Source organism: Notamacropus eugenii, chromosome 5 (assembly GCF_028372415.1).
Source record: "Notamacropus eugenii isolate mMacEug1 chromosome 5, mMacEug1.pri_v2, whole genome shotgun sequence".
NCBI lineage: Eukaryota > Metazoa > Chordata > Mammalia > Diprotodontia > Macropodidae > Notamacropus > Notamacropus eugenii.
The window spans coordinates 6,695,363-6,767,451 of NC_092876.1; the positions used below are offsets into that span (position 1 = coordinate 6,695,363).

Here is a 72,089-nt window from a genome sequence, read left to right on the forward strand (position 1 = left end):
ATCATTCTGATTACCTTTTCTTCATGTAACTACATAATATAAACACAAACCTTTGTACTTGAAAACAACAAGGATGATTTTTCTGGTCCACAAATAGTCAACATACAATAGCACCAAAATCTAAATTAAATAAGTGTACATTAACAATACAAGAAACAGTGCTGTTAGACTGGGTGCTACTCAGGATTGGGGGTTGACATTACATGCCCTTTGACCTTTCATAGCAACAAGTAATTTTAAATTTAATTGAAAAATCTTTTTGTCTGTCCGTGGGGTCCAGGATTGAAAGAGAAGCAGATAAATAGAAGGGCTGAGTGTACTGGAGGTCATGGTGAAAGGGAAAAGCAGGTTTAGTTCAAATCAGCAAATGGGAATTTTAGAAGTTTAGGAAGCTGTAAATGGAACTTTTTTAGAGAAATAATGGTATGCCAACCAGTTGTTAAAATGGAGTAAAAATAAATATTAAGGTTGAAGAGATTAAGGAACTTTTGGATCTGACATGACACGAGAGTTCCATTATTGTGAATTTGAAAGTCACCAAGGATGAGTACAGGAGACAGGATGGAGAGAAAGAAGGTCCAGTTAGTTGAAATCATTGAGCAGGATAGACAAGTATCCTGAAAATTCATAGATGATGGCTTCCTTTAAAAGATGAGCTATTGAGTATGGTGTTTCTTCCACTAATTCATGAATTTATGACTTTTTATGTATGTAGTGTTTTTGTTTGTATTTTACGTATGTATAACTTTTCAACTTATCATTAGCATTTTAAAATTTTTCTTGTATGTAGCATTTTAAAATTTTTCTTTGGGGAAGACACAAAATGTTCTTTTTAAATAATATCTCTGGGTTCAATTCTCCTACCCTGTAGTCATTCACAAAATACATACATAATCGTCAGCATTTAAATATGTCAGAAAGACTTTGAAACATCTCATGGACAGTTTCTTTTTCCAGCCTTTGAGGAAGTGTCAGCCAACAATCTCCACTTCCTTTAGATAGTCCAACTAAGTCTCCCAAGGGGGATAGGTGGTTGAGATAAACTATTCTCAAATGTCCCCCTTCATTTAAAGCTATTTTGAAAAAAAAGGCAAAATGTAAGTATCTCAGTAACTTGTACAGGCTGATCTTCCATTGGTAAGCTAACTTGTGAGTTACGTGAATGCCAAAGTTTCTCATCAGAACTCTATCTTCTTACTCATGGCCTTGACACCCTACTTTGTTATCATAACATCTTTTTGTTTCTGCCCCAGATCTTCCGAGCTGAAACCGTGGCATCTCTCAGATTCTCCTTCAGATGGGAATCTGAATGGTCCTATTACCTCCTTCCTCAAAACACAAGCCAATAAGTAGATGTGGCTCTCACCTAACATGAGCAGTGTACTCTAAAGCCTCCAGCATCATTACTGATAGAAGAGTATACAGGTCCTAGAAGTGGCACATTATGATTCTTCTGAGCCTTTTCCAGGACTCTGAGTTGCATATCCAAAAGTGGGCTGTTAAAAGATTGAGATACGACTCTGCTTGAGGAAGGTAAGGAGCTAATTGAGAATTTTTTATGCCTGCCAAGACCGATAATTCCTTCAACAGCTTGAGTAATTAGACTTCTCCACTGAGGAAAGTCAGATGCAATAGATATCCACTCCAGGGTTACAGTTGATTTGATCTCAATTACAACGACATTCTCGTGTTGCTCTATTATTTACAGATGAGGAAACTGAGGTTGAGACAACTTACGTGTCATGCTTGGTGGTTCAGAGCTAGTAAGTGTAAGGGGAAGGATCTGAACTCAGATCTCCCTAACTCCACATCTAGGACTCAAGCTGCTGTGCCACTAGTGGCCTACAGTTGAATGTTGGGTTTATGCTTAGGGTTCCTCACATCACAGCTTATTCTTTACCAACTGCACCCCCATTCCCTGTATGGCTCCAACTGACATTTCATCCTCTTCCCTCAAGGCTCAAGAAAGTTTCTTGCTCAGCTGCTTCTGGCTGCCCTTTTGGTATTTTTCATTAGGATAATTAGTTTCCATTGGGAAGCTAATATTCATGAACACTAATTACTGATGATAATTTGCATCTGAGCTCAAAGTTTTCCTCTTCTGGCACATCCCCTAGCTCCCTCAGCTGACAATGTCAATGTCAAATCTTCTGAAAGTGGCATGATAAGCACCAATCCCCAGTGATATGAGGATGAGAAGGGGCAGATGAGCTCAGGGAATCAAGACACTATAACTTGAGCCACTGCTTTATATAGTCCTGTCAACGAACACGCTCCCAGAGCCATGCCCAGTGTTCCAGCAGCTGGAATCCAGTATGGTAAGTTTCCCTCTGTATCTCAGCCTCAAACACAAGGGTTATCTCTTCAGAACATAGGAGATTGTCTAGTTTAAAAAAGGCATGGAGAAATAGGGATATATTTTCTATAAGTCAGAGAAAGTGAATCCAAAGGAAGACGCTGGAACAAGAATTAGAGTTTTCCCCATTATTCAAGACATTTCTCATATTTCCGTTCCCTCATTTGAATCCAGCTCAAGTCCCTTCCTTCTATGCTGCTCTGATGCTTCTCTCTGATTTCCCATCCTCCCATTTGTCCCACACTTAATCTAGCCCTCGTGATATGAGTTTGCATAGTTTTGGTGTGAAAGTTATAAGCTTATAATGCCAAAGATTTCAAGGAAGAACCTCCGAGTGCATGTCTTAGTTCTTTCCTTTAACACAGGAGAAAACTGAGGCCTAGAAAGGTGGTGTCCTTCTCATTATCACACAGGTACTCAATACACTGCAGTCAGTATTATCAGGAAAATGAATGAGTATAAAATAAAGTGTCTTTCCATGATGAACCAGAAGTCTTTTGTCTGGATATCTATTGAGTTCCCATGGATTTTAGATCCAGCAGAGGTGGCTGGTTAGAGAGCACCCTATAAAAACCCATGAATTTACAAGTAAGGAAGTATTTGTTTAGGATTTTAATGACATCTTCCTATTATCCCTTTCTGTAGGATATATTCTGAGACAGTCACCCTTGGTATTGGCCTATAAAAGAGAGCCAAGAGAATATTCTCCCTCCCCCAACTTAAACTTGTCCTAGAAATACTGTAATCTAAGCTAAAACTGGGGGGTGGGATTTTGACTCAAATACTATTTCTCCCTCCCTCAGCCATTCACAGTTGCCTTGGGACAAAGCACACAAGTCTTACATGTCTTCCAATGCGGCCAAGTGTCTTAGAGATGGAAATCTCTTTATCTGAGTTGTGGAGCTGTGGAGGTGAGTGTGTGTGGGTGTGTGTGTGGATGCATGTGTGCATGTTATTTCAGCATTAAAGACCATGAGCTCTTCAGAAGGAGATGCCATTTTAGTAGTGTTTTCACAGCCCCAGCACATATCTCTTCTCTTTGCCAACTTTTAGCATGTAATCAATATATGTTACCTATAATTGTTGAATGAATAAGCAAAATATTACAAGAGATTAAGTGCTGAAAACTATAGCAAATGGGGCAGGGAGGAGCACATTTAGGGTTAGAATCTGACCCAGCACACTATCTACTACATCAACAAACTGTCTGTATATGAAAAACATAATGGACCCACTCAAGAATATTTTCATTTGTACCCAAATGGCTATAAAACTGTACATAATCCATTAAAACCATGATTGAATATGTACTCAAAAAAGATAGATATAGGAAAGGGATCTAAATGTATGAAAATATTTATAAGCTCTTTTTCTGGTGGCAAAGAATTGGAAATTGAGGGGAGAAATGACTGAACAAAGTTGTGGTATGGAATGGTAATGAAATGATGGTAGTATGATGGTAATAGAATATTATTGCACTATAAAAATGATAAGCAAGATGATATCAGAGAAACATAGAAAGACTTATATGACCTGATACAAATTGAAGGGAGTAGAATGAGAATATTGCACATAGTAACATCGTGTAATATTGTGTGATGAACTTTGAATAACTATTCTCAGCAATACAATGATCCAAAACAATCCCAACGGACTCATCATGAAAAATACTATCTGCCTCCTGAAAAAGAACTGATGCTGTCTGAATACAGATCAGCGCATACTACTTTTCATTTCTTTCTTTTTTTTCTGTATTTTTTGAGTCTTCTTGGACAAAATGAGTAACATGAAAAATGTTTTACATGATTGTACTTGTATATCAGAGTGCTTATCATCTAAAGCACGGGGAAGAGGAGAGATAGAGAAATAGACTTTGAAACTCAATATTTTTTAAATTGGTAAGAATTGTTTTTGCACCTAATTGGGGTAAAAAATAAAATGTTTTTAAAAAGAACATTTCCATGAGAAAAGACCTATGGTTGTAGTACATGCCATAGATGTTATAACAGTTTTCCCTTGGAATGCTACAGCATAGAATAATATAAATAAATGCATTTTTCTGGTGGCAAAGAATCAGAAATTGAGGGAACACTTAGCAGTTGAGAGGTGTACAATACTGCCAAAATGTATGAACAATTCCCAGACAATTCTATTGCATTACTTAGCCAACTAACCAAAGGTATAGAATTTGTGCAAATAAAAAAAAAACAAAACCTTAGTCCATTTGGAAGGAGTGAAATGCTTTGAGTAATTGGACAAATTGAGATTACATGATGCCTCAAATATAGTGTGATTGGCTGAATAAAAATCATCATGTGTTACGGGGATTGGATTAAACAACAACTCAGTTCAGAATTCAACATGACAGACAATGGCAGGCAAGTCTAATTGTGGAATAGTTCCAGCCAATTCCTTGCGAGGAAACCCCCTGCGGAGAGGAAGGGCAGACTATTTTCCCCTTCTTCTGCCTTGATTAAAAGGAAAAATTCTGAGAACTTCAAAGTTCAAAAGATTTGGATATCCCCAGAACAACAGTAGCTGATCGGAACTTCCACATCAGAAGCAACAGACAAATGGACACAGCAGGGCAAGATCGCTAAAAACCCTACAAGCTTACCATCCCTCACAACTCAGCAAAAAGCTATACTTGAGGACTTCACAAAGGAAGAAAAAGTACTTCCATCCAACTGAGAACTGTGAGTTACTGCCTTGTTACTTTCTAAACTTAAGCCTGCTGACCCCTAGACTCTGTATTTGTGTGAGAGAGTGTACTTATGAGAGAATGCATCCCAGAGTTAAGGAACATGCTCTTTAGTCCCTGTTATAATTTCTCAGAAACTATCTCCTTGTAAAGGTAATTGATACTAGGAAGACATGAAGTGGTTAAATGATACTGGAAAACACAGAAGCCATGACCACTCAGTTATCACTAGAACTTAAGTGTAAAAAGCACTAGATGCTCTCTGAGAATACAACCTGCTTCTCCAGTAGGAGTTAGGAAAGTGAGTTGAGATGTAGGTTGTATTCAGGGAAGACTAGTCTGGTGTGAGCACTGCCGAGCCCTTGTCAGGGCTGCTTTCAACCTTTGGTGTCCACGTGTTCCATCTAATTCTTATCTGTGTCTCCAAGAAGCTGTGGCATGCACCGCTGCCATACCTTTGTAAATCATTTCCATAAATTGGTTGAGGATAACCAAGGGGTCTGAAACCCGTTGGTGAATTAGGGGGTGTCTACTCCAAATATGTGAAGAATTTCACTAGTGGAATGGGTGGAAAACAACAATTTGTTCCAATAGCCATGAAGGCAGGTGAAGCAAGCCAGTGGAGCTCTTAGAGCTCAGTTAGACATCATAAATGCCAAGGTCATGCACTGCATCTTCAGCCATCATAAGTTGTCTTGACTCTGTCCTGCCACTGGACTGTGATGACTCTGGAGGAGACAGTGAGTACAACTTCGTGCAATTCTGCCTACTTAGACCTAATTTATGCATGAAACTAAAGATATAGCCCATACCATTTTACCTACATCAAAGTCCTATGGTAACAAACAAGTGATGAAGCAGCCCCTGCACATACACTGGGAGCTGTAGTCACAACCCTGCACACAGGTGGCCAAGGCCATGAGGTCAATTTTTCCTACACCACAGTCAGGTTGCCACCTTATATTCTCCAGCTATTTTAAACAGTCTAAAACAATATTGAGAAATATGACTGACATATAGTGTACTCTCCCTATTTTTCTCTTTTCATTAAATCTATTTTAGCTTGAACTTTGTCTTAGATCATGATTACTATGCTTGCTTTTTTCCCTAATAAATTCTGTTCTTGATCTTTATCATACATTTATGTGTATTTTATTTCCTATCCCTCCTGACTCCTCTGCTTTACTTTCACCCACTGCTTTGCTCTTCTATTACTTAACCTACCACCACTGCAAGGATCCATCCCTCATTCTCTCCCTGCCCCCTTTCCCCTCGCCATCTTATTTCTATTTGAATTTAAAAGATTTTTATAAACTTCCAAATATATATGTTGTTACCTCTGTATTCCATTTCCATTAAACTCGATATCCTTCTAATATCCCATCATATCCTATTCCTTCACCCTTCCACTTCTTTATAAATTTAGAAAACTTTTATTGCCTTCTAAATAGATATGTATATGTATACATATGTGTATATATATATATATATACACATATATATGTATTTATTGTTCTCTCTTTAACCTCAATCTGATGAGAGTATGGTTCCCTCTAAAAATCCTTCCCTTATTATCTTCTTGTCTCTATCTCCTTAACCTTTTATTACTTTCTGAATTTAGAAGATTTTTATACCCTCTTACATATAGAGACATTGTTCCTTCTCTAACATATTTCTTATAAGGGTAGGTCTCCAGAACTACCAGCCCTCCTCCCCCATCTGTTTCCTCTGTGTCAGTTTTTCCTCTCACACCTCATTTATAGAAGATAATTACTCATTTTACCGTTTTCTAGATGGTATTACTTTTTAGAATCATATCATAGTCAGCCCTAGTCCAATTTTTCTTTTGAACTACTCAGTTACTAACTACAATCTTAGACATACAGTTTACATTTACTTATATGAAAAGTGAAGTCTATGTTTATTGAGTCCCTTGTAATTATTCTTTGATGTTTATTTTATATTTGTCTTGGATTTTGTATGTCAAATTTTCCTTTGAGTTCAGGTCTTTTTGCAATAAAATCCTGAAAGTCGATGATTCATTGAATGTCCATTTTTTCCCATTCAGTATTATGCTTAATTTTGCTGGGCATTATATTTTTGGCCACAACCCCAATTCTTTAGCTTTCGATATATAGTACTCCAAGACCTGCAGTCTTTTAGTGTAGCTTCTTCTAGGTCTTGTGTGATTCTAATTGTGAATCTGCAATATCTGAATCTTTTTTTCTTGTTTATCATATTTTCTGCTTTAGTAGAGGTTTCAGAATTTGCCTATGATATTCCTGTAGGTTTTCCTTATAGGATCTCTTTCAAATGGTGATTGCCCAATTTTTTTAATTTCTATTTCACCCTCTTTTGCCCTCTTCTTCTAATACTTCAAGAAAATTTTCTTTAATTATTTCTTGTATTAATGTAAAAAGATTTTTTTTGATCATGGCTTTCAGGTAGTCTGATTATTCTTATGTATTCTCTTCTCCAAATCAGTTATTTTTCTTATGAGATGTTTCACACTCTCATCTATCTTTTCATTCTTTATATTTTGTTTACTATTTCTTGGTCTCTTATAACTTCGAAGATTTCCTCTCGCTCAATTGTAATTATCGAGGTGTGATTTTCTAACTTAAGATTCAGATGTTCTTTTTCACTTGGTTAACTTTTCATAATCTTCTCATTTTTCTTTGTTCTTACTTTTTTAAAGAAAAATTTCTCAGTCTCATTTGATTTTTAAAATCTTTTTTCAGTTCTTCTGTAGATTTCTTTTGGATAGGTTACCATTTGACATTATTCTTTGTGCTAGGAGAGGCTTTTGCTTCATAATCCTCCTCTGAAGATGAACCCATCTTCTCTTTTCCCATAGTAACTTTTTATGGTTGGGTTCTTTCTCCTTTGCCTGATCATTATTTTTTTTTATAGCAACTTTTTGTAATTACTTCTAGTTCTGGAGCACAGGGGTTTTGCCTTTGACCTCAGATCCTGCTTCAGCTTCCCCTTTAGCCTGAAACCAAAACCAAAAAGTCCATCCTCCTGTAAATGCCCATAGTCAGCAGGATGCCTGGTCCATGGTTTATATACTCATGTGGCATGTGCTGGTTCCTTCTTCCCCAGGACCAAGTCTCAGAAGCACAGCTGGGCATGACATCCCTTCAGCACAGGTTTCCTCAGATGTCCAACTACTTACACTATCCAGGAGGTGAAAATTTCTGTGGCTATGACCAAGGCTACTTCCCAACCCAGCTAATCCCAGGGTTTAGTGTTTGCTGGTTCAGGGGAACTAGCCTGAAAAACTAGCCTGCTTACCCATCACAGATTTTCTTCCAATTTTCTCCTGTTGTCCCATAAGGAATACTGTTTAACCCCAATCCTTGTTTTACCCCAGTCCCAAGTCACTGTACATTCTCCTTGAAGCACTATTGTGTCTTGTTTGTGGGGGAAATCTGGAGAGCTTGAAATGTTGTGACCTACTCTGTCATCTTTCCAGAATCCTCTCCATTAACTTTCTTCATTGACACATCACATCGATGTACAAAAAAATAAGACTTTTTTCAGATAAAATCTTATGTACTCATACCAATCTCCTCTTTTTCTTGTCAAGTTATTTTTTTTATTGGTTGGGAGACAGGTTTTGCACTGTCCAGAAGAAAGAACAGGAGTAAAGACCTTGGTTCCTGGTAGACTTATAAGTAACAAAAGAAGAAATGGGGGCCAGCTGAGGGTAAGACAGTGAGCCTGACCTCTTACCCTGCTTTTGTTCTTCCTAATGCATCACAGGACAGAAATACTCTACAATGCCCCTAAAAGCTGGTCTTCTCCTTCTGAATCTTTAATTAAAAAGGACCTGCACTTTTAGTGGCATGCTAATTCCAAAAGATCTAGGGATAGAATTGCCCTTCAAGTCTCCCAGATGCCATACAACTATTGTCTTTTGCTTTTGAGTTTGGTGGTTGCCAGAATGAGTTTTTAGAAAGGAAAGAGAAGAAAGAAGGAAGGAGGGAGGGAGGGAAGTATTAAGCATCTACTATGTTCCAGGCACTGGGCTAAGAACTTTTTAAACATTCTATCATTTTTTATCACAACTACCCTGGGCAGTAGGTGCTATTATTGGCTTCACTTTGCAGCTGAGGAAACTGAGGCAGATGGAGATTAAGCGACTTGCCCAGAGTCACATAGCTAGTAAGTGTCTGAAGTTGCATTGAAACTCTGATCTTCCTGCCTCCAGGCACCTGTGTTACCTGATTCAAGGGCATAGGGCTCTCCATTTAAATTGGGAGTTACAAGGAATCTCCTTTCCCTATGTCAGATATGGCAGATAGTGAAGCAACTAGGTAGCTCAGTAGATAGATTGTAGGACCTGGAGGCAAGAAGACCTGAGTTCAAACTTGGCCTCAAGCATTCACTAGCTGTGTGACCTGGGCAAGTCATTTAACCTCTGTTTTCTTTAATTCACTGGAGGAGGAAGGAAATGGCAAACCATGTCAGGATCTTTGCCAAGAAAACTCTATATGGGGTCATAATAACTCAGACATGACTGAGTAAGAACACATTGTAAGATAGTTGTTTAGGACAATGAATGAATGCCAGATCCAAGTAGTCAAGAGTAAAGACCATCTTGGCATGGTATGCTACACTAACCTGGAAGCCCTGATCTAGTTTCGATGACTCATAATCTCAGAACCTCTTTGATAAAAGAAATGTCATTTTGCCCTGGTCAGAAAAAGTCATCCTAGTCATTGACCATTAGCAGATAAGATCCTAGAAGACCATCAGGTGTCCCTATAGAAATGAAACCCAGAAGCTAGCAGCAGAAAAGAGCAGTGACTTCAAAGACAAGCAGAGCAATATCCCCACAAAGGCAATGGATCTAAGAGACAGCAGCCATGCCCCTCATCAAAGACAAAGCAATCAGAGAAGAGCAGAGATGTGACACCCACTAGGCATATCAACTAACCGCTTGATGACCTTCCCCTCCCCCCCAAAGGACATATCTATTTCTGCAAACCTAAGAGTATAAGGGATCTCTTCAATATATGTTTTTTGACCACACAGGATCATGAGATCAGCTGTTAAAAGAATATTTCCTGGCCAAGTCAGTTGCCTCGATGTGTACCTTCCATCCCTGTTTCCTAGCCCTTTGAATGCATTTCCTATATTCCATGTTCAGTGCTTATGTGAGTGAGTGAGTGAGTGTGTGTGTGTGTGTGTGTGTACATTTATGTACGTATTGCTCCTTATTGTCACCTATGGAAGGGTATATTCAGTGTACTCAATGTGGTGTACACATAGAAGGAGAAGCAAGAAACTCTTCTTGGCACTTAATTTTTTGTGTCACTGGATAAAATATCATTTTAAGATGAATCTGTCCATGGGATGGTTGATAAAAGTGACCACTCTGCTGGAGATGCATGAACCAAGCTCTTGCGTGGATACTGACACCTAACCCACCCCACCCCCATCCCACATGCCTCAAATCTTGGGTAGATTTTGGAGAGTAAATATTCTGTAAGAAGGGATTTCCCAGATGCTACACATTTTTTCCTATTAACTTTCAATTAATTTGATTCATCCCAGTGCTCTAGCCTGTCAAGTCTTTTTAAATTCACTGAGTTGAATCTAATAAGATGAAATTAAAAACAGAAACTTACATCTGGGATCCAAAATTATATTTCATAAATAGAGAAGGGAGGAATGAATCAAGTGTGTCTACAAAGAAAGGAGTGTGTCTAGAAAAGATCTGTGGGGGGTTAGGGGCTACAAATTCAGAAAGTTTGGTAGGGTCATAGGTCAGCTAAAAGCAGCTTTGAGAAAAGTGTCAGGTAGGCAGTTTCACAAAACCAGAACAGCTACCAATTCATAAGACACATTTTCTTAAGGGATTCAGAGAGAAAAGAATTCTAATCCTGAACCAAAAGATCAACCCCTTTCTCGTAATTATCAGTACAAACACAGACCAGAAAAGCTGAGACTACTAAGCTCAGCTAAAAAAGAAATAATACACTAATCCAATAATGTGTAAATGACAAGAGGAGGCATTAAATAACACAGAGTCACTGCATGGAAATCGCTGAATTGAGCATGCCTGTCTGTGAAATGGAATGAGCTGTCTTATGAGTTCCCTTCAGGTGTCAATGAGTGACCAACATGTAAGGGATGGCATGAAGCTCTTCTGTTTTTCTCCAGATCCCTCAGGCTCAGACTGAAGTTCTTCTGCTCAGGACACCAAGAACATGATTCCTGTGGACAGGCTCTTGGGTATTGTCATTTTCTTCCAGACAGGAATTGGAATTCAGGGAAACGTATCCCTAATTTATCTCTTCAGCTTCCTTTTCTTCACTGGCCAAAGGCTGAGGCCCATAGATCTGATTCTCACTCAGCTGGCTGTGGCCAACTCCTTGCTGCTTCTCTCCAGGGGTGTTGTGGAGGGTTTGGCAGCTTTGGGTCTCGAGAATGTTCTGGATGACATTGGCTGTAAAATTGTCTTCTACCTTCACAGAGTAGGTCGTGGCCTTTCCCTCAGCACAACTTGCCTCCTGAGTGGCTTTCAGGCCATCATCATCAGTCCCCACAAACCCAGGTGGATCCAGCTTAAAGCCATAGTCCCAAGATACATTATGCCCTCTATTCTCCTCTGCTGGATTTTCCACATGCTGCAAAATATTATTATTCTCATAAAACTTAAAGGACCAAGGGGCACTGGAAACATCTCAGAAACAAAAGATTATGCATACTGCTCTGTTAATGTCACTGATTTAATTAGTGTGTCACTCCATGGACTTGTGATCTCCCTCCCTGATGCTGCGTGTATGGCCTTCCTTAGCTTCAACACTGGCTACAAGGTTTGTCTCCTGTACAAGCACCACAAGAGAGTTCAGCGGGTTCGCACTGATACTTCTCTTCATAGAGCCTTCCCTGAGACCAGAGCCACCCAAATGATCCTACTGCTGGTAAGCATCTTTCTCACTTTTTACTTACTCAATTCCATCTTGACAGGATGTATGAAATCAATGAGAGTTAGTCGCTGGATGATACATAGCTCTGACTTCTTGGCTGCCTGTTTTCCAATGGTTAGCCCCTTTGTGCTGATCAAAAGTGACCCACAAATCATGAGATACTACAGTACTGTCCAACGTAGAAAAAAGTCCACATACTAAGTGACTCCAGTAATACCCAGTCCCTAATATCTTCCCGGGCTCTTGTGAAAGAGGAAAAGTCACTGGAAAGCTTTACACTAGAAGTGTCAGAACTGATCCAGAATTCTCACGTAGCTATTTGAACTGGCTCCAATATCACAGCAAAGGGACAGCTGGAGAGCCATTAAAGGCACAGGTAACAGAATCAGGGTGTGAATTCAAGTAGAAGGCACCTGGAACTACTCTCCCAAGGATCCCAGATCATTAGGTTGGTAAAGGCATAGGACCCTATCTAGTCTAATGCATACCAAACAGGAATACAGTATCAATGGCAACACCCATAACCAGTGGTTTTCCCTTTTTGAGCACTTGCATTTTAAGAACTTCTTCTCTCTCAAGAAGTGGATGTTATTATCCATTTTTAATACCAGTCTGGTTTTCTGCAATTTTGAAGAGGCAATCAGGGTAAGCTTTCATCCATTTTTCCTCATTTGTTCTTTGGGAGACACATAGATGCCATCTAATCCCTCTTGCACATGGCTCCAGTTGGAATACTTGAAGAAAACTATAATGTCTCTCCAAGCCTTGTTTTCTGTGTTACCCTTGGCTCAAAGACCAATTACATGACTCTCTTTCTTTATTGGTAAAGATTAATTATTCAATTCCCTGCACCTGTATGAAGAGCAAGCAAAGTTGAGGAGACCAGGACAGAAAGGCAATCTGGGCTACCCTGGCTTGTAGCTTCGAAGAGAAGGATATGGAAGGCAATAAGACTTTATTAAACATCCTCTAGGTGCCTGCTATTGTGCTAAGCACCTTGCAAATATCTCATTTGAACTTCACAATAAGCCTGAGAGGTAACTGCTATTGTTATTCCCATTTTACAATTGAGGAAACTGAGGCAGGCAGATAAATATTAAAAAACTTGCCCAGTCATACAGAAAGGAAAGAGTTGAGGCCAGATTTAACTTCAGATGTTTCTGAATCTTTCTCTGTACACTAAGTCACCTATCTGCCCAATAAAGAAGGAAATAAACATTTATTAAGGACCTACTATGTGCCAGACATTGCAGTAAACTCTTTACAAATTCTCCATTCCAATGGAGGGAAAGTGAATCCAAAGGAAGACTCTGGAATAAGAATTAGAATTTTACCTCAAGATTCAAGACATTTCTTTCTTCCTCTGAACCCAGCTCAGGTCTCCTCCTTCTCTGCTCAGGGACGCCAGATGCTTCTATCTATGTTTGTTTCCTCCACTTTGACCTACAGTTAGTCTACCACTTGTCTTCTGTGTTTGCATAGTTTTGGTGTGAAAGTCATAAGCTCATAGATCCAAAGATTCCAAGTAAGAACCTCAGAGTACATTTAGGTGGTGACCTTCCCATTGTCACATAGGTACTAAATGCACTACATACAAAATTATCACGAAAAAGAATTAATATAAAATAAAGTTCAGCCTGTCTCCATGATGAAGCAGAAGCCTCTTTTCAGGATATCTATTGAGCTCTTGTGGATTTTGGATCCCATGGGGGAAGTTGGTAAGACAGCATCGTACACAAACCTATGAGCTCATAATTAAAGAAGTATTTGTTTAGATGGCGGAGTAGAAAGACGCACATACACATAGCTCTGAACCCACAACCCATAGAATGGCTACAGGGAAGTAACTCACGGCGAATTCCGCACCCAGAGGCCACGGAACATTGGAGAGAGGGAGATTTCTGTTCCAGAGAGACCTGCAAACCTCTCGCGGGGGGTCCTTCGCGCTGCGGACTGGGCGCCGGGATTGGAAGCTGAGTGCAGCCCTGCAGGGACCACGGCACCAAGAGGAAAAGATCCGAGCAGGCTTCACAGACAGGATCTCCAGCGGCCACGCGGGTCCCTCCACCCACAGAGGGATCTGCAAACCTCTCGCAAAAGGTCCGTCGCGCTGCAGACGCAAAGCCCAGCCCAGACCTGCTGCGGCCACGGCTGCGGCACCGAGAGAAACAGATCCGAGCAGGCTTCAGGGACGGGATCTCCAGCGGCCGCACAAGTCCCTCCACCCACAGGTGACAGGGGTGGGTGAGAGAGTCTCTTTGGCGGGTCGAGAGGGGAGTGGGGTGCCCCCATAATTCAGGCCCCCCCGGGAGGTAGAAGCGGAGAGGCGGCTGCAGACAGGGGCTCCCCAAGCGGGCGGGAGCCTGAATCCATTGTGGAAGGTCTGTGCATAAACCCCCTGAGGGAACTGAGCCTGAGAGGTGGCCCTGCCCCGACCTCAGCACCAGAACATAATCTCATACTGAATAGCAGCCCTGCCCCCGCCAAAAGCCCTGAGGCTGGAAGCAGCATTTGAATCTCAGACCCCAAACACTGGCTGGGAAGATCAGGAGGCGAGGTGGGTGTGAGGAGAATATTCAGAGGTCAAGTCACTGGCTGGGAAAATGCCCAGAAAAGGGAAAAGAAATAAGACTATAGAAGGTTACTTTCTTGGCGAACAGGCATTTCCTCCCTTCCTTTCTGATGAGGAAGAACAATGCTTACCATCAGGCAAAGACACAGAAATCAAGGCTTCTGTGTCCCAGCCCACCCAATGGGCTCAGGCCATGGAAGAGCTCAAAAAGAATTTTGAAAATCAAGTTAGAGAGGTGGAGGAAAAGCTGGGAAGAGAAATGAGAGACATGAAGTCAAAGCATGAACAGCAGATCAGCTCCCTGCTAAGGGAGACCCAAAAAAATGTTGAAGAAATTAACACCTTGAAAACTAGCCTAACTCAATTGGCAAAAGAGGTTCAAAAAGCCAATGAGGAGAAGAATGCTTTCAAAAGCAGAATTAGCCAAATGGAAAAGGAGATTCAAAAGCTCACTGAAGAAAATAGTTCTTTCAAAATTAGAATGGCACAGATGGAGGCTAATGACTTTATGCAAAACCAAGAAATCACAGAACAAAGAGAGAAGAATGGAAAAATGGAAGATAATGTGAAATATCTCATTGGAAAAACAACAGACCTGGAAAATAGATCCAGGAGAGACAATTTAAAAATTATGGGACTACCTGAAAGCCATGATCAAAAGAAGAGCCTAGACGTCATCTTTCATGAAATTATCAAGGAAAACTGCCCTGAGATTCTAGAACCAGAGGGCAAAATAAATATTCAAGGAATCCACAGAACACCACCTGAAAGAGATCCAAAAAGAGAAACTCCTAGGAACATTGTGGCCAAATTCCAGAGTTCCCAGGTCAAGGAGAAAATATTGCAAGCAGCTAGAAAGAAACAATTCAAGTATTGTGGAAATACAATCAGGATAACACAAGATCTAGCAGCCTCTACATTAAGGGATCAAAGGGCATGGAATAGAATATTCCAGAAGTCAAAGGAACTAGGACTAAAACCAAGAATCACCTACCCAGCAAAACTGACTATAATACTTCAGGGGAAAAAATGGTCTTTCAATGAAATAGAGGATTTTCAAGTATTCTTGATGAAAAGACCAGAGCTGAAAAGAAAATTTGACTTTCAAACACAAGAATGAAGAGAACCATGAAAAGGTGAACAGCAAAGTGAAGTCATAAGGGACTTACTAAAGCTGAACTGTTTACATTCCTACATGGAAAGACAATATTTGTAACTCTTGAAACATTTCAGTATCTGGGTACTGGGTGGGATTACACATGCACACACGCTCACATACATAGAGACAGAGTGCACAGAGTGAATTGAATAGGATGGGATCATATCTTAAAAAAAAATGAAATCAAGCAGTGAGAGAGAAATATATTGGGAGGAGAAAGGGAGAAATTGAATGGGGCAAATTATCTCTCATAAAAGAGGCAATCAAAAGACTCATTAGTGGAGGGATAAAGAGGGGAGGTGAGAGAAAAACATGAAGTCTACTCTCATCACATTCCACTAAAGGAAAGAATAAAATGCACACTCATTTTGGTAGGAAAACCTATCTCACAATACAGGAAAGTGGGGGATAAGGCGACAAGCAGGGTGGGGGGGATGATAGAAGGGAGGGCATGAGGAGGAGAGTGCAATTTGAGGTCGACACTCATGGGGAGGGATAGGATCAAAAGAGAATAGAAGTAATGGGGGACAGGATAGGATGGAGGGAAATATAGTTAGTCCTATACAACACAACTATTATGGAAGTCACTTGCAAAACTACACAGATATGGCCTATATTGAATTGCTTGCCTTCCAAAGGGAAGGGGTGGGGAGGGAGGGAGGAAGAGAAGTTGGAACTCAAAGTGTTAGGATCAACTGTCGAGTAATGTTCTTGCCACTAGGAAATAAGAAATACAGGTAAAGGGGTATAGAAAGCTATCTGCCCCTACAGGACAAAAGAGAAGATGGAGACAAGGGCAGAGAGGGATGATAGAAGAGAGAGCAGATTGGTCATAGGGGCAATTAGAATGCTTGGTGTTTGGGGGGGGAGGGGAGAAAAGGGGAAAAATTTGTAACCCAAAATTTTGTGAAAATGAATGTTAAAAGTTAAATAAATAAATTTAATTATAAAAAAAAAAAGAAGTATTTGTTTAGGATTTTAATGGTATCTTTGTACAATAACTTCCTGCGTGATATTCTCCTGCAACAGTCACCTTTGCATTAGGCGTATACAAGACAGCCAAGAGAACACTCTCCCTCCCCCAGTTTGACCTTGTTCTAGAAATACTATCAGCTAGAGCAATATTGCAGGTCGGGATTCTGATTTGGAAATGGTATTTCTCCCTCTATCAGTCCTTCACAATTGCCTTGGGACAAATCAGTTTTTATATGCATACACTCACTAAAGTGACCGAGCCTCCCAGAACTGGAAGTATCTTTACACAAGTTGTGGAGTTGTATCTGTGTGTGTGTGTGTGTGTGTGTGTTTGTGTGTTATTTCACCCTTAGAGAACATAAACTCTTCAAAAGGAGATGCCATTTTACTCCTGTTTTTTACATCCCCAGCACACAGCTCTTCTCTCTACCAATTATTAGCAAGTAATAAATACCTGTTGAATAAATAAACAAAATATTTCAAGATGTAAAGTGCTGAGAACTACACTGAAGAATAGGAAGGGGCAAGGTAGGATCAGGAAATGTTTGGTCCAGAAAGTGGCATCTGGGCGATTCTTTCAGTGAAGCTAAGTAGGAGACCAACAAAACTGGAGTAGTAGGAGTTAACAGTAAGGCTCAGCTCTCCCTGCACACACTCCAGTAAATTTCCAGGAAGGCCAGAATGAGCAGAGATTGGGAAATCTAAGGGGAAAGCACAGTGGGCCATTTTTTCATTCCAAGACCATAAATTCTGTCCACTGGCAAGTGAACCTAGCAGGTACTTTGAAATAGGTTTGGACCTTGAGAGTTTACTGAACCCACAGTCACTCTGACTCTGGAATGTGATCATGAATTCAAGCCTGAGGAGAAGACCACAGCTGGGTTGCCACCTCTGTCATGCTGCACAAGAAGCTTTTGGACTCTGCCAAGAAGTGAATGACCTGGGCCTAGGAGACCACCTACAGCTTTGTCACTATGACCTAGCTGACAGAGGGTCAGACAGGCAACTGTTGGACTTCCCCCTTAGGATGAATCCATAATTGTGTGGTCAAAGCAAAGAGTCACGACTTGGAAAGCTCAGTCCAAGAGGGCAGCGATCAGAAAATAGCTTATAATGTGCATACAGGAAGCAGAGGGAAGACTCTGGCATTAAAGGGGATCAGAAAAAACGTCTTACAGAAGGAAGATTTTACCTGAGCTTTGAAGGAAGCCAGTAAAGCTAGGAGACTGAGACAGAAAGATAGGATGTTCCAGCCATGGGGGACCACAAAACAATTTCCTAAAGGTGATAGATTTAGTTCAATGAAGCACAAGGAAGCCAGTGATACTGGATCACAAAGTGCATAGCCACATGATACGGATTTAGGAAATAAAGTACAAGACTGCAAAGGCAAGAAGAGGACACGTTATGGAGGACTTTCAAAAGCAAATAGAGGATTTTATATTTGTTCTCAAAGGCAATAGGGAGCCACTGCAGTTGATTACATCGTGCAGTGAAGCAAGTTAGACTTGCCTTTTAGGAAGACCAATTTCACAGCTAAGTAGAAGATGGACTAGATCACAGAGAGATTTGAGGCAGGAAGTCAAACCAGCAGTCCGTTACAATAAGCCAGATGTGAGGTAATGATATGAGACTGGACCAAGGTGGTAGCAGCAGAAGAGGAAAGAAAGGGGTACATTTGGGAGAAATTGGTGTTGTTCAGTTATTCCGATCATATCCAACTCTTTGTGATCTCATTTGGGATTTCTTGGCCAAGGTACTGGAGTGATTTGCCGTTTCCTTCTCCAGCTCATTTGACAGGTGAGGAAACTGAGACAAACAGGGTGGAGTAACTTCCTTAGGTTCACAGAGCTGGTTAGTGTCTGAGGCCTGATTTGAACTCAGAAACATGTCTCCTTGACACTAGGGCCAGCACTTTGTCCGCTGTAAAACCTAGCTGCTCATGAGAGTAGTTACAATGTAAAAATAATAAAATATCGTAATTGGATGTGAATTGGAGAGTGATAGGTTAAGAATGACAACCAGGTTCCTAGTTTGGGTGGCTAGGAAGAGAGCAGTAACAGTATCAGGAGAGTTAAGAAGAGGATGGTTTGCAGGGGGAAAGATAATGAGTACAGTTTGGGACATATGACATCTGCATAGATATGATACTTGACTCAATGGGAATGAGAAGAAGAAAAGTATAGAGGGAGAAGGGAAGAGGCGTTAACCATGGCTAAACAAGAAAGACCTGAGGAAAAAATCCAGTAAAGACTGACAATAGCCAAATAGAGAGGAGAAGAACCAAGACAGAGCAGTGTCATGAAAACCTAAAAGGAAGAGAACATCAAGAAAGAGGATGACTGATAGTGTCAGACACCTGTGGGTCAGGAAGGATGAAGATTGAGAAAAATATCTGAGGATTGAAAATAGGTATCATGATTAATAGATGATTGCTAACTTTGGAAAACATAAGTTTGGTTAACTGATGAAGTCAGAGCCCATAAAAGAGTTAAAAGAAAGGAAATGGAGGTATCTATTATAGATAGCCTTCTAAAGGAGTTCAGTCACAAAGTTAGAGGATATATAGGATAATAGCTGGCAAGAATGCATCAATGAGGTGTTTTTGAGGACGTGGGAGACATGGGCATGTTGGCAGGAAGTAGGCAAGTAGTCAGTAAACAAAAAGACATTGAAGATAAGCAAAAGAACTATAAGAATACAACTACAAAATACTCCATGCAAAGTAAAGAGATCTGAGTAAGTGAAAAATATTAATTGTTTAAGAGTAAACATAGATAAGAAGGACAGTATAATAAAAATGACAATGCTACATGAATTAATTTGCTTACTAAGTGCCATACCAATCAAAATGAGAGGAGAAGAGAAGAGGGGAGAAGGTAGGGGAGAGGAGAGGAGGAGAGGATACTCACTCACAGGTTGTATTTGTCCTTCATTCTCAAAGAGGACCGTGACATCAAGATAATGACAAGACTTGCAGTTGACTTTGATTTGAGTGAGGGAGGGCTGTGAAAGGTCACCACCCTCAGCCTCTCGTCTTCTCTCCTCTCCTTTCTTCTCCTTTCCTGGGGTGCTCTATACAGGGGAAGGTACACTTCCATGGCCAAAAGCTGCCTTTTCTCCTTTGGGATTACTGGCTACACGTCTTGATCGAAGAACAAGTCTTAAGCCCAATTCACTCTGCTTATTGATTGGACATCAGGTCCCCACTCACCTAGCACAAAGTGAATGAAATCACTCAATAGTAACTGCTTCTCTTTTATCTAGGAACCCTGAGGGTCTTCCCACCCTGTTATATTTTTTGGCTATTCTTTTTCTTTTATTAAAAGGGACTATCCCTTGTGTAAATACTTAGAGAGGTCTATTCATTGAATGGGTGTATCTCACTCAAAGGGAGAATCTGATAAGACCTTAGCCTAAAATGGCCAAAGTCCTATAATGAATCCTGGGCCATCTCCAGTCTTCCTGATGAGTATCAGGCCATTGGACCCAGATGGATCTGGAGAAGAAAGTGAGAACAAAATATCAAGATTTTCAAGGAAAATAATGGAAAAAATTTAGAAATTCTAGGAATTCACTCTACCAGATCTCAATCTATACTCCAAAGCAGTAATCATCAAGTGTCTTTGGGAAAAGTTAAAAAAGTAGAGAGGTTGGTCAGTAGAACATATTAGATACATGTTGAACCCTAAGGTGCCAGCTGTTGGGGAAATGTTATAGTATTTGAACAAAAATATGGAAAACTAGAAAGATGTTGGACAGAAATTAGGAACGAACAAATACATGCACAGGTTAGTACATGTGGGGCATATTTTCACATTGTTTCCCAGAGTAACTAGACTAATTCACTGCCGCCATTAACTGTATATTAATGTGCTGGCTTTCCACAGCTCCTTCAACATATTTTTTTAAATTTTTTCCCACATTCACAATCTGATGTAGTTGGAACCTCAGATTGGCTGTTATTTGCATTTCACTAATTATTAGGGAGTCATAGCATTCACACCATATACCAAGATTAGCTCCAGATAGATATGTGATTTAAATATAAAAAGTCATAATCAAATTTGTAGAGTAAAGATGAAATTACATTTCAGATGTATGGATAAGTATTAGAAACATAACAGTTTTGACACTAAAAAGGTATCAAAGAAAACTTATTGCAGCAGAGTTCAGAGGAATTGAACACTTTTCCTAAAATTGAACACCCCATTCTCTTTTCAGGAAGAGGGAGAAGTGAATACAGAAGTGAGATGAACTATATACCATTACTCCAAGACAGATTCTTCCACCAGGAGTCAGATTTGTCCATTCTCCATTAGGTCACCATCCTCTCTACATGCCCATCACATAACCACCCTTGGTGTGATTCTCCCCTCCCAAACATGCTTTAACATAGGACCCATGATCAGAAAATGGAGTGATAATTTCACGTGGAGTGTGTCTGCTTATATGCATGGGGTTCACTAAGCAAGCACAGTGAAGAAAAGCTTTCCCCAGGTTATTCTACATCATTTTTTTCCTGACTGGTTCAGGTCAGTTTCAGGCCTGAACTTTCTTATCAAAAATTTTGTGACTTTCTGAAGGTCATTGCCTTTCTCCTGATTGGTTCAGTCCATCTTCAGTCTGCTGGATTTCTTATTATCTAACTTCTTCTCAATGACTTCATGAACTAATAACTTCTCTGAAAACTTAACTTTTTACTGTCTCTCACATATGGAAAGAGTTTATGACCAAACAAGGGACAGAAAGGATCACAGAGGGTTAAAATGGACACTTTTGAGGACATGAAATTTAAAAATTTTTGCAAAAATTTGATCTAACATTGGACGTGAATCAATTAACTGGGGGAAATCTTTGCAGCAAGTTCCTCTGATAAAAGTCATTTCCAGGAAGTGTAAAGAGCCATTTCAAAATTATAACAATCGCTCAGTAAATATGCATTAAGGGGCTGCTTTATGCTAGGTACTGTACTAATGACTTGGGATACAAGGAAGGACAAAAGAGTCCCTGCTCACATTCTAACAAGGGAGACAGCAAAAAAAAAAAAAAAATGTACAAGCAGGCTAGCTACAGGGAAAACTGGAGATATTAACAGATGGAAGAAACTAGAAATAACAGGATGTAGGAATGGCTTCTTGTAAATGATGGGATGTTAAAATGAACTAAAAGAAAGCCAAGAAAATCAATAAGTGGAGTTGAGAGCACTTCAGGCATAGGAGACAGTGAGACAACATGCCTGGAACCAGCAGATGGAGTGTCTTGTTCATGGAACAGCCAGGAAGCCAGTGTAAACTGATGAAAGAACATGTTTTGGAGAGTAAGGTGTAAGAAGACAGGAAGGAAGTACAGGTTATGAAGGGCTTTGAACACCAAAACAGACAATTTTGTATTTAATCCTAGAGGTGAATGAGAACCACCAGAATTTGTTGAGTATAGGAGTGATATGGACAAACCCGAACTTCAAGAAAATCATTTTCATAACTCAGTGCAGGACAGACTGGACTGGAGAAAGACTTGAGACAAGCATGTCCACCCCCAGGCTATTGCAATAGCACAAGGCTGATGAGGGCCTACACCTGAGCAGGAAATGGATCAGAGGAAAGAAAAGGATGCATTCAAGAAATTTTGCAGGGGTGAAAATTAAGGCAGCTAAGTGGCAGAGTGAATAGAGTGCTAAGCCTGAAGTCAAGAAGATTCATCTTCCTGAGTTCAAATCTAGCCTCAGACATTTCTATCTGTGTGACCCTGGGAAAGTCTCTTATCTTGGATGAGCTGGCTAATTTTAGAAAAACATAAAAACACTTGGATGTATGAAGAAAGATCCTGTCCAAATACAGCAAAAGAAGTGACATAGAAATATGGATAGTATAGTCTTACATATATGCATATGTATATGTATACATGTGTGTAGATATATATATATATATTCATGTTTAACTATAGCCTTCTCTAGGGCTGAGTGGGGAGAGAAAAAAAATAACAAGTGCAGAGCTGAGGAAAAAAAAGAAACATTAGAAAGAAGTAGACAAAGCTTGGCAACTTTGAAAGAAAGTATAGTATTCATTACATTGCTTTTTTTTTTTTTTAAAAGGTAAACAGCATGAAAATAAAATGTATATTTTTATATTGAATTCTTGGCTTTATGTTCCCCTGAGTGACTGCAAGGAGAGGCTTGAGGAGGTCTCAATTTGTTGGGAATATCTTTTCTAGGGAAGGGGAGAGGGAATCTTTTAGGAAGGGTTAAAAGTTGGTAAAGGTTAAATTTTTGCTGTATTCAAACGTGTTTCAACTAAGTATTCTTTCGCTTGAAAAATTGGAACTTTTGGTCACATGATTTCACTCCCCTGTTGAGATTACCCCAGTGTGCTCTCCCACCCAGTGATCCATCCTTCATTTTTTCTCCTTCCCAAGCCAACAGGAAGAAGAAGGAATATACACCTCTTTGCTGAACCTTTCACAACGTACAAGCTCACTTGCAAGTCAGTCACAGAAACGCTGCAGAGAGGAGTGGAAAAGTTGGCAAAGTGAAAGCAAAGGTGGACGAAGTGCACAGCGAGTGGGAAGCAAGACATCAATGGAATGATCATGATGCAGCAGCTGCCACTCCATTTTCAAGGAAGGTCCCACCATATTGGCAACGGGTCATTTAGAAATCAGTAGAGGTGAAATGAGTTCTGATGAAGCACTTCCCTTGGAACTTGTGTTTGTCCCAGGAAAATTGGAAGATTTGAAAGATGCCCTTCTATGTTTCAAGCTCCAACTTGACTTGCAGATATGGAACAAGAGTGTTTCAGACTTGGCTGCTTGGCTCTTGCCAGAACTGCATCGTAGCTGCAGTTTCTTGGCTGCCCTTTGTCTTTGTGTGCTGAACTGGGGGACCGGTACTGACACTTTCCAACGTCTGGAGGAAACCCCAGGCAACGCATGAGCACTCAGACTCTAGAAACGATAGTGACCAGCAGAGATGACGGTGAGGTCCTTTTGGATATTTGTAAGGGGGACTTTCTTCCGATTCACTTTCTCTTTCTCTGCACCTGCACTTTTTCCCTAGTGGGGAGCAAAATGCAAGGGACAGGTCAATACACTAGCATGACTGCAACTCTCTCCCTTGGTCCTTCTTTAGGCAGTTTGTAAAGCCATGGAAAACTCATGGAAAGGCCAAGAAACTCCGTTGCCCAAAACTAAATTCAGGAAAGCACATGTAGCAAATAGATACAGAAAAGTCCTTTGCCAAAAGAAGAGATAAGACATTCAGACCCTATTACCTTGCAGAACGGGAAGATTCTTCTTAATGGTACTTGGTAGATGTTGATGATAAACCCTTCAGGCTGACTGACTTTTCTCTTCCCCTGTCATGCTTTGGATAGAGATCATTGTTTATTTCACGTGGATGTCTGGGAGAGAAGAACAGTGCGAAACAAATTAATTTAAATACAAAAAAAGAAATAAATGTGAAAAAAAAATCCAGTTTTTTTTTCCCATTCAGGATTATGCTTACCTTTGCCAGACAAGATATGTTGGCCACAACCTCAATTCTTTTGCGCTTTGATGTATAGTGCTCCAACACTTGTGATCTTTTAGTGTAGTTGCTGCTAGATCTTGTGTGATTCCAATTGTTCCTACTCAATGTTTGAGTCTTTGTTGGTTGTTTCTCATATTTTGTTCTTGAAATAGAGATTTCAGAATCTGACTATGATATTCTTGTAGGTTTTCCTTATAGGATATCTTTCAGATGGTGATGGATCAAATTTTTTTATTTCTACTTTCCTCTCTTGTGCTAATGCTTCAGAACAATTTTCTTTATTTATTTCTTGTATTATTGTATGAAGACACTTTTTTATTATAGGTTTCAAGTAATCCCATAATTCTTTTTTTTTGTATTTAAATCTATTTATTTAAGTTTTCAACATTCATTTCCCCAAAATTTTGGGTTTCAAATTTTCTCCCCATTTCTCCCCACCCCAAAACACCAAGCATTCTAATTACCCCTATCACCAATCTGACCTCCCTTCTAACATCCCTCTCTTCCCTTATCCCCATCTTCTCTTTTCTCCTGTAGGGTAAGATAAATTTCTATACCCCATTACCCATATTTCTTATTTCCTAGTTGCAAGAACAATACTCAACAGTTGTTCTTAAAACTCTGAGTTCCAACTTCTCTTCCTCCCCCCCTCCCCCCATCCTCATTGGGAAGGCAAGCAATTCGATATAGTTGATTATTCTTATATTTTCTCTTCTGAATTTGTTCCCAAAATCAGTTAGTTTTCTTATGAGATGTTTTGTATTCTCCAAATTTTTTCATTTTTTATATTTTGTTTTATTACTTTTATGTCTCTTATAACTTTGTTGGCTTCCCCTTGACCAATTACAATTTTCAAAGTGTGATTTTCTTCCTAAAGTTTCTGATCTCCTTTCCCACTTGGTTAACTTTCTTTTCATAATATTCCCCTTTTCTTAGATTGTTTTTTTTTAAAATTTTTCTTCAGTCTGTTTCATTTGATTTTTAAGTTTTTTTTTTTAGTTCTTACATGAATATTTTTGGGCAAGTGACATTTCTCATGAATCTTTGTGGTGAGAGAGACTTTTTGCTTCAGTATCCTCCTCTGAAAATGAACCCGTCTTCTTTATTCTCATAGAAACTTTTTATCATTGACTTCTTTATCCTTTGCCTGGTATTTATTTTTATTTATAGCAACCTCTTCTTACAATCACTTCTAGTTCTGGGGTATGGGGGACAGTGACTTCGACCTCAGGTCCTGCTTCAGTTTCCCCTCTGGTCTGAAACCAAAACCAAGAATTCCATCTGCAGGTAAGTGCCCAGAGTCAGCAGCATGCCTGGCCCAATACTTCTGCATTCACCTGGCCTGTGCTGATTCCTTCTCCCCCAGGACCAAGTCTCAGCAGCAGGGTTGGACCTGACATTCCTTGAGCACAGGATTCCTCAGTTTTCCTCTGCTCAGATGCCCAACTGCCTACCCTGTCCAGGAGGTGAAACTTTCTTTGGCTGTGATCGAGGCTACCTCCCAACCCAGCTAACCCCAGTTTTCAGTGCTTACTGTTTCAGTGGAACTAGCCTGGAGGTGCTTACACTTCACAGATTTTCTTCCAATGATCTCCTGTTGTCCCAGGAGGAATACTATTTTACCCCAATCCTTGTTTACTTTTACCACTGTACATTCTCCCTGGAGCAAGATGTTGTCTTATTTGTGGAGGAAATCTGGAGAGCATGGAATTTTGTGACCGTCTTCCCAGAATCCTCTCCATTAACTTTTTTGAATGACTCATCACAATAATGACTCATAATGAATTCACAGTACAAAAAAAATTAGATATTTTTCAGATGAAATCTTAATGTACCTGCCCCATCTTTTTCTTCTCAAGTTAATTTTTTATGTCTGTGGGGAGACAGGTTTTGCACTGTCCAGAAGAAAGAACAGCAGCAAAGAGCTTCATTGCTGGTAGACTTAAATATGAGAAAAGAAGGAATGTGGGCCAGCTAAGGGTAAGACAGGGAACTTGGCCTCTTGTCTTATTTGGTTCTAGCTAATGGATCACAGGAGAGAAATACTCTACAATATCCCTAAAAGCTGGTCTTCTCCCTCTGAATCTTCACTTTGAAAGGACCTGCACTTATTTTGGCAAGCTACTTCCAAAGGATTTAGAGATAGAGTTGTCCTTCAAGTCTCACAGCCTCCTGTAATATTAAGGCAAATGGACGATATTCCCTGCCCCTTAACAGACCCATGTAACCTCCTTTGAGCTTTGGCCTAGCCCACAGCCTGAGTCACATGGAGCCAGTGGTGGTCGGAGCTTGCTTAATGGGTGAAGGAAGAAGGGTGCAGCAGAAAGAGAGAGATGGAGCTGAGTCAGAGCAGAAAAGGTAGCATGAGTGAGAGAGGGAGTGATTTTGATTAGGGAGTTTGTTTGTGGGGATGGCTGAAAGAGGGGAGGTTTGGGAATGGCCTTGGTCCTTTATTGGTAATGTATAGAAACTTCATTTTTACCATGGTGGAATTGGTTTTGCAGTATGTGAATAAATGTTTTTGTTTCATCTTAGAAGAGAGTTTCTATTTTGCAAATTTACCCTGGAAATATGTCTTCATATCCATAGCAGCTGCTCGGTGGATAGAATGCAGGACCTGGAGTCAGGAACACCTGAGTTCAAATATGGCCTCAAACATTCACTAGCTGTGTGACCCTGGGCAACTCATTTACCCTCTACTTACCTTAATGCACTGAAGAAGGAAATGGCACAGCATGCCAGGATCTTTGCAGAGAAAACCCCATGAAAGTCACAAAGAATCGGACATGATGTCTAGGACAATGAATGAACACCAAATCCAAGTAGTCAAGAGAATATACAATCTTGGCATGGCACACCACATCTGACTTTTGTCTGGCAGCCCTTATCTAGGTATAATGGTTCATAATCCCAACACCTCTGTGATTAAAGCAATGTCGTCTTGCCATGGTCAGAAAGAGACTTTTAGCAGATGTTTAGCAGATAAGATTCTAGAAGGCCTTCAGACATCCCTATAGAAAGGAAACCCAGAAACTAGGAGCAGAAAGGAACAATGACTTCAAAAACCAACCGAGCAGTACCTCACAAAGGCAACGAATCCAGGAGAGAGCGGCCACACCCCTCAACAAAGACCAAGTACCCAGAGGAGAGCAGAGATGTGGCACTCACTATGGACACCAACTAACAACATGATGACCCTCCCCCACCAGAGGACATATCTATGCCTGCAGACCTAAGAGTACAAGAGATCCCCTCAACATGCGGTCTTTACCACACAGGATCATGACATCAGTTGTCAAATGAATATTTTCTGGCCAAGCCCCTTGCCTCTTTGTGTACCCTCCATCCCTGTTTCCTAGCCCTTCAAATGTATTCCCTAGATACTTCTTCTGTGGGTGTATGTGTATCTGTCTGTGTGTCTATGTGTGTGTGCTTGTTTTCCACCTTATTATTAATTCTGGAAGAGTATGCTCAGTGTGCTCAATGTGGTGTACATATAATGAGAGGGAGGAATCATTTTCTTGGCACTTAATTTTTAGTGTCATTGAATATAATGTCTCTTTAAAACGAATCTGTCCATAAGTAAAAATAATCACTCTAGTGGAGACTTATGAACCATGTTTTTACAGTGTGGATACTGACATCTAACCCACCACAAGCCCACCAAGTGCTTCAAATCTTGGGTAGTTTTTGAGGGTGAAGGCTTGTATAAGAAGGGATCACCCAGATGCTGGACACTTTTTCACATTAAATTTCACTTAATTTTATTCATCTCAGTGCTCTAGCCTGTCAATGACTTTTTAAACTCATTGGATTGAATCTAATATGATGAAGTTACATACAAAATCTTACACCTGGGATCCAAAAGTATATTTCAAAAATATAGAAAGGAGGCATGAATCAAGTGTGTCCAGAAAGAAAGGCATATGTCTAGAAAAGATCTGGGGGGGGGGGGGTTTATGGACTATAAGTTCAGAATGTTTGGTAGGTCAATCAAATCCAGCACTGAGAAACGTGTCAGGTAGGCAGTTTTACTAAATCAGAGCAGCTACCAATCCATAAGGCAAGTTTTCTTAATGGAGATGAGGGAGAGCAGAATGCTAATCTTGGAACAAAATACCAACCCCTTTCTCTTGATTTTTACTACAAATACAGACCAGGAAAACTGCCTACTAACCTTGGCTAAACAGGAAACAACACATTAATCCAATAATGAGTAAATGACAGGAAGATGCATCAAATAACAAAAACAGACAGAGTCACTGTATGAAAATTGCTGAATTTAGTGTGTCTGTCTGTGGAATAGAAGAGCTAATTCAAGAGTTCCTCTCAGGTGTCAATGAATGACCAACATGCAAAGATCAGACTGAAGTTCTTCTGCTCAGGATGCCAAGAACATGATTCCTGTGGACAGGCTCTTGGGTGTTGTCATCTTCGTCCAGACAGGAATTGGAGTTCAGGAAAACTTATTTCTAATTTGTCTCTTCAGCTTCCTTTTCTTCACTGGCCAGAGGCTGAGGCCCATAGATCTGATTCTCACTCAGCTGGCTGTAGCCAACTCTTTCCTGCTTCTCTCCACTGGTGTAGTGGAGGGCTTGGCAGCTTTGGGTCTCAAGAATGTTCTGGATGACATTGGCTGTAAAATTGTCTTCTACCTTCACAGAGTAGGTCGTGGCCTTTCCCTCAGCACAACCTGCCTCCTGAGTGGTTTTCAGTCCCCACAACCCCAGGTGGATCCAGCTTAAAGCCATAGTCCCAAGATACATTATGCCCTCTATTCTCCTCTCCTGGATATTCAACATGCTGCAAAATGTTGTTATTCTTGTGAAACTGAAAGGACCAAGGGGCACTGGAAACACCTCAGAAATGAAAGAGTATTTATACTGCTCTGTTAATGTCACTGCTAGTATTAGTGAGTCACTCCATGCTCTTGTGATCTCCCTCCCTGATGCTGTGTGTATGACCTTCATCAGCTTTACCACTTGCTACAAGGTTTATCTCCTACACAAGCATCACAAGAGAGTTCAGCAGGTTCACACTGACAATTTTTCCCATAGAGCCTTCCCTGAGACGAGAGCCACCCAAATGATCCTACTGCTGGTGGGCACTTTTGTCACCTTTTACTTACTCAATTCCATCTTGACAGGATGTATGCATTCTATGACACTCAAACCCTGGATGATACATGGCTCCGTCTTCTTGACTGCCTGTTTTCCAATGCTTAGCCCCTTTGTGCTGATCAAAAGTGACCCACAAATCATGAGGTACTACAGTGCTGTGCAGGATAGAAAAATTCCACATACTGAGTGACTTCAGTAAAACTCAGTCCCTAATTTCTTCACAGGCTCTTGTGAATAAAGAAAAGTAACTGGAAACACTTAGGCTAGAAGTGCTAGAAAAGACCGAGAATCCTCATGTAGGTATTTAGACTAGCTCTAATTTCACAGCAAAGGGACAATGGGAGAGCCATTAAAGGTACAAATAATGGAGCCTGAATTGAAGTAGAAGGCACTTGACACTATTCTCCCAAGAATCCTAGATCATTGGGTAGATAAAGGCATAAGACCCTATCTAGTCTAATGCTTACCATACAGGAATACCATTGGCAACACCCATAGGTTTTCCCTCTTTGAACACCTTCATTTAAGTAACTACCTCTCTCTTAAGGGGCATACCCTACCATTCCTTTTTAAATTTCTCCTTACCTTCAGCACCAGTCTGATTTTCTGCAACTTAGAAGGGTCAACTAGACTAACTGTTCATCTATTTTTCTTCTTCGTTCCTTGGGAGATGCATAGATTTCTACCAATCCCTAAACTGTTATATCTCTGCAAGCCTTGTTTTCTGTGGAACCCTTGGCTCATAGGGCCAATTAAATGGGTCTCTTTCTTCATTGGTAGGGATTAATTATTCACTGCCCTGCCCTGTATGAAGAGCAGCAAAGTTGGAGAGAGCAGTAGAGACAGGAAATCTTGACCTCTCTGACTTCTAGCTTTGAAGGAAAGGAAATGGGAAGCCCTGGGACTTTATTAAACACCCTCTAGTTCTCTGCTGTTCGGCTAAGCATTTACAAATATCTCATTTGAACCTCCCAATAAACTTTTTGCGGTAACTGCTATTCTTCTTCTCATTTTACAATAGAGGACACTGAGACAGGCAGAAGTTAAATGACTTCTCCAGGGTCACACAAATACTAAAGAACTGAGGCAGATGTGAATTGAAATCCTTCTGAATCTGATTTTCCATTCACTATGCCACCTACCTGCCCAAGAAAGAAGGAAATAGGGAGCAGAGACAAGATGGCAGAGTAAAAGTAAGAACTTGATTAAGCTCTCCCACCAAAGCTCTCCAAATACCTGTTCAAAATGACTCTAAACAAATTCTAGAGCTACAGAACCCACAAAATGACAGAGAAAAACAAATTTTCAGCCCAATAAGAGGTAGATCAACAGAAAGCAAGTATTGAACCAGGGTAGGAGCAGAGCACAGTCCAGCATGGGATGCACCTGGACAGATGAGCTGGAGCAAACTTTGGGTGACTCATTCATTAGCAGCTGTGGCTGTTTCTGAATTTCTCAACCCACTAACACTGGGGAGAGGATGGAGGGTCAGTGGGAAACCTCTGTGGGACCTGGGAGAAAGAGTAGCACAGTCAAACAGATGACCAACCCCAGTGGTAATTCAGGAGAGGTGTTGGCTACAGAGGCAACAGCAGTTTCAGGAGCTCTGGGCCCACAGACTACGGGGGATTGAGTGACTGATACAGAACCTCAAAACCTGGAACAGTACATCCACACCCACCCCCATTAGAAGCACAGATCTACCTTGACAAAGAGTTAAAAACGCAAGTATTTGGCTGGGAAGATGAACACATAGCATAAAGAAACTTAGACTATATAGTATCTTACTTTGGCAACAACAAAAAATTAAGACATACGAGTCAGAGGTCTTACATTAAAAGCCCCTAAGAAAAACATAAATTTGTCTCAGGCCATGGAAGAGCTCAAAAAGGATTTTGAAAATTGAGTAAGAGAAGTAGAGGAAAAATTAGGAAGGGAAATGAAAGTATGTCAAGAAAATCATGAAAAATCAGTCAAGAGTTTAATAAAGGAGACTCAAAAAAATATTGAAGAAAATAATACCTAAAGAAATAGACTAACTAAAATGGCAAAAGACCTGTAAAAATCCAATGAGGATAATAGCACCTTAAAGAGCAGAATTGGCCAAATGGAAAAGGAGGTCCAAAAGCTCACTGAAGATAACAATTCCTCAAACATTAGCATGAAGATGGGACAGTGGATAGACTTCTCACACTTGAATCAAGTAGTCCTAACTTCAAGCCCTCCTCAGACTTTTAATCATCTAACTTCGGTCTGCCTCAGTTCCTTATCTGTAAAATGGGAATCATAATAGCACATCATAGGTGCTTAAAAATGTTTGCTCCCTCTCTAATTAACAAAAAATTTGAAATACTATAGCCAGGGAGTATTCCACCTGAGGCCCCTCCTTCAGTTTCATTTACCCATTAATATTACTTAATATTATTATTATATAATATTATATATGTACTGTATAATAATATAATATATATTTATATATAATATATAATTACATATAATATTATATTATTACTATTATTAATTAATAATACTCACATTAATGTAATTATCCCGTAATTACATTATTCCATATTACCCATTAATTGGAACATATTACATATAACATGTTCCATATTACATATATGTTCCATCCTTTTCAGAGGGAATTAGTTGTTAAACATTTACAAGCACACCCCTTGCTAGGGAGCATGTGAGACCAGAAATAAATGAGATCAGAGCTCTATGCCTTGCTTGTATTTTCATATAGTCAGTGGGCAGTCATTAAAAGTTTTGGAGCAATGGAGGGACTTACGAAGTTCAGCTGATGCATTCAGGAAACTTTTCCGAGAAGGGGTAATCCTGGAGGAGGGGAATTCAGACACCAGGTGAGAGGTAATGAGGTTGGGGAGGTACAATATGAAAAGAGAAAAGGGAACAGATTTAGAGATATTTTGTGCTGAAACCACTTGGACTCTGTTCATGGATCCCTGAGATCTGATATATAAACTTTTGCTTTATCTTGACTCCATATCACTTCTTGGACATTTCCAAAGTATCCCTTCTTCTTACCTTTTCTCCCACAGTTTCATTTTATGTATTGTCTACCCCAATTAGAATATGATCTCCTTGAGGGCAAGGACAGTCTTGGCTATGTGTATCTACATTCCCAGACCTTAGCAGAGTGTATGGTACAACATAGCAAGTGCTTGATAAATATTTAAACATGAGTTCGCAGGTTAAGATTGTTCACTCAAAGAAAAGAAGGAGGAAACAGTGTGACAGTTATGAGTAGAGAAGAGAAGGTCTGGCATAATCTTTATGGGAATTGTGAGAGTCATTCATAATCAATAATGACTGAGAGAGACAAGTTGATTTGGTTATGTGTTTGTACTGTCCATCTCTCAAAATCTGTTTGTGGACAGTGACTATTCACTTCAATGTTGCATAGAGCAAGATAGTGGAATTAGCGTGAAAAACCTCCTAACAAGTTGTGATGTCCCAAGGTAGAAATGGAAAGCATTATCAGGCTTATCTTGCCAAACTGAGGCTGAAAGATGTTAAGTGACTTGCCAACGGACTCACAATTAGTATATGTCAGAGAACGGGCTTGAACAATATGGTAATCTCCATTTTACAGATTACAAAATTATTGATCAGAGAGACTAGCTTAGTAACTGTTTAGAGGAGGGGTTCTTAACGTTTCTAATATAATGGACCCCTTTGGCTGTCTGGGTTCCTTCTAAGTCTTATGCTTTTAAATGCGTACAATGAAATTTATAGAAAAACCAAGGAAATCACTTTGGCTCACTTCCTCAAGTCTCTCCCCATTTCAGTTTCCTCCAAACAGCTGTCCAACTGATCCTCCCAAAGCCCGGGTCTGATCATATCCATCCTCTGGTTAGTGTTTAGTCCTTTGTGATCTGGTCCCTTCCTGTCTTCCCAGTCTCCTGACACTTTAATCACCTAAATTCACTCTCTGCTCCAGCGGCCCGAAACTCCCTGCTATTCTTCATACATGTGTGATACACATGGTGTATTTTCTGACATTAAGCCTTGTTACTATCCTCCTGACCTCTGTCTCCTGACTTCCCTGGCATCTTTGAAGTCTCAGCTAAAATCAGGTCTTTGACAAGAAGCCTTTCCCAACTCCTCTGAACCTCAGTGCATTGCCTTTGTTGTTATCTGCATTTATCTGTCATGGGGTTTGTTTGGACTTAATGGTTTGCATGGTGTCTGCTCCATTGAACTCTAAGCTCCATAAGAGCAGGGACTGTTCTTGCTTTCATACTTTCAAGTTTCAGTCTACTACCTGGAAAAGCCAGAACTTAATAGATGTTTGTGCACCAATGAATGACTGATTCAAGGTGAGAGGAATGAACAGCCATATATGTAAGAAGGGAAGGGAAAAAAGAGACATAAAAGCAGAGAGAATTTACTGAAGAACAAGAAAAAAGAATCGAGGAGGCCATGGTCATAGAGAATTCAATTCAATATACATTTATTTGGGGCTTAATAAGGGCCAGACACTGTGCTAAGCTTTGGGGATACAAACAGGAAAAAGAGAGACAGTCTCTGCTCTCAAGGAGCTTACAATCCAAAGGGGTAAGGCAATATGCAAAATATAGTTGAAGAGAGAGGATACCAAGGGACACCACAACACACCTGGTGTGTCAGCAGGATTTTCCCTGAAATGGAAACCAAGCAGAGCCACCGATGGAAAATGTAGTTACATAGAAAGTTCTGAGTCCTCCATAAATAAAGTTTATAAAGTTCCAGGAAGAGTTTATTATTGTGCCCTCCAGCCTTCCCAACAGAAGGGAGGAGCAAATGAGGGAGTTGAGGAGGTGTTGACTATCCAAGGCTGACTCAATCTTCATGGTGGTGAGATTTGATTGATCAGTTTATTATGGAGGAGGATAGTTATTCGAAGACATGATGCTAAGGACAAATTTAAAAGTTTTTGTTAAAAAAATGTAGTTGAGATCAGAAGAAAAGCAGATCATTAGCGTGGTCTTAGACAGTTTATCAGATGAATGACTCATGTGTATATAGAGAGAAAGACTTATACATAGATTTATAAAGATACATATCCATAAATTTATATACAAAACTATAAAATCTATAACAATATGAGTCATTTCCCAATTTATAGTCAAAGTATATAAACAGACAATTTTATGAAAAAATGAAAACAATTTATAGTCATATGAAATATGTTCTAAATCATTATTGGTTAGAGAAATGTAAATTAAAACAACCTTGAGATATGATTTTACAACTGTCAGATTGGCTAAGATGACTGAAGGGGAAAGTGACAAATGTTGAAGAGGGTGGGGAATAATTGGATGACTAATTCATTGTTCATGGAATTGAGAACTGATACAACCATTTTGGAGAGCAATCTGGAATTGTGTCAAAAAAGTTATTAGACTACATATACTGTTTGACCTAGCAATACCACTACTTGGTTTATTTTTGAAGACAATCAAGGAAAAAGGAAAAGAACCTGTATGTCCTAAAATGTTTATAACAGCTCTCTTTGTGGTGGCAAAGAACTGGAATTTGAAGGGATACTCATCAATTGGAAATGGCTGAACAAATTGTGGAATATGGAATGTTGGATGGAATACTGTCGTGCTATAAGAAGTGATGAGTTCAATGATTACAGAAAAACACGGAAAAGCTTTCATGAAATAATGAAGATTCAAATACGTAGAACCAAGACAACACTGTATATAGTTACAGCAATGATGTTTTAGGTAAGATTTTGAGGAGACCAGTTATTTGACTATTATAAGTACCCAAATTAACTACAAAAGACATAAGAAGACAGGTGCTATCTCTATCCAGAGAAAGAACTGATAAATAGGGGAACGTCTAGAATAATTTTACCCAAACACACATATAATCTTCCTATATGTTTCTCATGGTAGCCATCGATAGAGTAGGGGTAGGGAGGAGAGAAGAACAAAAAGCAATTTACATGATATATGTGTTTTATATTTGAAAAGAATAGAAAGTTGTGCACAATACATTTGTGGTTTAATGTAAAATCACCTGTTTATAGTACTATGTTATGGAAATGCTTGTTTTCTTCCATAAATTAAAAGTAAAACAAAAATACAACCGAATGGCAAAAGTGAATCTAAGAATGATTTTCCTGGTGTCCCAGTAAGTCAACCTACAATTACACTGAAGTCTAAATTAAATAACTGTATATAAACAGTACATGAAATAGTGTTGTTAGATTGGGTGTTACTCAAGATTGGGGATCAGTATTACATGACCTTTGACTTTTCATGGCAACAAGTAGTTCTAACATCACAATGTCAGATCAAAAGATGGTAATGTAAAAGCTGCAAGATGTAAGAACCCTCTCCTAAAGTAACTTTAAAAAATGACTCTAGGGGCGGAGCCAAGATGGCAAAGTAGAAAGACGCACATACACATAGCTCCGAACTCACAAACTACAGAATGGCTAGAGGTGACCAACCCAGGGCGAATTCTGCACCCAGAGACCACGGAGTATTGGAGCGAGGGAGATTTCTGTTCCGGAGAGACCTGCAAACCTCTCGCGGGGGGTCCTTCGCGCCGTGGACTGGGCGCCGGGACGGGGAGCAGAGGGCAGCCCTGCCGCGGCCACGACACCGTGAGGAAAAGATCCGAGAGGGCTACGGGGACTGGATCTCCAGAGGCCACGCGGGTCCCCCCACCCACAGAGGGACCTGCAAACCTCTCGCAAAAGGTCCATCGCGCTGCAGACGCGGAGCTCAGCCCGGACCTGCGGCGGCTCTGAGAGGCACAGATCTGAGAAGGCTCCAGAGACGGGATCTCCAGCGGCGGCACAAGCCCCCCCACCAACAGGTGACTGACGGGGGTAGGTGAGAGAGTCTCTTTGGCGGGTTGAGAGGGGAGTGGGGTGCCCCCATGGCTCGAGTCCCCCCAGGAGATAGAAGCTGAGAGGTGGCTACAGACAGGGGCTCCCCAAACGGGCGGGAGCCTGGATCCATTGTGGAAGGTCTGTGCATAAACCCCCTGAGGGAACTAAGCCAGAGAGGCGGCCCTGCCCCTGACCACCTGAACTTAATTCTCACACTGAATAGCAGCCCTGCCCCCGCCAAAAGCCCTAAGGCAGGAAGCAGCATTTGAATTTCAGTCCCCAAACGCTGGCTGGGAGGACCAGGAGGCAAGGTGGGTGTGAGGAGAACATTCAGAGGTCAGGTCACTGGTTGGGGAGAATGCCAAGAAAAGGGAAAAGAAATAAAACTATTGAAGGCTACTTTCTTGGAGAAAAGACACCTCCTCCCTTCCTTTCTGATGGGGAGGAACAAAGCTTGCCATCAGGCAAAGACACAGAAATCGAGGATTCTGTGTCCCAGCCCACCCAATGGGCTCGGGCCATGGAAGAGCTCAAGAGGAATTTTGAAAATCAAGTTAGAGAGGTGGAGGAAAGACTGGGAAGGGAAATGAGAGGGATGAGGGAGAAGCATGAAAAGCAGATCAGCTCCCTGCTAAAGGAGAACCAAAAAAATCTTGAAGAAATTGGCACCTTGAGAACTAGCCTAACTCAGCTGGCAAGGGAGGTGCAAGGGGCCAATGAGGAGAAGAATGCTTTCAAAAGCAGAATTAACCAAATGGAAAAGGAGATTCAAAAGCTCACTGAAGAAAATAGATCTTTCAAAACTGGAATGGTACAGATGGACGCTAAGGACTTTATGAGAAAGACAGATATCTCAGAACATGCCGCGCAGATTCGAAAAATGGAAGATAATGTCAAATATCTTATTGGAAAAACAACTGACCTGGAAAATAGAATCAGGAGAGGCAATGTAAAAATTCTGGGACTACCTGAAAACCATGATCAAAAGAAGAGCCTAGACATCATCTTCCATGAAATTATCAAGGAAAACTGCCCTGAGATTCTAGAACCAGAAGGCAAAATAAATATTCAAGGAATCCGCAGAACACCACATGAAAGAGATCCAAAAAGAGAAACTCCTAGGAGCATTGTGGCCAAATTCCAGAATTCCCAGGTGAAAGAGAAAATATTGCAAGCAGCTAGAAAGAAACAATTCAAGTATTGTGGAAATACAATCAGGATAGCACAAGATCTGGCACCCTCTACATTGAGGGATAGAAGGGAATGGAACAGGATATTCCAGAAGTCAAAGGAACTAGGACTGAAGCCAAGAATCACCTACCCAGCAAAACTGAGTATAATACTTGAGGAGAAAAAATGGTCTTTCAATGAAATAGAGGACTTTCAAATTTTCCTGATGAAAAGACCAGAGCTGGAAAGAAAATTTGACTTTCTAACACAAGAATGAAGAGAACCATGAAAAGGTGAACAGCAAAAAGAAGTCATAAGGGACTTACTAAAGTTGAACTGTTTACATTCCTACAAGGAAAGACAATATTTGTAACTCTTGAAACATTTCAGTATCTGGGTACTGGGTGGGAGTACACACGCACACACATGCACACACGCACACATACATAGAGACAGAGTGCACAGAGTGAATTGAAGAGGATGGGATCATATCTTAAAAAAAAAAAAATGAAACCAAGCAGTGAGAGAGAAATATTGGGAGGAGAAAGGGAGAAGTTATATGGGGCAAATTATCTCTCATAAAAGAGGCAAGCAAAAGACTTATTAGTGGTGGGATAAAGAGGGGAGGCAAGAGAAAAACATGAGGTCTACTCTCATCACATTCCACTAAAGGAAAGAATATAATGCACACTCAGTTTGATAGGAAAACCTATCTCACAATACAGGAGAGTGGGGGACAGGGGCACAAGCAGGGTGGGGGGGAGGATGGAGGGGAGGGCATGGGGAGGAGATTGCAATACGAGGTCGACACTCATGGGGAGGGAAAGGACCATAAGAAAATAGAAGTAATGGGGGACAGGATAGGATGGAGGGAAATATAGTTAGTCCTATACAACACAACCAGTATGGAAATCATTTGCAAAAGTAAACAGATATGGCCTATATTGAATTGCCTGTCTTCCAAGGGGAAGGGGTGGAGAGGGAGGGAGCTAAAGAAGTTGGAACTCAAAGTGTTAAGACCAAATGTAATGTTCTTACCACTGGGTAACAAGAAATACAGGTTAAGGGGTCAAGAAAGCTCTCTGGCCCTACAGGACAAAAGAGAAGACGGAGACAAGGGCAGGGAGGGAGGATAGAGGAGAGAGCAGATAGGTCACAGGGGCAATTAGAAAGCTTGGGTTTGGGGGGGAGGGGATAAAAGGGGAGAAAATTTCTAACCCAAAATTGTGTGAAAATAAATGTCAAAAGTTAAATAAAAAAAAAAAAGATACGGGACCTGGCATTGGGAAGACCTAAGTTCATATTTGACCTCAGACATTTACTAGCTGTCTGATTTTAGGTAGGTCACCTAATCTTGATTTGCCTCAGATTTCCTCATCTGTAAAATGGGGGTAATCATTGCATCTACCTCTTAGGTTGTTCAGAGGATCAAATGAGATAATATCTGTAAAGTGCTTAGCACCTTTACTATACAAGTGCTAGCTTATTGTTGTTATTTTTACTATTAATTGCAAATACTTGGAAGACCACTAAGTCTTACCTCCAAGTGTTTACTGTACAGAGAAAAGCAACTGGGATGAAGAAAGATCTTGAGAGCATAGGAGGAGCTAGTGAAAGAACTGGTGATTTTTTTTTCTTACTGGAAGAAGACTTGGAGGAGCACATGACAGCTATTTTTCAGCAGAGGGATTAAATGTTTCTGCTTAGCCCCAGGGGGCAGAACCAGGAGCTCTGAAGGGAAGAGGAGTACAGGCAAACAGATTTTACAGTCAAGGAAACGTGTAGACCATCTATTAAGGTGTGTCAGGGCTGTGATCTGCTTGGAGGGAAGGAGGAGGGCTATCTCACTTAAAAAATCCTGGATTCTTGTAGGTCCTGAACTAAGCCCTGGGGATACAAGGAGGGGAATATCACAGTCCCTTCAGTGGAGTCTACAGTGTAATGGGATTGGGGTGAAAAAGAGTGGGACTCAGAATATATCAAATACACCAGGAAGTATAATAGGAGATAGAATATAATATAAGGGCAAAATGCTCTGAGAGAATTTGGAGAGATTTTGAGGAGAAAGATCCCTGAGGATGGGGGATGGAGGACAGGGGAGGGATCAACGAAAGCTTCATGAGACTTGAAGGAAGAAGGCTTTTGCCAGCATTTAGCCTAAGGTCTTGTACATAAGTAGGAGGAATTTTAAAAATGTTTATTAAAATGAACAGTCACAGCAGAGGAAAGAGACTCTTGGGAAGGCATGTTTGACTGCAGGAGAGTGGGAGAGGCCAGGAGGAGATGGGGAAATCATTAGTGGACTAGTTTGATGGAAATATAGAATGTGTGAAGAAGGGTAAAGTGAAATTCAGTTGGTAAGGCAGGGTGGAACCAGACTCTGAGCCCTATCTCTGATATATGAGAGGGAGAGATTTTTTGAATGGAGCAGACAGAGAATTGGACTTGGCATCAGAATGATCTGAATTTTAATCCTGCCTCAGGCACTTGACTGTTGAATGACTCTAGGCAGGTCATTCCAGCTCTCTTGGCCTCAGTTTCCTCAACTGTAAAATGAGGCAATTGGATGTGATGACACCTCTGTGATCCTTGTGCCAGGTACTGTGCTGTGCACTATACATAAAACAGGGATGCAAAAAGAGGTAAAAGATAGTCCCTACCCTCAAGGAGTTTATAATCTAATGGGGGAGACAACAGCCAAACAAATATGTAGAGAGCAGGATAAATGGGAGATAATTAACAGAGGAAAGGGGCAGAATAAACAGAAATTATGGAAGACATCTTATAGAAAGTGGGATTTTAGTTGGAACTTGAGGGAATCCAGAGAAGCCAGTAGGCTTCTAGAGGTAGACTAGAGGAGGGAGAGCATTCCAGACTTGGTTGATAGTCAGAAAGAATGCCAGGAATTGGGAAATAGAAGTCTTGCTTATGGAACAGCCAGGAGGTCAGTGTTTCTGGATCAGAGTATGTGTTGGGGAGTCAGATATAAGAAAACGGGAAAAGTAGGAGGGGACTGGGTTATATAGGGCTTTGAATGCCAAACAGAGCATTTTGTATTTGATCCTAGAGGCAATAGGGAGCCATTGGAGTTTGTTGAATTGGGGTGTGATTTTTCCTAAAACTTGTACTGACCCCAGGAATCCTGTTCTTCCAATTTCCTGCTAGCTGTATGACCTTGGTGAAGTCGTTAAACTTCTTTGGATCTTAGTTTTCCAATCCCTAAAATAGGAATAACAATTCCTCAGTGGTAATATGTTTCAGCCTGCTTCTGCCCAACACATGTCTTTCCCTTGCCCTTTGCATGATCCTCAATTTTAATTCTTTGGAGATTGGCATTGCATGCTTTCCAGACATGTAGCATTACCAGAAGAATATTGATGTTAACAAGATGGTCCTTTGTTTCTGGGAGAAGCTGGTGGTCATTAAAAACATTCTATTACAAAAAAAAAATGACTCTAAACAAATTCTGGAGCTGCAGAACCCACAGAATGATGGAGTGAAGCAAATCTCCAGCCCAAGACAGCCTGGAAATTTGACAGGAAGTATCTACTGGCCACAATGGGAACAGAATGCCGTCTAGCATGGGCTGTACCAGCAAAGACAGTGCCTGAGGAGGACTCAGGGGGCAATGAATCTCTGGCACATGTAGTGGCTTCCACTCTTCATAACCTCAGAATGCTGAGGAAAAATTGGAAAGGCAGTGGAAAAAAACTACCAGACCTGTGTGATAGAATAGAGTGGTCTGCCACAGTATGAGGAAGAGGGTAGAGGAACCCAAGTCAGGCACAGCAGCAGCAAGGGCAGAGGCAGTGGCTGTTTCTGGAGCTCTAGGCCCACAGATTGTGAGGGGATGGAGAGGCTGACAGCACACACCCCCACACTCCCTCTGGAAGCAGAGAACTACCTTGAGAAAGAGCACAAAAGTCAAGTAAATGGCTGGGGAAAGGAATAAAATCTGGAAAATGAATCAGACCATAGAATCTTTCTTTGATGATGAGGAAAACCAAAATATACACACAGAATAAGCCATCAAAGTCAAATATCCTACACTGAAAGCCTCTAAGAAACATATGAATTGGTGCTAGGCCTGAAAGCTTTCAAAAAGGAATGTGAAAATCAAGTAAGAGAAGTAGAGGAAAAATTTGGAAGAGAAATGAGAGCCATGCAAGAAAATCATGACAAATGAGTCAACTGCTTGCTAAAGGGGACCTAAAAAATGCTGAAGAAAATAACACCTTAAAAAATAGACTAACCCAAATGGCAAAAATGATCTAAAAACCTAATGAAGAGAAGAGTGCCTTAAGAATCAGAATTGGCCAGATGGAAAAGGACATCCAAAAGTTCACTGCAGAAAATAATTTCTCAAATATGAGAATGGAGCAGATGGAACTTAATAACTTTATGAAATCAAAATATCATAAAACAAAACCAAAGGAATGAAAAATCAAGAGACAATTTGAAATATCTCATTGGCAAAACAACTAACATGAAAAATAGATTCAGGAGAAACAGTTTAAAAATCATTGGACTACCAGAAAACCTTGATCAAAAAAAGAGCCTAGATATCATGTTGCAACAAATTATCATGGGCAACTACCCTGGTAGTTCAAAAACACAGGGTAAAACAGATAGTAAAAGAATCCACTGATTACTTCCTGAAAGAGATCCCAAAAGGAAAATTCATAGGAATATTGTAACCACATTAAAGTTCCCAGGTCAAGGAGAAAATATTGCAAGCACCCAGAAAGAAACAATTCTGATATTGTGAAAACACAATCAGAATAATACAAGATCTAGCAGCTTGTATATTGACGGATCAGAGGGTTTGGGATATTATACTCCAGAGGTCGAAGGAGCCAGGATTAAAACCAAGAAACATCTACCCAGAAAAACTGAGTATATTCCTTCAGGGAGGGAATGGTCATTCAAAGAAATAGAGGACTTTCAAGCATTCTTTTTCAAAAATTTATTTAATTTATTTGTTTTCAGTTTTCAACAATTACTTTGATATGCTTTAAATGTTCACCTGCTTCCTCTCTAATCTCTCCTCAAGCTGGCATGCAGTCTTAAATGGGTTTCCACATTGGTCATCTTGCATAAAATAGTTACAATAATTGGGAGAAACCACGAGAAAAACTAAACCAAAACAAAACATAACACAAGAGAAAATAATCTCCTTCATTCTGAATTCTGATTCCACAGTTCTTTCTCTGGATGGGGATATTATTTTGCCGCAAGACTCCTTTGGAAATATTTTAGGTCCTTGCACTGCTGGGAAGGGTTAAGTCTATAAGAAAGTATAAGTCTAAGTCTAGAAGAAAGACTACTCAAACATGGCAGCTGTTACCGTGTGTAATGTTCTCCTGGTTCTGCTCATTTTAGTCTGTATCAGTCTTTCCATGTTTCTCTGACGTCCGACTGTTCATCATTTCTTATACCACAAGAGTATTACATTACATTCATACACCACAACCAGTTCACTCATTCCTCAATTGATGGGCATTCCCATCCCCTGAAAATGTCATTCTTAACATAAAAAAGAGCATATGGAATAGAGAGGGCACTTACACAAGTATCCACAGATAAAGGACAGTGGTAAGAACATGCCTAAGCACATGCAGGACAATACAGGCACATTTTGAAAGTATGTGCATGTCCATAATGCACAACTATCAACCACAAGCAACAAAGCAAACATGGCTACCTAAGAAGGCAAGGTTGGCCAGGTACAACAGTCACACTCATAATACCAATAGGTCAACAACAAATGCAGTTTAACTGTGAGCATTTGCACATACATAAACTGACAGACATTACTACACCATCAACACAACAAAAAGAGTGAAATGAATGAACAGCAAAAACAGGGTTACTCAAATGTAGCAATTCACATTGAGAGAAATGATCATTAATAACCGTTTATTAATATTAGAATCCAGAGGTTTTGTTCTCTTTTTACTTCCTAGCTCAAAGCTCAGGCTTTGTGTGAGACTAATGTCCTACAACTGAATTTTGGGTGTAGGCTTAGGGTTCCTCACTTCTCAGCTTATTTACTACCACCGCCTTCCCACTTTCTATGGGGCTTTATCTGACATAGTCATCCTTCTGTCTCAGGGCTCAGTAAAGTTTCTGCCTCAGCTGCTTCTGGCTGCCCATTTGGCATTTCTCATTAGGATAAAAACTTTCCATTGGGAAGCTCTTATTCATGAACACTTATTGCTGGTGATAATTTACATCTGAGTTAAAAGTTTTCCCATTATGGGACATCCCCTGACTCCATCAGCTGACGATGTCAATGTCAGATTTTCTGAAAGTGACATGAGAAACACCACTCCCCAGTGACACAGGGATGAGAAGGGACACATCAGCTCAGGGAATCAAGACTCTATAACTGGAACAGTTGCTTCCACAGTCCTGTCAACCAACACACTGATTGCCAAAGCCATGCCCAGTGTTCCAGCAGCTGGAACCAGTCTGGTGAGTTTCTCTCTATATCTTAGCCTCAAACACAAGGATTATCTCTTCACAAGACAGGAAATAGTCTAGGAGATATCAGATGAAGAAAGGTGTCCCATTTTCTAAAAGGGAGGGGAAAGTAAATACAAATGAAGAATTTGGAATGAGAATTAGAATTTTGCTCTAACATCCAATACATTTATTACATTTCCTTTAACTCCTCTGAACCCAGCTTAGCTTTCCTCCTTATATGCTCAGGCACCTCTGATGCTTCTGTTTCTTTCCTTTCCTCCACTTTATCCCACAGTTAATATACACTTGTGTTCTACATTTGCATAGTTTTTAAGTGAAAGTCAAAATCTCATAGAGCCATAGATTTTAAGTAAAAAAAACTGTCAGAGTGCATTTACCTTAGCACTTTCCTTTAACAGAGGAGGAAACAGAAGGACAGAAAGGTGGTGACCTTACCATTGTCACACAGGTACTCAATACCCTATATTATCAGGACAATTAATGAATATAAAATCGAATTACTTGTCTCTGTGATTAACCAGAAGCCTCTTGTCTGGATATTTACTAAGCTCTCGTGAATTTCACATCCAGTTGAAGTGGTTGGTCAGAGAAAACACCACACCAGCCTATGAGCTTATAAGCAAAAAGGCATTTGTTTAAGATTTTAATGTCTTCTTCCTATTATCACTACCTGTTGAATATATTCTCCTGAGACAGCGGTCCTTAGTGTTGGCCTCTAAAAGAGAGTCAAGAGAATGCTCTCCCTCCTCCAAATTGAACTTGTTCTTAAAATACTTTGAGCTAAGGCAAAGTCAGAAAAGGGTAGGATTCTGAACTGGGAACAGTATTTGTCCTTCTGTCAATCATTCACAACTGCCTTTGGACAAAGCACACAGATTTTACATGTCCACACTCACAGATGTGGCCAAGCATCTCATAGCTGGAATTCTCCTTATAATAGTTGTGAAGGTGTGTGTGTGTGTGCCTGTGTGTGTGTGTCTGTGTGCCTGTGTGTGTGTCTGTGTACCTGTGTTTGTGTGCCTCTGTATGTGCCTGTGTGTGTTTCTATGTGCCTATGTGTGTGTCTGTGTGTGTCTTCAACCTTAGGGAATATGAGCTTTTGAAAAGAAGTTGCCATTTCAGTCATGTCTTTGTAACCTCAACACATATATCTTCTGTTTGCCAACTGTTAGCATGTAATCAATGCATGTAACATGTAATTACTGAATGAATAAAAAAGATATTCTAAGTGACAAAGTGTTGAGAAGTACAGTGAGGGGTCAGGGAGGGGCACAGTGAGGATTAGGGTCTGACTCAGTACACTATCTACTTCATCAACAAGCTGTCACTATATGCAAAGGTTAATAGATCCACTCAAGAATATTTCCATGGAACCATACCCAAAACGCTATAAAAGTGTGCAGAATCCACTAATACCACTGTTAGGTTTGTATCTTTAAAAGATTTGTGAAAAAGGAAAAGGACATAAATTTAAAAGAATATTTATAACAGTCTTTTTTGTGGTGGCAAAGAACTGGAAATTGAGGGCATACCCATCAACTGGGGAATGGCTGAACAAAGTGGTGGTATGGATGGGTAATGGGATGATGGTGGTATGAGGGTAACACAATATTATTGTGCTAGAAGAAATAATGACCAAGATCATTTCAGAAAAACCTAGAAAGACCTCTATAATCAGGTACAAGGATAAGTGAAAAGAGCCAGGAGAACATTGTACACAGTAACAGCAATATTGTGCGATGAAGACCTGTGAATGACTTAACTATTGCTAGTAATGGAATGATCCGAGACACCCTCAAAAGACTCATTATGAAAGCTCTCTGCCTTCAGACAAAAGAACTGAGGGTGTCTGAATATAGACTGTAGCATAAAACTTTATTTCCTTCTTTCTTTTCTTCATTTTTGAGTCTTCTTGCACAAAATGAGTAATATGGAAATTTTTTTATGACTGTACTTATATGACTGATATCAGAGAGCTTATGTCTCAAGGAGGGAGAGAGGAGAGAGAGAGGAGAGAATTTGAAATTCAAACCTTTTTTTCAAATGTTAAAAATTGTTTTCACATGTCAGGGTAAAAAATAAAATATTTTTAAAAGAACATTTAAATGGAAAAAGACACTATATGTCTGTAGTACGTGACATGGCGCTGTAACAGTTGTCACTCATGCTGCTAAAGCACAAAATAATATAAATGAATATTATAAGAACACATCACCACATCCTTTATAGACAATAATGTGGTAAAAATAGTAAGTAGCACACACAAACATAAACCTGAGTGGAGAACAAATACTGAGAAGTCAAATGGTAACTTGGTCAAAAAACAAAACATAGAAACAATGACTATGTATAAGAAGTTGATGACAATTACACAACTTACCCAGATTTCCCAGATGCAGCTAAATCATTCCTAAGAGGAAAAGTGACATCTCTGAAGACACACATGAAAAAATGGAAAGGGATAGGACTGGCAAACTTAAAATACAGTTTTAAGAACAACAAAACCACAAACAATTTCACCCAAAATTAACACCAAAAGTATATCTGGAAAAGGAAAGAAGGTATACTTGAATGATCAAAAAACAAGACTGAAATTGAATTGCTTCTGACACTGTGGACTTTCCACCAGCCTCAGCTTCTTTCTCACCTTGGAATATTCTTCTGTCCCATGACTTCCTTCTTCCATTGGTGACTTCATTCCAGAAACTCCATTCTCTTTTTATATTTTTGAAGGTAGTCACCTATTGCCTTTGTGTATTCCATTTTGTTTCCGTATATTTGCATATGCTGTGTTCTAATAATGCTTTTTTTTTGGTTTTCTTGTGATTGTACCTTGCTCATTTGCTACTTTGTTCATTCAATTATCTATTCTCCTTTTTCATCAGATTAGTGAAGGGTTTATCAATTTCACAGTCTTTTCAAAGAACTGGATTTTAGTCTTATTTATCACTTTGTAAGGGGATGTTTCCAATTTATTTGTCTCCACTTGAACTTTCAACTACTCATCTTTTGTGCATGTATAATATTTCTTTCTTGCTTTTCCAATTTTTTAAATGCACTTTGATTTCACTGACTTTCTCTGATCTGTTTTCTTAATGTATAGTGGTAAGGATGTTATATTGCCCCTGAGGACTGACTTAGCTGCATCCCAGAAATTTTGGTATGTTTTCTGATCATTATCAATTTTTTTTATCATTATTGTTTCCATGATTTGTTCTTTGACCCACTAATTATTTAAGATTTCATTGCTACATCTCCTTTTGGATCAATATCACTTATTTTTGGTCCTTGAAATCTTTTCTATTCTGTATATATTATGGTCTATAAGGCATGGAGTAACTATTTCTCCTTCTTACATTTGTTTGCAGTACCACTATACCAAATATATGGTCATTTTGTAAAGTTTCATATGGTGTAGGACATGTATATTCTTTTGCAGTCCTACTTAGAAGATGCCAAAAGTTTTTTAACTTTTATTTCTCCAGAAATTGGTTGAGTTCCATATTTCCCCTTTTGTTTATTTTTCTATTAGACTTATTCAAAACTGATTGGTAACTGTCCTTCATTCTCAAAAAGGACTAAAATGCCACTATGTTGGAATCAAGGTACAGCGTGTCCAACTGTGGCTGATCAGACTATACAAACTCAAAATGCTCTACCACAGATCAGGCACTAATAGTCCACATGAACATTTGAAGTGTAGATGTCTCTCAATTTGCACATCTTACAGTTCTTTTGAGCTTTTTCCCTTCTGCTTTGCTCATAGAGTACAGCACCTTCTCTGGTGTGTCAACATGCCTTGCTAAGCAGTCCTGGGCCAGGGTCTCCTATGTTTCATAACTGATTCCAAAGTTTCTCTGAGAGACCTTGAGACTGTCTTTGCATTCCTTCTGTTAACCTCTTGTGTGAGTTCTCCATAAAATAGCCATTTTAGCAAGCATAAGTTTGGCATCTGAACAATGTGTCTAGCCCATAATATTTGTGTTCTCTACAACATAGAGGATGAATTCTTGGTAGTCCAGTTTGAGAAATAACATCGGTGTCCAGTACTTTATCTTACTAGATGATCTTCAGAATCTTCCCCAGGCAATTCAAGTCAAAGTGATTCAATATTCTGGCATGGTTCTAGTAGACTGTCCAGGTTTCACCAGCACACACTGAGGTCTTCAGAGACTCTGTCAATCTTCAATTTGGTAGGCATTCCTCTTGTCACTCACATTTTTCCTTCAGAGTCTCTCAAACACTGAGCTAGCTCTTATTAAAATCTCCTGTCACTATTATGTTACTGTTTTTGTCTTCATCAAGCTCAGATACTATATCCTTTATGAATTTGCATGTTAAGGCAGTTGGAATGAATAAATTTATTACTGATGTAGATTTCTCATTGATGGTTCCTTTCAGGATAATACAGTTTCCTTGTTAATTTTAATTTTTTGAATGGATTTTTTTCCTCTCTTATAAAATTATGGCTTTGTTGGGGGGAGGTATTCATTTGGTGTAATCATTTCCCATTCCCTTAGTTTTCTTTTGTGTATGTTTTTGTTGATAAAATGTGTTTCTTGTAAGCATCATATTGCAGGGCTTTTTTCCTCATCCAATCTATCATTCTTTTTTCATTTTCATTTTACTGGATTGCTTAATCCATTCACATTTGAAGTTATAAGACTTAGGTTTATATTTTCCTCCAGCTATATCTATATTGAGGGTGGGGAGGGTATCAAGTAATTACACAAGGAGTTGGGAAAGTCAGTTGAGGTGTAGGTAGTGTTTTAGGAAGATTATTCTGATGTGAGGATGTCCAAGCCCTTTTCAGGGCTGCTTTCCACCTTTGGTGTCAACCTGCTCAATCTAACTCTCCCTTGTGGCTCCCAGAAACTGTACTATGCACACTGGTCACATCCCAGTACACCATATCTGCTGATGGGCTAAATCAGGATGTAGATAAAGGAGGAGTCCAAAACCCATCAGTAAATTGGGGGGGAGGTGCCTACCACAAGCATATGAAGACTGTCATTGATAGAATGGGTGGAAAAGAGCAATTTGTTCCAATAGTCATGAAGGCAGCTGAAGCAGGTGCTCTGGAGCTCTTAGAGTTTGGTTAGACATCAAAAATGCAAAGGTCATGCACTGCATCTTCAGCCATCACCTGTTGTCTTGATTCTGTCCTGTTCCTGGGCTATAATGACTCTGGAGGAGAGAATGAGGCCAACAACCTGGTGCAATTCTACCTCACTTAAATCTAATTTGTGCATGAATCAAAAGATATCACACATACCATTTTACCAGTTTTACCTACCTCATAATCCTGTGGCAATAGGCAAGAGATGAAACACCAGGTACAGACACACTGGGAGCTGTAGTTACAACCCTGCACACAGTTGGCCAAGTTTATGAGGTCAACTTTTCCTACACCACAGCCATGGTGCAACCTTATACTGTCTAGTTATTTTAAATAGTCTAAAATAATGTTGAGTAGTATGACTGACATGCAGTGTACTTTCTGTATTTTTCTCTTGATTAAAACTATTTTAGCTTTAACTTTGTCTTAGGTCATGATTACTACCCATGCTTTTTTCCCTAATAAATTCTACTCTTGATCTTTATTTTATGTTTCTGTGTATTTTATTTCCTACCCCTCCTGAGTCCTCTGCCTTACTTTTACCCACTTCCTTGACCTCCTATTATTTGACCTACCACCCCTCCAAGGATCCATCCCTCATTCTCTCCCTGCCCCTTTTCTCCTTACCCTCTTCTTTCTCTCTGAATTTAGAACACTATTGTAGACTTCTAAATGTATACATATATATTTCCCTCTTTATTACTTTCCCATTCATCTAGATACCCTTCTGTGCCTCCTTATCCTATTTTCTCACACTCTTATTCCCAAATTTAGAAGATTTTTATTCCTTTCTAAAAGTATATATTATTTTCTCCTTAACCCAGATTTGATGTGAGTAAGGGTCCCTGTAAAATTTCCTCCCTCATCTTTTCCCACATCTCTATATTTTAACCTTTTGCCTCTTTCCCAATTTATAAGATGTTTATGCCCTCCTAGATATATATGCAGTGTTCGTTCTTTAAGAAATTCCCTATGAGAGTAGGACTTTACAAGGGTGCAGCCAAGATGGCAGAATAGAAAGACAGATCTGTTCTACCTCTCGCCTAGACCCCTTAAAATACCTGTCCAAAAATGCCACCAAACAAATTCCAAAGCAGCAGAAGCCACAAAATGACAAGGTGAAACAGATTTCCAGTTGAACACAGCCTGGGAAGCCAACAGGAAAGGTCTATCACACCAGCCTCAGAGTGGAGCACAGCCCAATGTGGGCCATGATGCACAGATAGGACTGAAAAGGTTTCTGGGCACAAAATCATGTGGAGTTGCTGTGATATCCAAATTTCTTAACCCACAAATGCCAAAGACAGCTTCAAAGGTCAGTAAGAAAGCTATTTCAGTGGGGTGAGAGGAGAAAGTCATCTGGGTCCCAGACCTGGCCCCAGTGCAGCAGCAGACACTAAGGCAGCTTCCACTTTTGGAGCCCTCAGCCTAAAGACCCTGGGAGAATCTTGCAGTTGATCTGGCTTTCAGTCCTGCGTGGCAGTCCTGAGATGAGGAGGAACAGTGTTGCGGCAGGTGTAGTGGCAGGTGTGGTGACAGCTTTGGAGAGGGAATTCTACTCCCACTTGAAGGGCAGAAAAGAGTTATTTGCATTGCTTACAGACCAGAGTTCAGACGAGGAGAGGAGAAAACTTCTCTATCCTGATTGTGACACCTTGGAGGAACTGGGAACTTACAGAGCCTGAGAGATATCTCAGAAAACAATTGCAGAAAAACTCTGAATGCTAGGGTAATATACCCTGCACTTGACAAAAACTCCAAAGTCAAGTAACTCACTGGGAAAATGTCCAAAGAGTGGAAAAAATAAGAACATAGAAGGTTACTTTCTTGGTGAAAAGATATTTTCTGCCATTCTTTCAGATGAGGAAGAGCAAAGCATACAATCAGAGGAAGACAGCAAGATCAAGGCTTCTACATCCAAAGTTTTCAAAAAAATACGCAATGGTCTCAGGACATGGAAGAGCTCAAAAAGGATTTTGAAAGTAAGAGAGTGAGAGAGGAAGCATTGGAAGAGAAATGGGAGAAATGCAAAAAATCATGAAAACTGAATAAACAGCTTGATAATGGAGAGCCAAAAAAATGCTGAAGAAAATAACACCTTTAAATATAGACTAACTCAAAGGGCAAAAGAGGTCCAAAAAAAGTCAATTTGGAGAAGAAAAAGCAGAATTGGACAAATGAAAAAGGAGTTTTAAAAGCTCATTGAAGAAAAAAGTTCTTCAAAAATTAGAAAGGAGCAAATGGAAGCTACTGACATTATGAGAAACCAAGAAATTATAAAAGAAAACCAAAAGAATGAATACGTAGCAGACAATGTGAAATATCTCATTGGAAAAACAACTGACCTAGACAACAGATCCATAATAGATAATTTAGAAATTGTTGGTCTACCTGAAAACCATGATGAAAAAAAAGAGCCTAGACATCATCTTTCAACAAATTATGAAGGAAAACTGCCCTGATATTTTAGAAGCAAAGGGGAAAACAGAAATGGAAAAAATTCACAAATAACCTCCTAAAATAGATCCCAAAAGGAAAACTCCTGAGAATATTGTAGTTAAATTTCAGAGTTCCTGAGTCAAGGAGAAAAATATTACAAGTAGCCAGAAAGAAACAATTCAAGAATTATGGAAATACAATCAAGATAACACAGGATTTAGCAGCTTCTGCACTAAGGGATTGAAGGACTTGGAATATAATATTCCAGAGGTCAAAGGAGACATGATTAAAACCAAGAATCACCTAACCAGCAAAACGAACAATAATACTTAAGGGGAAAAATGGAATTTCAATGAAATAGAGGACTTCCAGGCTTTCTTTTTTAAAAGATCAGAGGTGAATAGAAAAACTGACTGCAAATACAATTATCAAGAGAAACATGAAAAGGTAAACAGGAAAGAGGGACCATAAAGAATGGGTTAAAGTTGAAATGATTGCATTCCTACATGTTAATATGTTACTTTTTCAGTATTAGGGTATCTATACACTCACACACATGTAGCTGTGTAGGAGTATGTATGTATGTATATGTTATATATGTGTAAGTATGTATATGTACATGGATGTATATGTGTACGTAGATATATGCATGAGGGCACAGACTGAGCTGAGAATACCTCATACCTGAGAATAACAGTAAATATAAAATTTACTGTTCAGTGGAATGTACTAGGAGCAAGACAAAGGGAGAGGTAGAATGTAGCAAATCATGTCACATAGAAGAGGCAAGAAAGAGTTTTTACAATGAAGAGGAAGAGGGAGGAATGAAAGCAAATAACTGAGACTTACTCTCATCGATTTGGCTTAAGGAGCAAACAACACACACTCAACTGGATATGGAAATCTATTTTACCCAGCAGGAAGGTGGGGGTGGGGAGAAGGGGAGAGGGGAGAGAAAATAATAGAAGGGACAGAAAATTGAGGAAAGGGATAATCAGAAGCAAACATTATTGTGGCAGGACAGGTCAAGGGAGATAATGGAATAAATGGGGGGCTGGATAGGAGAGAAGGAAATGTGATTATTCTCTCACAACATAACTATTATGAAAGTGTTTTTCATGGTTACACATATATGACCTATATTGAGTTGCTCGTTTTCTCAACGAAGGTGGGTGGGGAGGGAGGAAGCAAGAGAATATGGAACTCAGAGTTTTAATAATGAATGTTAAAAAAAAATGTTTTAGCATACAGTTGGAAAATAAGATGTACAGGCAATGGAGTATAGAAATCTATTTTGCCCTAGAGGAAAATGGAAGGGTGGGGGATGGAAGAAGCAGAGGGGAATAGAAGGGAGGAAGGGGTGGATGAGGTGCATACAGTCCTAGGGTGGGAAGTAGGGAGAGATGGGGAGAAGATTTTGAGTTGAAATGCTTGTGGAAGACAATGTTGAGAACTGAAAAATAAATTATGTATTTTTTCAAAAGCTAAAAAAAAGAGAGTATGGTGTCAGAACTACCAGCCCTCCTTCCCCATCTAATTCCTCTGTGTCAATTCTTTCTCTCACACTTCATTTGTGTAAGCTAATTACTCTTTTTTTTTTTACCTTTTCCTAGATATCATTACTTCTTAGAATCACATCATACTCATCTCTACCCTAATTTTTCTTTTGAATTACCAATTACTACTTACAAACTTAGACACAGAGTTTACATTTCCTTGTATGAAAAATAAACTATTTGTCCTTATTGAGTGCTTTCTAATTAGTCTTTGATGTTTATGTGATATTTGTCCTGTGTCTTGTATGTCAAATTTTCTATTGAGTTCAGGTCCTTTTGTAATGAAATCCTGACAGTCTGGCGATTCATTGAATGTCTTTTTCTTTCCATTGAGGATTATGCTTAACTTTTCTGGGCATAATATTTTGGCCACAAGCCCAGTTCTTTCACTCTTTGATATGTAATGCTCTAAGACTTTCAATCTTTCATTGCAGCTGTTGCTCGGTCTCGTGTGATTCTCCTTGTGCCTACCCAGTATGTGAATCTCTATTTCTTGTTTCTCATATTTTCTCCTTGAGCTGGAGTTTTCAGAATTTGGCTATGATATTGTTATAGGTTTTCCTTACAGTATCTCTTTCACTTGGTGAGAGATCAATGTTTTTATTTCTACTTTTCTGCCTTGTTCTAATGCTTCAGAACAATTTTCCTTAATTATTCCTTTTATTATTGCATGAAGATACTTTTTCTGATCAGAGCTCATTATTCTTGTTTTCTCTTCTAGAACTGGTCTCCAGATTAATTATTTTCCTCATGAGATGTTTCACATTCTCCTCAATTTTTCATTCTTTGTATTTTGTGCTATTATTTCTTGGTCTCTTATAGCTTACCTGTTATCCACTTGTCCAATTATAATTTTCAAGGTGTGATTTTCTTCCTGAAAATTCTTATCTCTTTTTCCACCTGGTTAATTTTCATTTCATAATTTCCTCATTTTTCTTGGATTGTTCTTATTTTTTAATTTCTCCTCAGTCTCTCTCATTTACTTTTTAAAGTATTTTTTGAGTTCTTTTATGAATTCATTTGTACAGGTAACAATTTGCTATTACTCTTTGCTGTATAAAGGGCTTTTTCCTTCATTATTCTCCTCTGTAGATGAACCCCAGTCTTCTCTATTTCTGTAGTAAATTTTTATGGTTAGTTCCTTTCTCCTTTATCTCATCTTTATTTTTATTTATAACAACTTCTTGTTATAAACACTTCTATTTCTGGAGCACAGGGCATCTTGTCTTTGACCTCAGGTCCTCCTTAATTTTCCCTTCTGCTCTGGAACCAAAAACCAAGAGCTCCACCCTCCTGTAAGTGTCCACAGCCAGCAGCAGCCCTGACTAAATACTTCTGCATTCACCTGCTATGTACTCGATCCTTCTCCCCCACGGCCAAGCCACATCAGCATAGATGGGCTTGATATCCATTCATCACAGGTTTATTCAGTCCTCCTCTGCTCAGATGCCCAAGTCCCTACCCTATCTGTGAGTGTGATCAAGACTACCTTGCCACCCAGGTAATCGCAGGTTTCAGTGTCTGCTGTTTCTGTGGAACTAGCCTGGAGATAATAACACTTCACTAATTTTCCTCTAATATTCTCCCGTTGTCCCAGAAGGAATATTATTCTACCCCAATTCTTGTTTATTTTTACCACTGTAGATTCTCCCTGAAGCAATATGTTGTCTTGATTGTGGGGAAATATGGAGAAGTTGGAGTTTTTTAACCTGCTCTACCATTTTCCCAAAATCCTCTCCATTAACTTTCTTGAATGACACATCACACTAATGACTCATAATGAATTCCCAATATAAAAGATGAGATATTTTTCAGATAAAATTTTATGTGCCTACATCAGTCAAATCTTTTTCTTCTCAAGTTAATTTTTTGTATTTGTTGGGATAGAGGTTTTTCACTGTCCAGAAGAAAGAAAAGAAACAAAGAGCTTCATTTTTGGTAGACTTCAATATAACAAAAGAAGAAATGGGGGCCAGCTGAGGGTAGGACTGTGACCTTGACCTCTTATCTCATTTTTGTACTTGTTAATGGATCACAAGACAGAAATACTCAACAATGCCCCTAAAAGCTGATTTTCTCCCTCTGAATCTTCACTGTAAGAGGGTCTGCACTTGTATTATCATGCTGACTCCAAACTATCTAGGGACAGATTTGTCCTTCAAGTCTCTCAGTCTCCTGTAATGTTATGGAATTTGAAGATCGTCCCTACTTGGTTTTATACCTATGTGACCTGCTTTGAGCTTTGGTCCAGCCCACAGCCTGATTCACATGGAGCCAGTGGTGAAAGGACCTTGATGAATGGGTGGAACAGAAAGGGTGCAGCAGAAAGAGAGAGAGAGAGTGAGGTGGAGCTCAGAAAGAGAGGAGGCTGAGCTGAGTCAGAACAGAGCAGCTAGTGTGAGTGAGTGAGGGAGTGATTTTTGCCTAAGGGAGCTTGTTTGTGGGGAGGGTTGAAGGAGGAAAGGTTTGCTGATGGCCTTGTTCCCTTTATTGGTAATGTGTTCAGACTTCATTGTTACCATGGTGGATTGAGCTTTCTAGTATCTGAATAAATATATTGGTTTCATCTTTGAAGAAGAACTTTTAATTTGCATATTCACCATGGAAATACACCTGAATATCCATAGCAGCTGCTGAGTGCATAGAGTGCATGACCTGGCATCAAGAAGATCTGAGTTCAAATCTGGCCTGAAACATTCACTAGCTGTGTGACCCTGGGCAGGTCATTTAACCTCTTTTTACCTTAATTCACTGGAGAAGAAAATGGCAAGCAATGCCAGGATCTTTGCTGAGAAAAACTCATATGGGGTCACAAAGACTCAGACATGAATGAATGACAAATCAACGTGAGATACTTTTCTAGGACAAGGAATGAATTCCAGATCCAAGAAATCATGGGAAGAAACAATCTTGGCATGGCTCAGTAAAAGTGATTTTCATCTGACAGCCCTTATATAGGTATGATGGCTCATAATCCCAGAACCTCTCTGATCACAGCAAAGCCATTTTGCCCTGGTCAGAAAGCGCCTTTTTAGTCATTGACCTCCAGCAGATGAGATCCTAGAAAACCCTCAGATATACCTATGAAAATGAAACCCAGAAACTAGCAGTAGAAAGGAGTAGTGACTTCAAACAGCAATAGAGCAGTATCCCTACAAAGGCAATGGATCCATGACAGAGGAGCAATGCCCCTTGTGAAAGATAAAGCATACAAAGGAGAGCCAAGATGTGACACCCACCAGGTTATCTCACCTAACAGCATGATTATTTCCCCCCCCCCCCCCCGCAAAGGACATAACTATTGATGGAGGGCAAAGAATATAAGAGATCCCTTCAACCTGAGTTCCTTGAACAGATAGAACCATGAGATCAACCCTTAAATGAATGTTTTCTAGCCAAGCCAGTTGCTCCATACATACCGTTGCTTCCTTTTTCCTCGTCTTTCATATGTACTCCCTAGATACAATGATCTGTCCTTGTGTGTGTGTGTGTATGTGTGTGTGTGTGTGTGTGTGTGTGTGTGTGTGTGTGTGTGTTGTTTTCCTCCTCATTATAACCTTTGGAAGACTATACTCATACTCAATGTGGTGTACATATATCTTTTCCTGGCCCAGAGAAATAATGACAGGAATTTTACCTGACTTTGTTTTTTTTGCATGAGGGAGGGCTGTGCAGGCCATCAGCCTCAATTCTCCTCCAAAGCCATCTGAATCCATTGACCAGATATTCACTAGGATGACTGGAGATGACCCAGGATGAGGCAATTGGGGTTAAGTGACTTGCCCAAGGTCACACAGCTAGTGAGTGTCAAGTTTCTCAGGTCACATTTGAACTCAGGTCCTCCTAACTCCTGCACTTGTACTCTAGCCACTGCACCACCTAGCTGCCCCAACATGTATGGAAGGCATGAAACTCTTCCATTTCTCTCCAGGTCCCTCAGGCTCAGACTGAAGTTCTTCTGCTCGGGACACTAAGAACATGATTCCTCTGGACAGGCTCTTGGGTGTTGTCATTTTCTTCCAGACAGGAATTGGAGTTCAGGGAAACTTATTCCTAATGTATCTCTTCAGCTTCCTTTTCTTCACTGGCCAGAGGCTGAGGCCCATAGATCTGATTTTCACTCAGCTTGCTCTGGCCAACTCTTTGCTGCTTCTCTCCAAGGGTGTTGTGCAGGGTTTGGCAGCTTTGGGTCTCAAGAATATTCTGGATGATATTGGCTGTAAAATTGTCTTCTACCTTCACAGAGTAGGTCGTGGTGTTTCCCTCAGCGCAACCTGCCTCCTGAGTGGTTTTCAGGCCATTGTCATCAGTCCCCACGAACCCAGGTGGATCAAGCTTAAAGTCAGAGTCCCAAGGTACATTATTCCCTCTCTTCTCCTCTGCTGGATTTTCCATATACTGCAAAATATTGTTATTCTTGTGAAACTTGAAGGACCAAGGGACACTGGAAACACCTCAGAAACAAAAGACTATGGATACTGCTCTGTTAATGTCACTACTGATATTAGTGAGTCACTCCATGCACTTGTGATCTCCCTCCCTGACGCTGTGTGTATGACCTCCATCAGCTTTACCACTGGCTACAAGGTTTACCTCCTGTACAAGCACCACAAGAGAGTTCAGCAGGTTCACACTGACAGTGTTTCCCATAGAGCCTTCCCTGAGACCAGAGCCACCCAAATGATCCTATTGCTAGTGGGCACCTTTGTCACCTTTTACTTACTCAATTCCATCTTGACAGGATGTATGCATTCCATTACCCTTAAACCCTGGATAGTGCATAGCTCTGCCTTCTTGGCTGCCTGTTTTCCAATGGTTAGCCCCTTTGTGCTGATCAAAAGTGACCCACAAATCATGAAGTACTACAGGGTTGTTCAGGGTAGGAAAAGTCCACATACCGAGTGACTTCAGTAATAGTCCCTAATATCTTCACAGGGTGTTGTCAGGGAAGAAAAGTCACTGGAAAGCCTTAAGCTGAAAGTATCAAACCAGATCCACAATTCTCATGCAGCTATTTGGACTAGCTCCAGTTTCACAACAATCAAACATCTGGGGAACCAATAAAGGCACAAGTAATGGAGACAGGATCTGATTTCAAGTGGAAAGCCCCTATCACCACTCTCCCAAAAATCCAGGATCATTAGGTTAGCAAAGACACAATATCCTATATAGTCTAAATGTATACCAAACAGGAATATCATTAGCAACACCCCAAAGTAGTGGTATTCCCTCTTTGAGTATCTTTCTATAAGGATCTTCCTCTTTCTAAAGGGGCAGACCTTGCCATTCATTTGTAAGTTTCTCACTACCCTCAACACCAGTCTGCTTTTCTGCAACTTGGAAGGGCCAATCAGAGTAAACATTCATCCATTTTTTCCTTATTCTGAGCACGGGAGACAAAGATTCCATCTAATCCGTCTTGCACATGACTCCAATTGGAAGACTTGCAGAAATCTCTGATGTCTCTCCACGACTTGTGTTCTGTATAGCCCTGTATCACCAAGGCAATATTCACAACATTGGAGATGGCAATGAATATGCCAGCATAGTTCTCAAATGCAAATTTAAAAAGACTCTATAGGAGGTAGAAGAAAAACATTTATTTAGACACCAGAAAGCCACATCCCACAACTAGAAAGTAAAATCTGTCATCGTGACTAGGAAGTTAGTAAACATGATCACTGCAGGGAGCAAAGACATTTCCAAGCCTCCCCTCCTCTGCCAAGGTCTTCTCACCTAAGCCTTGCCACCCCTGCCTGCCTCCCTGCTTCCTTTCTCCTCTGATCAGACCACACTCACTCACTTCCTCCCAGTTCTGCTCCATCTTTACTGTTCTGCCCGTTCTATAAGCTCCTCTCACTGATGTGTGTTAGGCTTCCAGGTGATTTGAGCAGGTCACATGGACCAATGAATGAATGAGAAAGATCTTTTCATTTAAATTGCTGTTACATTGGGCTGCATGATCTTTCCTATACATTACATAGGTTGGTGGGGCAATGGGTATCAAGAGAATTGTAACAGGGGTAACAGAAAACAAGTACATAAAATAATATCTCCGGGGGGGGGGGGGGGACTTGAGCACAAGCATCCCATCATGTCCTCCTTGAAAAAATGGGGGCTAAGATATTGGGGTTACCTTCCCAAGGTTGATAAGAATTATTAGAACTTAACTTCCTTAACTGTTCTTTCAATCATCCATTCATTCCGTCAATTAACCAAGACATTGTGGTTTATGTGGAATATGATATATCCATTCTATGTTGTTTCATACACTGTATCTTTTCATTTCATTACCTTTGAAATGCAACCTATTGTCCCTTTGAAAGTGCCTTGAAGTTCCATAATATAGACTTATGATATCTGAAGTTTTACAGGTGTTTTTTCTGGGTCACATTCTTATAGGGACAAGTCACTAGTATACCCGAATAGGTGTCAAAACAAGTACATATAAATTTGCATCCTTTATCTTGGGGTAGGGCCCAATATAATCTATTTACTAAATTTGGGCAGGTACATTTCCCCTTGCTATCTTTCCCGTTATTGCTCGAGGAATAGTTAATTCCTTTTCCAAATGACATATATAAAATTCCTCTGCTCTTTGTTTTAACAACGAATGAGAAATACGGATCCCTCAGTCTTGTGTCCACTGGAGAATGAGCCGGACCCCTACATCACCAGCCTTTTGAGGGACCCATTTTGCTAGTAATGGATCATCACTTGGTGTCAGAGGAGGGACAATATGTTGGGCAGCAATATTTGGTAGTCAATCAGCATGTGCATTGTACTCACATTCTGGCATGGTAAGGGTCACCTGATCATCTATGTGAAACAACTGACAAATTAGTAGCCAAGGACAGTTCAATATATCTTCCCATAAATTCTTTATCTCAGACTTATTTGCCATAGATTTCCCAATTTTGGTTTTTCCACATGGGCATCTACGTAGCTAACCCATTAGTTACCACCTATGAAGCAGTGAATATATGACACTGTCCTCCCTGTTCTTTTTTTGTACTGCGACAAGTTCAGTATATTGCATGTTTCTATTTACTCCAGTACTTTCCAAACTCCACCTGGTACGTGGGTTACATGATATCACTTTCCAATGTCTTTTGTGACTTAAATATTTTGCTATTCCATCCGTAAACCATCCATACCTCTTTTGTTCATCAATTAATCCATCACATCCCTTATTCCATTTTACAAAGGACCATAACAACTGTTGCTTTGGTTCACAGGGTGTATCACTTCCCTCGTTATCTATGTTTGCTATAGATTCATGTAAAGCAGGAACTCCACATTTGCCTGTTTCAGATCTATTTTGAATTTATCATTTCTGTTTAAATGTGCTAGCATCCTGTGCATGTCCAGTTTTGTGAAAAAGTGGGGTCCTCATTGCCCAAGCCATAACTGAGATAACAGGCCTGAATATTACTTCAAGGCCTAAAGTCAGTTGTTCAGTCCCTTCCAAAGCCCAATGTACAGCTAACAAGTTTCTACAGGGGTATATTGACCTCCAGATGAAGGAAGTTTCCCAGACCAAAATCTTAAGGGTATACTTCAGCTTTGTTGTTTATGCCATAAACTTCAGTTTGCATATTCATCCTGTACAGTCACTTGTAATTCCACCCAGTCACTTGGCATAGGCCATAAATATAGGGCCAACTGTACAGAGGCATTTGCTTCTTCAAAAGCTTCACTCTCTTGAAATCCCCTATCAAATTCGTATTTTTTCCAAATAATTTTATATAAGGGTTTCAAAATTTGTCCTAGATGTGGTATGTGATGTCGCCAACACCTGAATAATCCCACACACTTTTGGAACGTTTTCTAACTGATGAGGATAGGAAAGTCTTGAATATTTTGTTGGACTTGTAGGAGAATCTCTCACAGCCCCTGATTCCACTATATACCCAAAAACTTTATGTTTTCAGCTGGACCTTGAATCTTGGCAGGGTTAATCTCACAACCTTTGCATTTCATATGCTCACTTAAAAGTGTCAAACTCTTCTCCACTTCTTCTACAGTTTTGCCCTGTATAGTAGTATCTTCCATGTAGTCTTTAAGGTGTACACCAGGTAGCTCTAATTCATCCAAATGTTCAGCCACAATCCTAGGACAAATAGAGGTGGTATGCAGATATCCTTCTGGCAAGTAAAATTTTATTGTCAGTCCTGCAAAGTGAGAGCAAATTGGTCCCATTGTTTTGAATTAATTGGGGCAGTAAAGAAAGCACTGGCTAAATCAATAACTGTGTACCAAATCCCATCATATTTCTAGATCTTTTCTTTTTTTTTTAAATTTTTTGGAATTTATTTATTTAACTTTTAATACTCATTTTCACAAAATTTTGGGTTCCAAATTTTCTCCCCATTTCTCCCCTCCCCCCACCCCAAAATGCTGAGAATTCTAATTGCCCCTATCACCAATCTTCCCTCTCTTCTAACATCCCTCCCTTCCCTTGTCCCCATCTTCTCTTTTGACCTGTAGGGCCAGATAAATTTCTATACCCCATTACCTGTATTTCTTATTTCCTAGTAGTAAGAACAATACTCTACAGTTGTTCCTAAAACTTTGACTTCCAACTTCTCTTTATCCCTCCCTCCCCACCCATTCCCTTTGGGAAACAAGCAATTCAATATAGGCCATACCTGTGTGGCTTTGCAAATGACTTCCATAGTAGTCGTGTTGTGTAAGGCTAACTATATTTCCCTCCATCCTATCCTGCCCCCTGTTGCTTCTGTTCTCTCTTTGAATCCTGTCCCTCCCCAAGAGCTTTGACTTCAAATTGCTCCCTCTTCCCACTGCCCTCCCTTCCATCATCCCCCCCCCACCCTGCTTATCCCCTTCTCCCCTACTTTCCTGTATTATAAGATAGGTTTTCATACCAAAATGAGTGTGCATTTTATACCTTCCTTTAGTCAAATTGATGAGAGTAAGCTTCATGTTTTTCTCTCACCTCCCCTCTTTTTCCCTCCACTGAAAAGTCTTTTGCTTGCCTCTATTATGAGAGATAATTTGCCCCATTCCATTTCTCCCTTTCTCCTCCTAATATATTTCTTTCACCCCTTAATTTCATTTTTTTAAAGATATGATCCCATCCTATTCAATTCACTCTGTGCTCTCTCTCTCTCTCTCTCTCTCTCTCTCTCTCTCTCTCTCTCTCTCTCTCTCTCTCTCTCTCTCTCTCTCTGTGTGTGTGTGTGTAATCCCACCAACTACTCAGATAGTGAAAAGTTTCAAGAGTTACAAATATTGTCTTTCCATGTAGGAATGTAAACAGTTCAACTTTAGCACGTCCTTTATATGACTTCTCTTTTCTGTTTTCATACTTCTCTTCATTCTTGAGTTTGAAAGTCAAATTTTCTTTTCAGCTTTGGTCTTTTCATCAAGAATTCTGGAAAGTCCTCGATTTCATTGAAAGATCATTTTTTTCTCCTGAAGTATTATACTCAGTTTTGCTGGGTAGGTGATTCTTGGTTTTAGTCCTAGTTCCTTTGACTTCTGGAATATCATATTCCACTCCCTTCTATCCCTTAATGTAGAAGCTGCTAGATCTTGTGTTATCCTGATTGTAATTCCACAGTACTTGAATTGTTTCTTTCTAGCTGCCTCCAATATTTTCTCCTTGACCAGGGAACTCTGAAATTTGGCCACAATGTTCCTAGGAGTTTCTCTTTTTGTACCTCTTTCAGGAGGGGATCTGTGGATTTTTTCAATATTTATTTTGCCCTCTGGTTCTAGAATATCAGGGCAGTTTTCCTTGATAATTTCATGAAAGATGATGTCTAGGCTCTTTTTTAGATCATGACTTTCAAGTAGTCCCATAATTTTTAAATTGTCTCTCCTGGATCTATTTTCCAGGTCAGTTGTTTTTCCCATGAGATATTTTACATTATCTTCCATTTTCTTCATTCTTTTGGTTTTGTTTTGTGATTTCTTGGTTTCTCATAAAGTCATTAGCCTCTATCTGTTCCATTCTAATTTTGAAAGAACTGTTTTCTTCAGTGAGCTTCTGAACCTCCTTTTCCATTTGGCTAATTCTGCTTTTGAAAGCATTCTTCTCCTCATTAGCTTTTTGAACCGCTTTTGCCAATTGAGCTAGCCTATTTTTCAAGGTGTTATTTTCTTCAGAATTTTTTTGGGTCTCCTTTAGCAAGGTGTTGACCCACTTCTCATGCTTTTTTTGCATCTCTCTCATTTCTCTTCCCAGTTTTTCTTCCACCTCTCTAACTTGATTTTCAAAGTCCTTTTTGAGCTCTTCCATGGCCTTAGCCCATGGAATATTTATTTTGGATGTTTGGCATACAGAAGCCTTGACTTTTATGTCTTTCCCTGATGGTAAGCATTGTTCTCCCTCATCTGAAAGGATGGGAGGAGATATCTGTTCACCAAGAAAGTAACCTTCTATTGTTTTATTTTTTTGCCCTTTTTGGGGCATTTTCTTAACCAGTTACTTGAGTTTTTGGTCCTTTGTCAAGAGTAGGGTATACTCTGGGAATCTATGAGATCTCAGTTCCTCCAAGGTGGCATGTACTGGTCTGGATGCAGAGAGGGATTTTTATGCCTAGAATCTTAGCAGATAACTCTCCACAGCCCCTTGGTCTCCAGTTCCCAAGTCAGCACTGGGGGCTGATTTTCAGATAAGCTGAATGGGCAGGGCCGCCATTCAGTGTGAGAGGAAGACCAGCTAGGCCAGGGCCTCCACCCAGAGTGAGGCAAGACTCAGCTCTTCAGTGCCTCCAGGGGTTTTTACGCTCCAACAATGGAGCTTCTGTATGGGCTGCTGTGCAGACTCTGTGGCTGCTGCTTGCTGCTGCAGCTATGGGAAAGCCCTTCTCCCTTCCTGGCCTGTTGATTAAACCCCATCACTGACCTTTGGTGCCTGTGAGCCAAGGGATCTGAGGCCCCACTACTGCGACTGGAGATTCCGCCCCTGAGGAGTCCTCCCAGAGTCTCGTCGTGCTGTGCAGCCCCACGCCATACCACTCTGCCAAGGTTGGGCTGGGCTCTGCTCTAGGCTCTGCATCCAGTGCAGCTGACGTTTCCATGGGCCTTTTAGGTCACCGTGGGCTGGAAATCTCCACTCTGTTGTTCTCCATTTCTGCGGCTCCAGAATTTGTTGAGAGTCCCTCTCTACAGGTATTTTATGGGCTGTGGGGATGACCCTGTGTAAGTGTGTCTGTCTAGTCCGCCATCTTGGCTCCGCACCCCCGGATCTTTTCCATTAAGATAAGAGTATATGGAATAGCAGCATACAAGGAAGGAGTGACTTCATTCGTTTGTCTGTGATTATCCTCCATGTCCCATCTGACTTTCATACTGACCAGATAGGGTTATTCCATCAAGTGGTTTTAGGGCCTAACATTCCTGCCTCAACATATTCCTTTACAGTATTGGTAATCTCATCTTATTCACCTGGCAAAAGATAATGATTGAAAGTAATCATTTCAGAAGGTTTTAGTAAAGAGTTGGGTCCATTTTTATTTTACCCACTAAAACTGTATTAATTCCTGTCTTCCTTATTGCAAACTGGCATCTCCCCTCAGGTAAATTTAAAATCATACCTCCCAATATATCTGTTCCAATGACGTATTTAAGAATAGGTGCACTCAGCAAAGTAAATTCTTTCTTAGGTAATTGTCCAATTTTTATCATTAGTTCGACTTGTCTGGCTGATATTTCAGCCCCTCGCTGACCTGGGATGGTGATATATGTTCCATGATTAAACCTATCAGGGTTTCCATATATAAGAGAGGCCTCTGTTCCAGGATTTAGTAATGTCCTAGTTACAGCATTTGATCCATTTTTTTCACTATGTGTTCAATTGATATGGGGTCTGTAATGCTGTCTGTGTATTTTTTAATCTAAGCAGGGGTTTGACCAACTTCATACTCTCCCTGAAGGTGAGACAAAGTTGGGTACAAAGATTCCTAAGGATCTCTAGGGGAAGTTCATACATCTCTATTTTCTCTAATATCAAGTCCCTTGTACATTCTGTATATTTCATTAGTTGGAATACCATCTATGCTTCCAAAATCTACCCCTGATCTCAGCAGACAAGTAAACAATTCTCTCCTTGTCAAGTAATTGTGATTTTCAATGCACTGGCTACTTACTCTTATCTCTCTAGGAATTTTGACTTTTTCCCAGTCCCCTATGTTACTTAACTGTGAAATCTTGTCCAGTACGTCTGAAAGAGGGTGCCTTATTTCCCCAATTATTAGAGTCAAAATTAAATGTTTGTAGATAGGAGGAGCTGTCTTCACTATTATATTCCTATGGTAAACTGCAAAAGGGAGTATCAGAGTATGTGTCTGTATTCCTGATCTTTATTGCAATCTTCATTACCTCCCTCTTTAACTTTCTTATATAGTCCCAAAGTGAATACCGGGGGTTCTCTCTACTAGACCACATAAAGTCAGTAGGATGCTGCCTACTGCAGTCTTCTGCAGTCAAAACTGACCGACTAGCTCTGTTGTTACCCTCCTGCATAATGTAATCTCTAAAGGCTTTCTGTACAAAAGGATTCTGAATAATACTTAAAAATTTAAAGCAATCTACACTATCTATAGATATCCCTCCAGCTCCTTCATTACTGATTCTCACCATCCAAAATGTTAATGATTTTCCCATTCTCTGGGTGAACCAACACAAAATGACCTCCTGCTGATTATAATCCTCAATGATTTCCCTAAACACTGTCTTACCTGCCAAGCCTAGAGGCCTGTGGGCTACCCGAGTCTTACCTTACCTCTATCGGAGGTCTTCGGCTGGCCAAACCAGATGCTTGCATGAGAGAAAGGACGTTCCAGAGTCGAACAAGGGTTGAGCTTTATTTCAGGGTCTGGTTACAAGTGCAGGGGAATTCTTCCTTAGGAGGGAGAGAGAAAGATCTCCCAAGGAGGCAAAGATCTTACAATAAGAGATTGGAAGTAGAAGTATAAGTGGGGAAAGAGGGGGAGGGGAGAGAAGAGAGAGGAAAAGCAGAGCCTAGTGTCCTCACACGTGGCCCCTCCGCCCAAGAGAGCTTTCAGGCTTTCCTGATCCTACTTAAGCTCTCCAGCCGCATAGTTTGCATCTGAATACCGTGCTGTTAGGTGTGCCCAGATCCGGGACAATCTCGAGGGCGGGGAGAGCTCTCTTCCATCACGTTTCTCACGGGAAGAGGCGGAAATACACGAGATACCTCGGTTCACCTCGATTCCCAGTCGTTTCCTGGGGGGTCTCGTGAGAACTCTAAGATTTAGAAGTTCCCACCTTTACCCGCCCGAGACTGTCCACATGGAATTGAGCTTCCAACCCCAGCAGTTACCTCCTTGGTTCTCCTGTTTCTGCCTCACTATTTGGCATGCCTCTGCCTGAGAAGCTTCTCCCTCTAAAATAATTTCACTTCCTTACTGTGACTTTCTTAACTCACAGCGGCAACTAGGGTGGGTTTGTAGAAACATCATACATGAATTTCTATTGTCAGCCTTCAACCTTTCATAGTTTCCATATTGGAGAAGAATAGAGTGAAAATGGGACTCCCTGGGATGGTCAGCACTGCTTCTAGCAGCCACCAACTACATTTTATGAGGACTCCAAATCAAGAGAACCAATGCAAGTCCATGTAACTGTAGAGAACCGAGGGCAAACTTGGGAATGAGCAGAGAGCAAAAGACAGAGAAGCAATTGTTTGTGTGTTACTGTAAATCTTTTATACATTTGCTGCAGTTTCTGTAATGAGAAGTAAAAGCTATCCTGTACTTGACATGCCTTGTGACCTATGTTTTTGGGGGAGTGTAATAGCAATTTAAATGCAAAGATCTTTCCCATTCATTAATAGGCCCATTTGATCTGCTCAGATCACCTGGAAGCCTAACACACATGTGGTGGGAGAAGCATGCTGAATAGGCAGAACAGGAAGGATGGAGAAGAATTGAAAGGAAGTGAGTGAGCATGGTCAGGTCAAAGGAGAAAGGATGTAGGCCAGGAGGCAGCCATGACAAGGCTCAGGCTCATGAATTTTTGCTTGTGAGAATAACCTGTCAGAAAAGGGGTGGCTTGGGAATGGCTTTACTCCCTGCAGTGATCATGTTTCAGTTATGGAAACAACCAAGAAGGAGGACAACAGATAGCATAGAGAGAAAGATGATACAGTTAATTCACAGCCCTAAGTAGGATAGACAAGTATCCTGAAAATTGGGAGATGACAGTTTTCTTTTAAAGATAAGCTATTGAGTATTATGTTTCTTCTACTAATTCATGTAGCTATGTTTACTTTGTAACTGAACATTAGCATTTTTAAAATTTGGGGGGGACAGACACAAAACGATTTTCACATGATTTCTCTGAATTTTTTTTATATTAAATGTAGGTTTTGATATCTGACGTCTTATTATGGTTTATATTCCTGATGTTACTAAAACCTATAGTGTATTAAAGCATGCATTTCAAGATAATATGACTAATTGTTTCCATTGTGCTGCAAAAATCAGTTTGCTGCTGATATCTCTCTTAATATAAAAAATAATATGTGGAATGTAGAAGGCACTTAGAAGAGCAACACCAGAGAAAATATTGCACTGAGAGCCTGCCTAACTACAAGGAAGACATGGCACACACGCATTGGGAAATTACATTGGTGGGAGAAACAACATGGTGGCAAAAGGCAGGGACTTCTCTGACCTCTCACCAAAATCCCTTCCAATGATTTTAAATAATTCCTCAAAACAAATAGTAGAGCGTGAGAACCCACAAAAAGAGGAATGAAACAATTTTCCAGCCCAAGGCAACTTAGAAGTTCAGGAAGAAAGATCTGTGCACTGGGGTACAAAATGAGCAGAGTCCAATGGAGGCCATTCAACAGTATGCCAGCAATAGGCACTGGGGATGACTCAATCAGGGGCTGCAGTATTGCTTTCCAGACCACAGCTGGGAAGGATAAAGAAAACAGATCAGAAGGAGATACCAAGAGTCCCTTTATTATCCTTGGATCTGGGTGAAAATCCTAGGTATTATATCCAGGGTGAAGAGGAGCTAGCAAACCATAACTTGTGGCCACAGTGGAACAGTGACCTTGATTACAGTTCCAGGGTAGAAAAAAGTGCTTATGGTTACTCACCACAGCACAAGGCAGGAAAGTAGTAAGCACCCCTCTCCCTAAATCAAACCTCTTTGAAAGAACTGAAAACTTAAACGTCAACAGAATTATCCCTGAAAAGAGATGAACAAAAATCTGAAACTTATGGCAGTGTCTCTTCCACTCCAGAACCAAAACTGCACCTTTACCTAAGGTTGAAAGTCAAGAAATAGGCTAGGAAATGAGCCAATAGTAAGAAAATACTGTCACTGGAGAAAGTTACTGTGGTGACAGAGATCAAAACACAAACTCGGAAGAAGACAGAAAAATCAGAACTTCTACATCGAAAGCTTCAAAGAAAAATATGGATTGGTCTCTGATCAAGGAAGAACTGAAAAATGATTCGAAAAATCAAGAGAAGTGGAGGAAAAAATGGGAAGAGATATGAGAGTGATACAAGAAATTCATGAGAAAAGAGTCAATAACTTGGTAAGGGAGGCAGAAAAAAAAAAACTGAAGAAAATAATGCCTTAAAAACCAGAATAGGACAAATGTAAAAGAGGGACAAAAATCAAATAAAGAGAAGAATGCCTCAAAGAGTAGACTTGACCAAATAGAAAACAGATACAAAAATCCACTGAAGAAAATGATTCCTTTCAAGCTAGAATTGGACGAGTCGATGCTAATGACTTTATGAGACATCAAGAAACAATAAAACAACATCAAAAAAATGAAAAAATAGAAGAAAATATAAATTGTTTCACCAGAAAAACAACTGACTTCCAACATAGATCCTGGAGAGGCAGTTTAAGAATTATTCGTTTATCTGAAAGACATAATTGAAAATAAAAACTAGATATCATCTTTGAAGAAATTATCAGGGAAAACTGCCCTGATATTCTAGGACCAGGGAGTAAAAAAGAAAGTGAAAACAATCTAATGATCACCTCCTGAAAATATCCCAAAATGCAAATTCCCAGGAATAGTATACCCTAATTACTGAGCTCCTAAATCAAGGAAAATATGTTAAGATAGGCAAAAAAAAAAAAATTCAAATATTGTGGAGCTGGAGTCAGGAGAACAGAGGACCTGGCAGTTTCTACATTAAAGGATCAGAGATCTTGGAAGAGGATATTCCAGAGGGGTAAAAGGCTAGGATTACAGCCAAAAATTACCTAACTGGCAAAACTGAGTATAATCCCTGAGGGAGAAAAAGGATATTTAAGTAAATAGAGTGCTTTCAAGCATTCCTGTTGACAAGACCAGAGCTGAATAGAAAATTTGACTTTCAAACACAAGATTCAAGAGAAGCATGAAAAGGTAAAAAAGAAAGAGAAATCACAAGGGATTCAGTAAGGTTAAACTGTTTACATTTCCATTCTCATTATAAGTGCTTTTAGAAGGAGTGTAGATAGACAAAGAACAGGACTGTAAGTTGAATGTAATCGAATAATTATGTAAAGAATAAAATTAAGTGGTGAGGAAGAGGAATGCACTGGGAGATGAGAAAAAGGAAAGGTAGAAGGGAGTAAATTGTCTGGCACAAAAGAGGCACAAAAGAGCTTTTACAATGGAGGGGAAGATAGGGGTAATTAGTGTCCCCATGAACCTTACTCTAATCAGAACTGGTTCAAGGAGGGAATAACTTACACACTCAGTTGAGTATATAAATCCCTTACCACACAGGAAAGTAGGAAGGGAAAGGGAGAAAAGAAAGAGGAGTGCTGATAGAGGAAAGGCAGATTAGGGGAGGTAAAAGTCAGAAGCAAAACACTTTTGAGAAAGGACTGAGTGAAAAGAGAGATGGAGAGTTGGATAAACAGGAGTAAATAGGATGGAGGGAAAGATATAGTCATGATAACTGGGAAACAATTTACAGCAAGTCTCTCTGAGAAAAAGTTCATTTCCCAAATTTATAGAGAGCTGAGTCAAACAGAAAGACAAACTTCGTTGGAATCTATTGCCTAATTGCATGATAGATTATTATGTAGGAGAAAAAAGGAGGAATTCTATTTCCACAGGATTAAAACTCCTCCCAGCTATGAATGATAACAGTGGAAGTCAGAAGTTAATGATTTTAATTAGTTTTAACCTAGCAGAGGCAGGTTTCTAAAGAGGTAAAAGGCTAGAAGCTTTTACACATGCTTAAAAGACAAGCCTGTTTGAAGGGCAACCAATCAGGAAGGAGAACATGAAGTGAAAGATCCAGGAGGCTGCATCCAGCCAAGGGAGAGACAGGTGGGGAAATTCAAATCAGGAACAATATAAAAAGCGTTGCATTTCTCTGAGCAAACAAACTCTCCCATAGAGAGAGATCCATTCACTAGAATTGTAGAATCATTGGCTCAAATAGAAGGAGAATTTTTCTGTCTTCACAGTGAGTGTTGTTCTTCATTTAGACTGAGCATATTTCTCACAATTAATTTCCCAGAAATTCTATCTCTTTTCATTCATCTTAACACGTATAGCGGTAACCATGAACAGTTCAATGAAAAGAACATTTTATATGAGTAATCTCTAATATGGTAAGATACATTATGTATCTATCTTCAGAAATGTTGAAACACTATAACAGCCTGGTGGATGGTAAGATGGGCTTGAGTGTCTTGTCACTGACAGATCTCTTGTCTCCTGTACCCAAATTAGTGTTTATTAAGACCTGACTGGAAGGATCATCCAAAATTTGTAAAACTCACCTGGAGTGGAAGCAGAGATAGCTTGGATATTATCACAATATGCTCGTGCTCAGTGGGGTGAATCTGAACCCAAAGAGTTTCTACTGCACTTCTGAGAATCAAAGTAGCTGTGTCTGGGTTCAGTTCTCCTGCCTTATACACATACACATACTGTAAACATCATTCTGAGAATTCATAGCTGGATTGTAAAGTCTTTGTAACATCTGATACAGACAGTTTCTTTTTCTTAGCCTTTGATGAAGTGAGAGTCAACCAACTGTCTGCACCTCCTTTAGAAAGTTCAACTAACTCTCTTAAGGGCAATAGGTGGTTGAGATAAACTGTCTTTTTCATTTAAGGTTATTTTGCAAAAAGGGCAAAATGTAAATCCTTCAATAACTTTGTACAAGTTGATCTTCCATTGATGTAGTGCCAATGTAATATTCACATCACCCATAGCAGACATGAATATCGTGACACAATTCAGAATCGAGAAATACCACAGACTCTCCACATGGAGGTCATAACCAAAACATTTATTCAGACCCAAATCCATCATAGCAACAGAAATCTATACACAATAACAATGCAGAGGACAACACAATCCCCAAGCCTTTCCGTTGCTAGGCTTCCCCCAAACCAGGTCCATTACACTCATCACAAGCAAGTTCTCTTAAGAAAATCACAAACAGTCACAAAATCACTCACACTACCCAGCAACCTGCATCCTTCCTAGCTCTGACTGCTCTCAAGACTACCTTCCTCTCAGCTCTGCCCTAGCTCTGCTTCTTCCTGCTCCACTCATTCAGCAAACTCCTCCCACCACAGGCTCCATGTGATTTAATGGGTCTATTAATGAATAGGAAAGATTTTCCCATTCAAATTACCATTACACTTGCTAAGCTAACTTATGAGTCACTTGAATACCAAAGTTTCTTACCAAAATTCTGTCTCTTTACTGAAGGTCCTGAGATCTTACTTTACCATCATAACATCTTCTGTTTGTGCCCCAGTTCTTCTGAGCTGATGCCATGGCATCTCTCAGATTCTCCTTCAAATGGGAATGTGAGTGAGATTATCACCTCCTTCCTCAAAACAAAAGTCAATGGGTAGGTGTGGTTCTCACCTAACATGAGCAGTGTACTCTAAAGCCTGCAGCATTGTTCCTGACAGAATAGTATACAGTGTTGGGATTGGAAGTTCAAATCCGTGTGGACGGTCTCGGGCGGGTAAAAGTGGGACTTCTAAATCTTAGAGTCTTACGAGGCCCTCCATGAACAGCGGGGATTCGAGAAGGTCAGACTGAGCTAGCTCGGCTAGCTCGGGTATTTCCGCCTCTCCCCAGGAGATACGTGATGGGTGGAGT

At 40.0% G+C, this 72,089-nt stretch overlaps 2 protein-coding genes and 1 pseudogene across 2 annotated transcripts; all 3 read left to right on the plus strand.

Moving 5' to 3' along the window:
* Positions 1-11,278: 11,278 nt before the first annotated feature.
* LOC140507299 (vomeronasal type-1 receptor 1-like) lies at positions 11,279-12,202 on the plus strand. Its single transcript, XM_072615417.1, has one exon. It carries the CDS (start codon positions 11,279-11,281, stop codon positions 12,200-12,202), a length of 924 nt encoding a protein of 307 aa, XP_072471518.1.
* Positions 12,203-28,629: 16,427 nt separating this feature from the next.
* Positions 28,630-29,542, plus strand: LOC140508261 (vomeronasal type-1 receptor 1-like; annotated as a pseudogene).
* Positions 29,543-56,962: 27,420 nt separating this feature from the next.
* On the plus strand, positions 56,963-57,889 carry LOC140508259 (vomeronasal type-1 receptor 1-like). The gene has a single exon (XM_072616059.1). The coding sequence runs from the start codon at positions 56,963-56,965 to the stop codon at positions 57,887-57,889; it is 927 nt and encodes a 308-aa protein (XP_072472160.1).
* Positions 57,890-72,089: the final 14,200 nt, after the last annotated feature.

What these genes read in the sequence shown, in the direction of transcription:
- LOC140507299 (XM_072615417.1), top strand. Translation starts at nt 11,279, where the DNA reads ATGATTCCTGTGGACAGGCTCTTGGGTATTGTCATTTTCTTCCAGACA.
- LOC140508259 (XM_072616059.1), top strand. Translation starts at nt 56,963, where the DNA reads ATGATTCCTCTGGACAGGCTCTTGGGTGTTGTCATTTTCTTCCAGACA.